This window comes from Diadema antillarum, unplaced genomic scaffold, assembly GCF_040938485.1.
Source record: "Diadema antillarum isolate AM-2024a unplaced genomic scaffold, OU_Dant_1.0 seq00000715_RagTag, whole genome shotgun sequence".
In the NCBI taxonomy this organism is placed as follows: Eukaryota; Metazoa; Echinodermata; class Echinoidea; order Diadematoida; family Diadematidae; genus Diadema; species Diadema antillarum.
This window is the reverse complement of record NW_027271619.1, coordinates 659,538-731,626: the sequence shown is the minus strand read 5'-3', so window position 1 is coordinate 731,626 and position 72,089 is coordinate 659,538. Positions and strand designations below refer to the sequence as shown.

Sequence of the window (72,089 nt, the reverse complement as noted above, 5' to 3'; positions counted from 1 at the left end):
AAATTAATCCAGGGTGCTTGTAAAAATGAATGCACAACAATGAAGCAGACATGTTGGAACTGAAACTAAGTAACTGCATGTTATTTCTCATCTTTATGCGAAAATAGCATTCCATCTTGTCAATGATGTAGTTATGATATTTGAACATGATCTACATTTCATAATGTTTGAAGTTTATTGCTCTCGAGAAGATGTAGCGAGTTGCAATATCGAGGGTTGATGTCGGATTCAATGCCAGTTTGTTAACGAAGATAAGAAGTACCCTTGGCATAGAGGATAATCCTCTCTCTTAACTAATACAAGTCTTACTGCTTTGCTCTTTGGATATTTAACTTCTAGTCATGTTTTCCCTGGAGCTGCATCAGCTCTTAAACTCAGTCTCTTCCGAAAGCCAATGAGACTCGACACAGATGTACCCTAATGTCGCCCACTGCGCTGGAGTGCAGTATAGTGACTCTCTTTTCGACTTTGATATTAAGACTCTATTACTCTTTATGGCGTCTTAATCTCCATTCGAGACGTGAGTGTATGAGAGTTTCGTTTGCCTGGTATGGAAGGAATTAATGAAGAAGCTCTGTAATCATCATTGGCCCTGATAGAGCTCGTCCGGATGTCATCTTCATATTATGTTGCTGCTTTAAATTAGACAGAGATACAACCTTGAAAATAACAGTGATCATGTGACCAGCATGCTCACACTGGAGCACGATCTCGACGGCTAAGAATGATCAACTTCAAGTACTAGTTCTGATATACAAATCGCAGATGCCATTTCAGTGACATCTCAGTAATATTTTCCAGAAAGACACTATTCTCTCTTTGCTGATCATCTAGTTGCGTTTTCTTTTCTAATTTCGAGAGTATACACTTCAAATCATTTATTCATGCTTTGTTTATACACATCTTATCTCACAAAGTCTGAATGTATATTCCCATTAGGTGTTACTACTGGATAGAGACAAAAAATGCATGAACTTTACTAAGAATAGTTGCGTAATCACAATTCCTCCGTAATCATTTCGAAGCGAATCGACAATATTATGACCTTATGGAACTCCTGAAATCTGTCGATGCAAAACAAAACAAAACAGAACAGAACAACAAAGAACAAAACAAATCAATGATTCTGGAGGATACTCTGCGGAACGTTCCATGCCATAATTGTATTTGTTGTTTTTCTAGCCCACTTGCAAGTGACGCTACGTTGGGGTGAGATCGCATTCACTTCATATCTATTTTATACCTTGGCATCCTTTAACAAAACGTCTTTTAGCCAGTTGAACAAAATGCAATAAACAAAATGACGATGCATGTAAACAAACACTATACTTGATAGGAGTGTTATGGGAAGAGGCAGTCCCATTGCTTTGTGATCGTTTTCGTACAAATCGAAACGTAAAACACAATAAATTGCACTACATCATTATCCCCTCTAGAGACTGCAATGCTTCTCAAGATGTAACTAGATTGCTTTCATCTTTATAGTCGTACTGGCTTTCCATACGGCTAACATTTCTTTTTTTTGGTCTGTTTCCTGGTGAATATGCGCACATGTATTGCAAAAAAAAAAAAAAAAATCTTGTCTCGTCTACCCTGTCCCTTGACCATTGAATTGAATCGTAATGGCTGTCTGTCGCTAGATACTGGCCTACAGGAATGGTCATTCTCTTAAAAGGTTGGCCCGCGCCGGTCTTTCTCAAGTTCTGTGTGTCGCATATCAACTTACGTCTATTTTGAGCACCCGACGGCGATCGTGTATACCTTCGTCATTCACATTGAGATGACCGCACTGCTCTCGGTCCAAACAAGTGGCTCGATCGCCCCGGCAGCCACGACAAATAAGATAAGGCCAATAATCAATGTATTTATTCCAAGTGAATCCTTCACAGCCAAGAAAACGTTTAACCTATTGGTCATTTAGAGACATTTTAGAAGCTGCGGTCACGTGTCCAGACACAATACTGCTGACGTCATTACATTCTTGCACATCAGATTTATTGTTCATTCGATTGTTCTAGTGGCCTGCTAATAATCGTGAAAAGTCGTTTTACTTTATACACAACTCTCAGGGCGCTGTACGAATTTTGATTTTTTTTTTCAAAATTTTGATTAACAATCCTGGCATTTAAAACAAGAAAAGAGTTATTGATTACTAAGTAATTTGACATTCACGTCATTACACAGATATTATAGCAGTCTTTACATACCATTTGTTTCATTTAACTTTAATCAACAGATTAAAGTCAACTTTACAAAATCAAGCATCATAGCACCAGTGAGCGAGTGTGATTATTTGTGAGGTCTTTCTAACAAAACGTGTAATGCACTTACGTCATACCAACCCCAAGTTTGATATTTGGATTCTGAGATAGAGGGTTTTTTTATTATCATCATCATTGCATGGCGCTTTTGTTTCCTTTTGTTCTTTTTATTCTGTCTCAGTGCGGGGTGTTTTCATCCGCTTTTAACGGAAATGCCGTTCGTTTCCACGACGCTGGCAGTATTGGCCGGCGGAAATTGTGCTTAGATTCGATCCTGTCTATTTTAGACAATCCTTTGTGTTTTGAATGACCAGTGGCGACATTAAGGGTCTCCTTGGTTTTTTCCCTGTGAAAACGCGTCTGGACTGAAGTATTGGTAAACACTAGCGCGCGAAGTTGCTGTCATCATTAGCTTTGGAAGTGGAATTTCATACTCGTCGGGTGCAACAAGGCGCTCGTTACGAGCTCAGAAACGTACAGCATTGAAACGGGTTCCCTCTTATAGATCACGTGATTCAAGAGCTGCCCTCTAGCGCGTATCTGCTTTGAGGCATTTAAGAGAGATTGAAAAAGAAGAGTTTTTTTTTTTTTCAACACGCTTAATAACCATGATAAGAGATCAAATACTAGTAGCATAAACACCTTCTTGTGTACTTTTTTTACTCCATCATAAAGTTGTTATTCACACCTTTTTCCGTAATTGTTAAGACTAATGTTTTTCTTTTTCTAAATGTATTATTCTCGAATATATCTTACTATGACTTTGATAATCAGTATGCGTATAAAAATGGGAAAGAATTATGCCAGACCGCTGTGCATTTAGTTTTCAATGGGAATTTGAAAAATATTGTTTTGAGTAGAAAATGGTAGTGATAATATTGGAGCTCTCATCGAGCGGATAATAGAAAGAAATCACGTCTTATAAGAATAACATTTTATTTTTAAACGTACCCCCTCACCGCAGAAAACTGACTGACCATGTATCGCTAGACACTGCCTCGTGGTTGGTTGGTTGGTTGGTTGGTTGGTTGGTTGGTTGGTTGGTTGTGGTTAGTTGATCGGTTGTTGTTTTACCGCCGGCAGTGTGCCAAGGGTAATTTTGATAGCTTCTGTGTAGCTTTTGTTCGATTTCAAGATATTCGTTGATTGTAATACTATTTTGTTTTATTCTTGACACCTTATTTATTCTATGAGCCTCTTGGTCAATGGTGTATGAAGAAAAGACAACAACCACTGAATCTCAGTTCCAAGAATAAATCATGGTGTATTATGAACGGTTCTTTATTTTAATGGATGTTGTAAGTATCACTATAAATACTGCTAATCCGAATAGCATAACATGTTAACGTAACATACTACGAAGCTATCTAATCATGTGTAATGTACATAATTGATGTTTAATTTTTCGATCAATCTGTCAAACTGTATATATTATTATGTAAAGAACGGTATATAACGTGCTTTGTTCAAAAACGTTTTAATATCATGTGGTCGAATTAGGCATTGATATTGTGTGTCGTTGGTTTTTTTTTCGTGAAACATAGGGACCCCCTGCCTGACTGAAAGTAAATATCGTGGTCACGTGATCGAGCAAAGTAACAGGATATGTTTCAACATTCTTTGTACATGCTAATTATTATCAGTCCATGCGAATTTTGAGATCTATCGAGCAGAAACATCACGTAACCATGCAGATGTTGCTTACTGAAGTTAGAAACCTATTTTTCGTGCAATGAAATGAGGACAAAGTTGTTCGTCTGTAAATCCTACTCTCCTTTCAGCAGCTTCTTCAGCAGATAGTGCAATAAACTAGATTATTAATTGGTGACTTCAGATTCCTCTGGCTCATTATCATAACTTCCTTTGTGTGGTTGGTTTATAACAAACTTACAGTGTTTTAGATATAATATCATAAATACATATATATATATATATATATATATATATATATATATATATATTATTTAGTAAGTTGTCCACGTGTTGGTGTGATGATATCATCAAACACAAAACTGAAACCAAGTTCATGCTGTATTCAGCAACAGTTTATTTCGGCACACAAGTTTTCGAGCGATTAGCTCTTTCTCAGTATCAAAACTTGAGAAAGAGCTAATCGCTCGAAAACTTCCAAGTGTGCCGAAATAAACTGTTCGTGAATACAGCATGAACTTGGTTTCAGTTTTGTTTTTGATGACAGATGTATGTATGTATATATATATATATATATATATCATGTATATATGTGTGTGTGTGTTTGCGCGTGTCTGTATATATATATATATATATATATAAGATATACATATATATATATATATATATATATATATATATATATTAGATATACATATATATATATAATTCAGATACAATATCTACATGTATTATTATATAAACAATTGTGACAAAGGGTGACAAGGAATGTTGCAGGATACCAGCTTGTTGAAGCTCTCGAAACTTCGTCTTCTTCAGCTTTATCATGTTTATTGTCTTGCCACAAACATGAAATAGAAATAGCCATAACTCAAGGTGAATGGATTGGATGAAAATAATGAATTTTACGTGAAATACAAAGTTTTCTGCGTCAATTTCATACTTTTGTCATTCAAGTTCCTATTCCGAGCATTCAATTTCACGCATTCCACCCTCGCAGCACTGAATCAGCGATATCAAATTCAAAATCCGGTCATTCGAATTCACTACCGCAGCATTCAAATTGATGAGAGGAGCACGCATTTCAGCAATGAGCATTCAATTCATCTCAAGGTGGCGATGGAATCTCGTCGGTCATTCAAATTCGTGAATAGGCAACCAAGTTCCAAATGATTGCATTCAATTTAAAAGAAGTCTTGAATTTGGTTGGTTTGTTTTTTCCGAAGGTGTCAATCAACCTTAATTATTGTACTCGTCTGTAGGCCTATTCAGTGCCTATAATGTGCCTGTATATTCCTTCTCAGAAGCCGGAGTATAGATTTTAGAATGAACAGGTGGACCTATACTGCAAAATAAATAATCTTTATCATAAATCCCGATATATTCAAAGCTAAATGAAAAAGACACACATACATGGCCCCAAACTAACTAAATTTAGGACTTCTTTTAAATTGAATGAAATTATTTGGAACTTGATTGCCTATTCACGAATCTAAATGACCGACGAGATTTAGGAACACATTTAGGAATTTAGGAACACAACATATATAACATGTGTTATAATACATACAACGATAGAACACAGTGTTAGTTAGACATGAATACTATGTCTGGCTTATATACGAACATAATTATATTAGTGGGAAAAATTAAGAAATGGCGATCACAAATAGGGCCTAGATAATCAACTAATCCAGCTGTCATCCTGCGACATCCTTTGACATCATTTGTCACGATTGTATATGACAAAAGCGTATACAATAGTTCACATATGTATATATGCATGTACACATACACACACACACACACACACACACACACACACACACACATATATATATATATATATATATATATATACATATATTATATATGTTCATTATTTCATTTCATTTTATTGCTTCTGTATGGTACAAATAATCAACTATGATCACTTTCAGAAATATACACATGGTTCATAATAATTAATGGCTGATTTTGCACATGAAAGATAAGCAAATCATTGTGACAGAGAACGGGAAAAATTTAAAAAAAAAAGTCAAGGTACCATACAGGAGGAACCACAGTAAGTCGAGCTTAATATTGGGGCCTCATGAAAATGAAACAAATAAACAGTTTCAACCAACTATCGACTTAACTACAACAAAAACAGACTATTTCACACCACAAAACTATTGCAACAACACTATTGCAGGTGCATTCACCCTGTTGCCAGATAACGGCTGGGTGAAGCAACGTACAGACCAGTTACTTACATCACTTACATCCAGAGGGACCCACATACTACAAGCTCTGTCTTTTTAGTGGGTCCCTCCATTTTTCGCATTTAAAACAACGGTATACATGTATTTCACTTTGATCATTTCTGTTTCTTTCTTGCAATACAATGTATGATTACTATAGGTCCTCAATTGTTGTAGTCTTTTTATTTCACTATGTTCTACTTACCTTATTTTCTGTTACTAAATGAAGTGAAACATATGTTTTTGTTGAAAAATGAAATAAACTTTGAATTGAATTGAATTGAATCTGTACATGAAAATAGACAAAACATTCCATGGCATGCCTAGGACAGAATGCATAGTATAACAGAGAATGAAGGTGCTTCAAGTAACGAAAGAATTCATGTTCTGGATATGTAAATTAGGTAAATTATATGTTACACACACACACACACACACACACACACACACACACACACACGCATAATATATATATATATATATATATATATACATACATAATATTATGTGTATGTGTGATATGATGTGTTTATGGCCCACGAGATCCTTACCCCAGCAGCGATATCAGCCAAAGCAGTGATGAATTAAAGGTCTACTTATCGGACCGAAAGCTCGGCCAATAAAACACCTGTTGAAATCTACCTATACCTACCGAAGAAGCAACATTGCGTTTGTAATACGGTACATGCCCTTCTGAGATGTTAATGATGTAATTCATGATGATAAACCAACAATTATGATGTCGTTGATAATTATTTCATCAAAAGCAGATAAAGTATCACAATGATGACTACCGCATAACTAATCACTACGGAAAATATTTCAACAATAAATTATGTGACCTAATATCAGAAGAAAAATAATTGGTATCTTTACATTTTGGTGACTCCAAGCTCACTTGCGCGTATTTATCTTTCTGTCGTTTGAGGGCCTACCATACTAAGGGTAACATAACCATATATACACAAATGAATAAATGAAAAAATTATTTGAATATTTAGTTAATGCATTATATATATATATATATATATATATATATATATATATATATATAATAAACATCAATATACATAATGATCCACTAGACAAATGCACACACCCAAGCATATCTTATAAAGATATAAATATATGAATCAACAGACAGAAATTGGGGTATCTCAGGACGGGTCCAGGGCAATTAACCCCTGGGCAATTACCCCGGACCCTTCCCCTGGCCCTGATCCTAATCCTAACCCAAACTCCTAACCCTAAACCTAACCCTAACCCTAATCTTAACTGTAACCTTACCACTAACTAATATTTAGCCGGGGGGTTATTGCCCTCTGGGAGTAATTGTCCGGATACGCTCAGGACTAATTAATAGCAAGCCATTGAATATTACTTCCAGGGCTTTAATGCCGCCACCTTCAACTCAAGGATAAGATCATGTCACCAGCGTGCATGAAAGAAGGTTGATTTGTGGTGGATGCTGAATCCACCTGCCAAATCCATTATCATTTCGTAGCACTTAATTGGGCAATAGGAATTTTCGATACCAAGAAAACATTTGTAATACTAGTAGTGGGTCCTAATAATTCATTGAAAATTCATTTGGAGTCATGCAAGTGGGTGAATTGCAGAATTTTGTATATTTGTATTGGTTAATAACATACATAATCATGCAGTCATACTTCCATTGAAATGTAAAACTATGCAATCATTATCAAACAAACAGCTACAGAATGACACATGAATCGCAAAATCTAAAAATAAATCAATTACATTTATATATATGTATACATATCCTAAAACAACTGCTATATAATCATAAGTAAATTAAGCATAATTATTATTTCACTATCATAAACATTCACACACACACACACACACACACACACACACATCCATATATACATATATATACAAACTTACAAACAAAAATGTATCAATTTCTTCAATTTGCCTCCCTCTAACAAATGAAATTTGTAAGATTGCAACTGCTGATCTGTAATTTAACAAACATGTGGGGAAAAAAGGAACCATGACACTCGAACCTGTCATCTATTAGTCCATGGGCCAAGACCCGAAAAATGGGTTATTGGTACCACCTGAGGTGGCAGAACCTTTTTGGTGTCATTTTGTTTGTCGGGCATAGATATGCTTATCAAGTTATGATAGCATTTTTCCAAATGGGTAGCTTAGTCATAATAAATGAATTTTTAACCAATTTGGTCTCGTTTTTATATCCCTATACTTCTGAATCGAAACTAACCGCTATACAAAGAAGAGCACTGTCTTCTGTATGTCCACAGGTGTTCTGTTGTAAACGCGGTGCTCTTAGTCTTTATCTAAGGCAGCGAAGGGAATATCCAAAGGGTCATGATGTCCACAGCTGTCGCACAGTGCGCTTAGTCTTTATCTAGAACAATATACCGTTATCATATCTAAAGTTCCTAATAAAAGGGATATCTCTACTGTTTTTATACTACCCTCTAAGCAAATACATCAGTTTTAAACAAAAATCACTCTGTTCATTTGCAATATTATTTATTATAATGTATTGCAGTGTACCGGTACATTGTTTTTGCATTATCTTTCATTGTTGGATGGAAATAAAGCGACATTGGCGTGGTATCAGCGTTTTCACCGTAGCGTTTTCACCGGAAAATGATAAATAATTGAAAAATACGGTAAAATTCACGAGGAATTGCTTTGTTGTTGTTGTTGTTGTTGTTGTTTTTAGATAAAGGGATATACACTGTATCATAAGCTTTGGATATTCCCTTCAGCGTCTTGAATAAAGACTAAGCGCTGTGGGCATCATAACCTTTGGATATTCCCTTCGCTGCCTTAAATAAAGACTAAGCACACCGCGTTTACAACAGAACACCTGTGAACATACCACAGAACTCTACAGACTGTGTGTAGAGTTCTGTGGAACATACAGAAGACAGTGCTCTTCTTGGTATAGCGGTTAGTCTCGATTCAGAAATATAGGGATATAACAACGAGACCAAATTGGTTAAAAATTCATTTATTATGACTAAGCTACTCATTTGGAAATGCTATCATAGCTTGATAAGCATATCTATGCCCGACAAACAAATTGACACCAAAAAGGTTTTGCCACCTCAGGTGGTACCAATATCTGGCCTGGCCCATGGACTATATATGCTGCTTTCCGGGCAGCGAGCAAGTTCAACAACGTATATGCAAATGAGATCGTACTTTTACGCTTGCCATAACAATGACAGGTATAAGTTCAAAACATTCTCTGCGAAAAAGAGAACGATTCACTGAAAAACAGTGCGTGTAAATGTGCAAGATAGACTAAAACTTTAAAACGTGAAGCGATAATATCAATAATAACATTTGATATAATAAATAATATAATTTCATTTACAATACAGAGACACAAGAAAGAGACAGATGACAAGATTTAAGACAATGTCTGCAGAAAGGGAAATAAGAATTAAGGAGAGGGATCAGACTGATATCTGAATCCTGAAGCGCTATTATGGTGACTTCTTGAATGCATTTTAGGTGCATGTTGAATACATTAAGCTTCCACTTAAGATAGCGGTCTCCTGCATTTTATTCCTAATGATTTGATTTAAAAAGATAATCAACGACTTTCCATTTGCTCATGTATGACTATAATTCATGTAGGCCCCTATACTATCTTTTATAATTGGTGTGTATACATGATTATATATATACATTATTTACTGTGCAATATTATAACGATTAATTTTGAAGAATAGTTTGTGACGTTATTATTTGCTTTGTGAAAATGCCGAAATCAAATCAATCAAAACAAATCTTTGTACTTTCAACGATACTGTTTTGCCATTATAAATGGTCGTATACGAAGCATTTTCTTCAAAGAAGGAAACACAAGGCAATGAAACAAACCATGTTTGTGTGTGATGATTTTTTTATATTTCTTAATACAAAAGCTAACACTGATTACCTAACTGTATGCAGTTTATCCGTGATGCATTTCGAGTATTAATATTTCATTGCGGAAAAGAGTTAAATCATTAAACAAAGTAACAAAAAGGATTTCACCACAAGTCGTTCGGTCATTGTAATCAGTTGGCAACCAATTTTGGTTTGATTCTCGACTTGACGATCAGTCGCTACATTTCATAGATCTGGACTGAGTCAAAATTTCCAATACTTGATAATTCAGTTCCTTATGTATATTGACAAAGTCTGCCATCATAATCTGTCTCAGCCTTCACCTTATCTTAAATGTAATAAAAAAGGAAAGAACATACAGTCATAAAAACCCAATTGAGACGAAAACAGTGAATCAATCACGTTCGAATAACGCAACCTTCGACAATAAAGTTTCATCATTCCCCTTAAACCCAACATTGTCAGGGCTGATTTCCTCCTCTTCTGTACACGGTACTGTATCGCGGGTCGAGGAATCAAATAGAGTCGCCTCTACTTCATCAGAACCACTTCAACAAGGCACTTTTACAAACCAAACCCGACGTTCACAGAAGTTTAGGACCCTGCAGAATTCCCCCTTTCACACTAAAAAGTTGATATTATGGCATGGTACTGGTAATAAGCTGTTGGACCTGAATGAAGTATAAAATAAATGAATATTCCTCTCTTGTGTCTAAAGGTGAACACTGTTCTCATTCATACGCTGATGATCTGCAACCGTTGGATTAACACCAAGTAATGATAATCATACCATATGCTGTCAAGAAGTTATTTTACTTCTGTCATTTACTCAAATTTGAGCAAATGGCCGCATGATTAATGGTTAATGAACTGAGTTAGCTTTTGAGAGATAGAAACGTCTGTGTGCGTATGTGCGTGCATACCTGGGTGTGTGTAGGTATTCAAAGATTGACGGATCACATCTGCTTGCACGACTACTATAAAAACAGTCCCTGCGAAGGAAAGCATTTCTGTGCAGGCAAGCTCGTACAATAACTGTTTCTGTATGTATGTATGTATGTATGTATGTACATGGTGTCCACATGTCTGCGTATGCGTATCTATCCCACTGCTTCTGAATATGTGTTTGTGCTGAGTGATATACTTTTCGTCCTTGACTTGAGTAAGATGAGTGCTGCTGGCCTAAATAGCGTCGCGCGATGGCAACAAAAACATAGTGTTCTTGGCTTTCACTTCAGGTACTCATCATTCTCCCATTTGAAGTGAGGTATCCTGTTATAAAGGAGAATAAAATAATGCCCCTTAGTGTATTACCTCGTCAAGCATGAAACCAGATAGGAGGCTATAACAAACATTGCATTTTTGTTAGTTGTTGTTGAATCCTCGCCTATGAGTTCTAGGAAAGGAAAGCAAAGGATAATATTGATGATAGTAATGTGCAGGTGCGTTTCCCCCTCGGTTGACGCAAACCCTGCAGGAGATAGTGGATCTGATGGGTAATTCACCCCCACCTTATGAACTCGGACATTTTGTGTATACATCAATTCACTGATGCAAAATATCCAACGGCCACGGACTTAATCAAGTGCGCTCCGACACGACATGGGGGGGGGGGGAAACTCTGCTCATCCCCCTCCACTACCCCCTCCTCCTCCTCCTTCTCCTCCCTCTCCCCTTCACCAATTTTCCTCCTGCCCCTATCTTTCTCCAGGAATTACCTCCTCTTATTTTTTTTTCTTCGACGAATTTTACTGAACACACTTGGATCGGTGGATGCAGATTGTATTTTCTGTAATATGTTCTGACGATCAAATCACCCCAACTTTGATGGAAGTGGAATGGAATTGTGGGACCACGGTGCAGAGGGCCGTACGTCAAAATGATCGATCAGGAGTCCGTCACCGGAAATGCCAATGACCTTGGCCATCCATCTTCATGCCCGCGTTAAATACCCTGGTCATTGTGGTATTTGAATCTGACAACGACGAAAAAAAAAAGAAACATTGAAATTTATTCCACCGAGCTTTGTTACTTTGAATATATATGACTTTGTATATGAGTGTGTGTGTGTGTTTGGTTTTTTTTTTTCCCTGGTCAGAATGTGAAGTATTTCTTCGAGATTATACTGTAAGATAGGTATCGTATAGTAGCATCTATATTGTCACGATGAAGTTTCGCATTTTAAAGCATTGACATGTCACAAGCATGGAGGTATTATTAAAGCAGGATTATTTTATTTCCTTTGAAGGATGGAGCATGAAGAGTTGAACAGTGGGTCAAGGAGGGGGGGGGGCGGTAGTAGAGTTCAGTTCAGTTTGATTCTATTTAAGCATTATCCACGAAAATCATCCCATGAATGAATGGTACATGTATTTTAAAACAAAAGCACATATAATTACATCTACAGTAAAATAATCAAACAAATAAATGCAACCAACAAAGAGCAATTGCAAAAAAAAAAAAAAAAAGTCAGCAGATACAATTATTTCCCGTTTGAGAGAGAAAAGGAAAATTGGAGTAGTCTGTCATCTTAAGCAGATGCTTGATTGTTATTCATGTTCAAGTTCATTTTTATTCTTATTTTTCTCCATCTCAACATAATCTGTTACATACGATATGCACAGTGTACGTGAAAGTGAAGAGTTTCAGCATAAGTAATCGATGAAAAGGGGGTATCTTCATTGATATACTGTAGAAGGGGATCATACAAATAAGCATTTTAGTGATAAATTAGCCGGAGGATGGAGATGGGAGACCCACTGAAAAGCGAAGCTTGTAGATTGTGGGTCCCCCCAGTTACATTTCTACAATACATGCGAAAAAAAGTAAGATGTTTATGGTCACCAAACCCAATTCATGTTGTTTAAACAATCAATCAAAATATTTAAACATGACTATATACATAAGTTTGTATTATTTTATAGGGCTGATACACTAGACACACCGAAGTACGAACAGGAACAATATACAAACTCAACAATACAACGAAAATCGGGACTGGTGATGGCAGAATCAGAAGAAAAAAAAAAGACAAAAAGTAATATACACAAAAATAGGCAATTTGCTATTGAAACGTGGCTTCTGTCGACTTAATGGCATCAATGGAATGAATGGCCAAATAACATACGCGCACACACATACACACACACACGAGCACACACACCCTTATGTCAATCACCAACTTAGAGTGCGATTCCACGTCATGTTGGAGTCAATGATAAAGTAGAATAAAGTCAAATCTTCTTTTTTTCAATAGGTCCGGTGTTGATGATACCTCTGGCCGTCTGACTGTAGTTTATTTACTAAAGGTAACTTGAACACGGTTTGATGTGTTACTTTTTACAAACACTACAGGAAGTTTAGAATTCAATCTTCAAGGCCCACTTTACGAGACAGACATATCAAGTCCCCTGACATAATGTCGAACTCGTGAGTCGTTTTTACCTCGTGTAGAGCCTTGGGTCTCGTCGAACTCGTGGGCCTTGTTTGCCTGGTGTAGGTCTCATGGGCCTTAATCTGTCTAGTATCGAGCTCATGGGCTGTATGACTCATGGACCTGTTTTCAGTGTCGAACTACTGGGCCGTATGAATCGTGGGTGTCGGTCTCGTGGGATCACCCCCCCCCTCCCTCCCAATGCCTGCAGCCTTGATTATTAGTAGCATGATGTTTCACAAATCTCCAGGCAAAAATACTACGACGAACTTTGTATCTCTCCAACAAATAAAGCTGGGAAGGATGCTCTATGAAGGCACGTGTATGAAAGTTGCTTCTGTGTATGGTTTCATATTTTTCTGATTTCTTCTTTGATCAAGCAAACAAAAAGTCACGGTAGCAAAGTTAATCACGAGAATGCAATGTTAGTGTATCGATACTGTGAAGTATATTATCATCCTACTATAGTCTCCTGGGCATTTACTGGAGCGCATCGGGGTAAAGTTCGCTCCTTGTTGGGAGTCAGCCTTCTCTATAGAAGAGCCTTGTTTGGCACAACCTTCTGCCATGGACTATCACGTCTCTATAGTTATACGAAATCTCCAGAGTTTTGATTCATTTTGTCGATGTCGTTGCTGTTATTCTTACTGTGGCGCCAAGTTTGCGACTTCGCCATACTTATATTTTTTACCTTAGAAGACGAAGGAGAAGTACACTCCTTACAAGCAAGCCTACGGAGGCCTAGTTCATAAATTCTATACATATTATAGAAATGTGCTGCATTTCCTTTTCAACTCAGAGAAAGGTAACGAAATAGAAGAAAAATGGTATCGATAATTAAACGAGACGGAAATTAAAAAGATGTACACGGTATTTGTCGGCTGCTTTAGGATCGAAGCTATATAGCTACATCGACTGTTCACTCTTAATTTGCCAGGTAGGATTGTAAAGGACGGGACAAAAATGATTGTTAAAAAAAGTAATCATGACTCCCTTATATATGCTGACCATGAAAAGACGGATATTTTTTTTTTTTCACAGGAGCTTATGGAACTGGGGCCCAGACGTATACAGATACATTATATTGTACGTACACGTATGTATGTACGCAAGTTATGTATGTATACTGTATGTATGTATGTATGTATGTATGTGTGTGTATATGTATGTTTGTTTGTTTGTATGTATGTATGCATGTTAGTGTGTGTATTTATGTAGGTCTATGGTATCTATTCCTATGTATACACGTATGATATAGGCCTATGTTGAAGAGACAATAATCAGACAAGCTTTAAATCTCGCCAGAGCCAGGGGCCTCCATCTCGTTTCTCCCTGATTGTTTTTTCCCAGCATTTTCCGTCAGCCTCCTCGTCTGTGTGTTCAGATGCCAATCAGACGCCCGTCTGTAGCTTGACGAGAATGTTAAGCACTCTCAGCAAGTAATTCTCGTGCAAAAGAAAATGCTATCTGCGTGATCTCAGTCTGTAGTCCTGCACTTTCAGGTGAGTGACTTGCGGCTTGCACTTTGCGCCTGCGCACAAAGCGACTCGTCTGTATCTTTTAAAGGGTATAATAACATAATATTCATTCGTGAGTTACAATGATGTTTTGCAATTTTCCTAAGGCTGAGCTCACATGGAGATCACCTAATACTGATCGAACAGGAGAAGAGTGACGGGAAAAAAGGAAAATATTATAAAACAAATGACACATATTCACATACTATTTTGGCCACATTATGTAATGGTATTAAAGGGTACTGTAAATCTGCACAATACAACAGACATTTGCATTGCATTGGTCCTTGAATATCAAAGGTAGATATCAAAGTGGTAACAGTCAGAGCTAAAGATTCTTCGGAAACCGAACACAGATATCAGTCGAAGTATCTGATCTAATAGCCACTATCAATATTACTCCAGTTCATCTTTTACATTGTAAACTCCGTCGCTTTCATCTTCGATACATTAATCCATGCAAAGGTTGAGCTGTATTGGAAAGAAAAAACAAATTTCAGTCTTAGTATTGTATCTTAAATGCCTCTTATCAATATACTCCAGCTCATCTATGACATTTCATTCATTTCCTTTCATTTTTATTTCATTTCCGGCCAAAGCATATAATATGACAATTTCATATAAACAAATTAAGTACAATGTAACTTTTACATTTCCAAATGAAATTTAGATACACGTCATTTGTTTACATGAATCAATAAACATACTAGTTGAAGAAATACATGGGCAAAATGTGACTGAATCATAAGAAAGAAAAGGTCGGAAATGGAGGGGACTGCTAATATTATAAGCTCAGGCATTTTCATCTTTGAAACATTATACCCCTGGCATATTCAGCCTCTGATGTTTTAACCTCTTGCGTCCTTACCTCTGCCTTTCCTATTCAGGGGCGGATCCAGGAATTCCGAAGAAGGGAGGGAGGCGCCTTTACAAAATTAAAGAGAGGCGCACGTCCCTCCCCCATTCTTTATTTTTATTTCTTTAACAAAAAAAGGGGGCCACCCGGTGCTCCCCACCTGGATCCGCCACTGTTACCTCTCACATTTGTACTTCTGATGTAAGTACTAATGGCAGATTCACGGTGCAGCGTGCATATTTACGACAGTCTTTACGAGAATCACGTTTACTAACAATCTTACACCGAAACACTCACTAAAACATTATGATGCATTACTACTAATGCGCTTATTGAGAGAGAGAGAGAGAGAGAGAGAGAGAGAGAGAGAGAGAGCAAATGGAGTCTTGGAAAAGGCTAAGTTTTGATAAGTCCCCGCCCCCTATCATCCTTTTTGAAGTTCGGATCCCAAAAACAGATGTGACTGATAATTGAGAAGGTTGTACAAAGGATTATGTTTGAGGGCAGAATGAAGGGAAGGGACATAGTACAAGATTGGAGAGAAAAAGAGAGGAAAACAAGAAGACCGGGAAAAGGATTACGAGAGAGGAGGTGGACGAACTGCAAAAGCACATGAAGTGTTGTGTGTGTGTGTGTGTGTGTGTGTAAACGTGTTTCTTTTTTTCGTTTTGTTTGTTTGTTTGTTAGTATGAATCTACACGAAGTCATTGTTGGTATTCGTTTAATTGTGAAAACGATAGTGATATCCAACTAAACTCAAATAAAAAATCATTACAAGATGTGTGGGTGTGTGTGTGTGTGTGTGTGTGTGTGTAAACGTGTTTCTTTTTTCGTTTTGTTTGTTTGTTTGTTCGTTTGTTAGTATGAATCTACACGAAATCATTGTTGGTTTTCGTTTAATTGTGAAAATGATAGTGATATCCAACTAAACTCAAATAAAAAAATCATTAAAAAATGAGTGTGTGTGTGTGTTATGTCTGCCATGAGAATGAATAAGTCATCGTGGTGATGATTATTGTTCTTCCAAATGAGTTTGCGGGAGAAAGAAGCATTTCTTTCTTTGAGAATGTTAAGCATTTTCCAAAAATGATAAGAGAAAAAGGGGAGGGAACGTGTGTTTTGTTTTGTTCTGTTATTTGCACAACTGACTGAAGACAACGAAATATGATATTTGAAGACATGTGTCTGCGTCATAAACAAGGGAACCCGAGCTGGAACCCTGGTTTAATATCACCGACGTTGAGAAATAATGTCGCCAGTAATGGATATGATGGTATTTGTGTATGGTGTTGTAATATTTTGAAATGTGTCGCGTCCACCCAACATTCCTATATCTACCAATATAAAGAAGTTACACGAAAACAGAAAACTGAGTTGAAAAGATAAAGAGAGTGCCAACATAAAAATAAAGCATAGTTTGAGAACTTTTATACATTGATCTTTGCAGTGCTTTGAAGAAAAAAAAAATCTTTCTGTAAAAAAAAAGTAAAACAATAATTATCTGAAGTGAACAAAGATTGAAAATGACCATTACAAAAGAATGCAAAAAACAGCAAGAAGTATAGATAGTATGAATAATTGAAGATGTTAAGGGATTCAAATAGCAAAAGTTTTGCACTATCACGGTACTGAGAGCTACAGCAAAATGTGAATTTCACAACTTTTTTTTTAGTAATATTGTGCTCAGCCATAATCTCCGTTTAAAAAGAGATTCTCTATACAGACATGCAAAATCTCGATTGAAATAGAGAATAATATAAACAGACATCTTTGATCTCATAAAAACAAACATAATGCAAACACACACTCGCCTTATATATCTCACCCTCCTGCTACATCTATACTGCCGCTATGAAAATAAGAGCACGCTATACGTAATACTTTTTTTTATGTCACGTGACATACATAACAGAAATTGGTTCAACTTTCTCTCTCTCTCTCTCTCTCTCTCTCTCTCTACAGGTCACCAAATTGAATATGCAAAAACCCAACAGGCATTCATCTGAAATAATATACTTCGCTCATTTATTATTCAAAAGTCATTATGGACACGATGTTACAAGACAAAAGTCAGGAAGAGGAGACTTTCTAATGTACCACATGCCGGTATAAGGAGAAGATTCTCCAGTTGCCACTTTGTTTACGGATCTCTTCCTTGTGCCTCGGGCGGTAAAATATTACACGATATCTGTTGTGTGGCTGAAGAATAGTTGGCGAAAGGTCACGGGCGGACATGCGGATATCATATCATCCACTCGAGTCTTAAAGAGAGAGAGAGAGAGAGAGAGAAATAGACAATAAGTAAACCAGTTTGTAGGATGTACAAGTCCGGATTAACACATGGGGTCAGGGAACATCCGTATGTTACTGGCTGTGTTTTTATTTGTCTTTTTGTTTTGTTTGTTTTTGTTTTTGTTTTTGTTTGTTAGTTTTACAAAGCTATTTTTCCTAGATCTGCTGTTACAATAGCAATATTACAAAAAAAAAAGTCTTTCATGGAAGTTTGTTCAAGTTAAGAATTCCAGCACTATATCATATGAAATCAAAATATTAAGCAAATAATTTAATACTGCTTGCATTCTCATAGTACCATCACAGACATAGTATAAATAACTTAACCTTGTTCTATAGTTGTAAATTGTTTAACGTATTTGTCGTAACGTGTAACACTTAAGTTTATATCTAATGATGATAGCATATTGTAAAGGAACAACTATCAAGTTAACAGATCACTGTTTCGACTTAGATTAGTTTCAACCAGTTTCACATTTTACCAGGTCGGATAATTTTGGCTTGTGTGGTCAGTGATATTCTTCAGGTCTTCATGATCTTTGGATACGAAGAATATCATGATACATGCATTGTCCATCCCGAATGCTTGCAACCTGGCACCGCCGCCACCGATAGAGGGGGTTTTACCCCTTCAAATTGCAGGTTGCTCAAAATCCATGCGCTAGTCTGCATAAACCGCTCAAAGCAACTGCGACCTATGTTGAGTACTTGCACGCCAGTCTCGGTGGATGCCATGTGTATGTAGGCCTGTACCCGCAGTGACGAAGAGAAGACAAAGTACATTTACGTAACCATGTCATTATCAGATGTTCGTTCACATGTACGAGGGTTTTTGTGAATGTTTGTGTAATATATTAAATGTGTTCGATTGCTTATTGTTATTTGTATGTGCGGTTAAAGGAGTGGGGGGGGGGGGGAGGGTAGGAGGAGCTACTCTGGAGAGTGTCAGTTTAACATAACTGCCATGCCGATTCTGTACCATTATTTCAGATGTAAACGGCAACAGCATCATGCAGCGTATATATGCCTAATGTTTTACTTTTCCAGTAGCCCTATTATGATGTTATTTTGATGTGTGTTTTTCCTTTGGTGTACTTTTGGACAAATGTAAGAAAACGACCTCACACCTCAACAAACACATTTCTGCTACAACCTATTTGAAAAGCTTGCCCCAATACGGGGGTCTTCACATAGACCAAGCACAGGAAAGCTATAGAAGATAGCAATAAAAAAAAGAACGTATACAACCGATATTGGAACCGTTTCAATTAGATTCCTACACCAACACACCAACCCATCTTTGCCTACAGTAGGTGTACGAATCTGTTGATACTGATGATTATAATTATCTTTATTTCGAAAGGGGGGGAAAAGCAATGTTTGCTGTTCACAATTATTTCCCCCTCTCTCCCCTCGCACCCCAACCCCGTTTCTTCTCTCTTAATTGAAAGTTATTCAAATTGGGTCAAGCAGTCTTAAAGGTAAATTCCGGAACATTTAAAAAGTTAGTCTGAAAACAATGAATAAAAATTCCATAAGCAAAACAGTGAAAAGTTGATCGAAATCGGATAAAGATTAGGGAAGTTTTGACCTTGTGAAGTTTCGGTATTTTTTGCAAAAACAGTTCTCGAATAGTTGATGATTTCTCACCTCACATTTTTTATTTATCGAGGAAACAAAAAAAAAAAAGACAAACATTCAGATGTTCCGTTGTAAAAGTGTATAAGATAATATTGTTCCGGACTGAATAACTTCAAAATAATGTGAGTCAGATACGTTTTGGGACTTGGGCGTTTAAACACCCACCCCCCCCCCCCCCCCCAAAAAAAAAAAAAAAAAAAAAAAAAAATCAAGATTTTGTGTACAAACTATATGGCAAGTTCATAAATCATCAACTCACTCATTTGCATATCATATTCATGACTGTTCAACAAGTGCTGTGTAAAACATAACGAAACTTCACAATTCAATAATAACTTCTTTCATATTCACTCGATTTTATCAAATCTTCACTGATATGTTTGCACAATTTTAATCTTTCGTTATCAGACTAACTTTTAAATGGTTCGGAATTCAACTTTAAATCTTGTTTTGTCTATTTAGCTGCTTTGAAAATTAATTATTTAATTACTGCAGTGTGAAACACACAATTTTCGCTGCAAGCTCAGCCCCTTGACGTGTAGAGTGATTCGACATCTACCTAAGATAGCACGTGTCAGTCCATGATCTAATGACACTAAACGGGGAATAATTTGATTCACTTTGAACAGCGACCGCGCTGCTATGAGGTCTGACTTTGGAAACACTCTCTATAGCTCTCAAAGGGTGTCATCGGTCACCATATTAATACTCATACAGACACACAAAATAGAATACTAGTACTTGCTTACTCCGATAAAGGTGACCCCCCCCCCCCCCGCTGAACAAACAGGGCTGATTTCTTTCGTTTCTCTTGAAGACGGTATCCCCCGTCAAATCAAATATATTATGGTACCATTCATTCACATTTTCTTCATTAATAGAATGTTGAAGCAAAACAATAAAAATGTGTTAGACCACAATTATTATTCATCCACCCTCATTATACAATCAATTACATCAAGAAACAAGTCCGATGTCTAATTCCTTTATAATCAGAAATCAATGTTGTCGTTATCAGCAAATGAATAGTATATCCTCATTACTATCAATATTCAAAGTGATATCGATATAATGTTCAGTAAATAACATTATAACTGCGATTCTGTCCTACGTTTAGAAAAAAAAATCATGACGTTTGAGTCAAGGTCTCTGGGCAATGATAGTAATCATTGTCATCAGTTTGTCCTTGTATTTTAAGTCTTTTTCTATTTCTGTTCGTCAGAATTTTGATTCTGACTCTCATTATGTCTCTTAACCACTTCATCTTCTCTGCGCTTTATCATTTTGTTTTTCCTTTTTGATTTCGTCTTATTTCTCGTGACTCCTCTTTTATCCTCTCGCATTTTAGTTTGTCGGCCCATTTTCACAGATTCCAGTCTTCATTATAAAACCAGTTGAGGACGGTTTGATTTTGCTACAACGCGCAATTCCCATAGACACCTGCCCGAGTATACTCGGGACTCGTCCTCAACGGGTTAATCTGAAAAAAAAATCGTCTCTGGGACAACATGGTTTCGGCAAAATTCGAAATTCCGCTGCGTCGGACAACACCGAGGGGTGTAGCTCCACGCCGAGACGAAATGACGTCATAAGCACAAACTCGATATAAACTGAAAGCCGGTGTTCCCTATTAGAAAAAAAAGTGGACGACTTGTTGCAGGGTTTAGCTCCTTCTCCCCCCCCCCCCCCCCCCCCTCTCCATCAGTCCATGCCGTCCTTTCTCTTTCCCTCTCTCTCCTCTATCTCTTCCTCTGTTTTTCTCCCTCCATATATGGAGGGAGAAAAACAGAGGAAGATATAGACACGTATCCCCCCCCCCCCCCCTTTGATCTCTCTCTCTCTTTGATTGAGGGATGAGATTGTTCCGCTCGGATACATTAATATTGCTGTCATAAAGCAGCGATACGAGCCCTGCCGCATCACTTCACTCAGCTAATAAAACCCAGAGTGATTCTCCGAAAAGAAAAATAACAAAAAAAATAATAATCAAACAAAACAAAGACAAATACCGACATGGCCCTTTGTCATCGGTGGTGCATGTTTTTCACCGAAGTCAATCAAGCCAGTAATTGCTAAATCTCCGTCACAAAGTCGTGAAAGTGATTGGTAGTGTGTGTGTGTGTGTGTGTGTGTGTGTGTGTGTGTGTGTGTGTGTGAGTGTGTGTGTAATGTGGTATGGTGTGCATGTGTGTGTGGGAGAGAGAGCATTGTCTCTCTATAGATACATCTGCGTTCCCCCCTGGAGTCGAATTTTCCCATATCACACAATCATACATCGTGTTGGGACTGAATATAAATACATATGGACATTGTAACCAGCTCTATTCTTTTTTTTACCGGTTTCTTTATGTCAATCACGCGACGACAGAGGTTGCTGCAAGCAAAGTCTACGTGAGTAATGTTTATGTGGACACGAAGCTGAGTTGATGCGTTCAGTCAGTCTGGTGGTGGTCTAAAGTCACAAGGCCCAGGAGGGTTCCATGTTCTGCCTTTCAGGTGAGTATTTCATGTGCGTGTGTTCTCATATTTTTTTTTTGATTTTGTCGATAGTGAATTATGTGATAGTGACTACGGGCGATCTTTACTTTGTGTTCAGGTATCTGTAATGCTAATCTTTATTGCAAAATGAATAATATGTATCGCTTCGGAATTTTGAGTCTCCATGATACATGAGAAGGTGATCTTGTCGATGCCAATCGTTGATTACTGCTCTTCATGGGGGGGGGGGGGGGGGGAGGGACCAACGATAATGTCATCACTCGTGTTGCTCTCGGGGCCTCTGACAAAATTTTTAAATACCTCGTAAAATGTGATTTTTGGTACTTCCCTCATTGTGTTTTTGTTCAGCATACGTTTCGAGTTATCAGTTTAAATAACTTTGGTTTTTCGTTTATAATTGACTAATCCATCCATACGATTTATGTATGCATACATCTTGTAGCATGGCATAATCATATCTTTTGCTGCCATGGTTTCCAAAAGAGTTTGCGTGTGTGTGTGTGTGTGTGTGTGTGTGTCTGTGCGCGCGTGCGTGTGTTCGTGTTGGTGTGAATTTTCAGTCTACTGTGCCCCATAGTATCTTTTTATAATCATATATCAAAATTTCGACCCGACGTAGTAGAACAGTCTTTAAACCAATCAAGGCACTTATCCTTTTTATCAAACTAGGTATAATATTCACCCTCACCATATATAGTATACAGAAAGAAAGGGGTTTTTTTCATAGCAGTCATTGCAGCATTTAACTAACTTAATCTAATTCCATAAACTTAATCTAATTAGCAAGTTTGGAACAATCGTGTAAACACTGACCGTAATGCTAACAGGTAACCGGCAGACCGAGAATTGACAGTGCGAATGAGATAGCGCTCTCTTGCAATACATCAAAACTTTACTTCTCAAGTGTAGAGATTAATACGAGTTAATACACGTTCCCCGTCGAAAGCAATTACCTAAAGAATAAAATTGAACCCAGTCTTACTGGAATGTTTAAAAACCAACAACATAACAAAACCTTATGGGGGAATATTTTCTGACTGCGTAAACGTGCTAACAAGCACAGTTGTACAGTAAAGTGGTCACCAGTTTTTTGTGTGGTGGTACTACGCACGGGGACAAAATCTCATTGTCAGCGCCAACCGAGTGCGGTGATTGGTCGGTCCGGGAGCTGGAATACCGGAACGTTTACTCTTCCGGTGACCCACTCGAGTTTGCCAAACTCATCAACTTTAACAGCATTGTGTCTCTTTGTCGCCTCGTCCTCCGTCAATGTTAATCAAACACTAGCAGGTGACCAGCGTAATACCGAAACCAATATTTGAGCGCGTCACATGACTCTGATAACTGAAATGGAGTGATTCATGACGTCACCTCACCAAGTCGTCACAGCTCATTCTTTTTTAAGCTAATAACGAAACGAGGGTGGGGACAGTCGATTATCACACTTATTGTGTGTGTGTGTGCATGCATTGTTATTTTTTTTTTGTCTCTGTCTGTTATTGTTGTTGTTTCGTTGAATATGTGCGATATGACTAACGTATATACACCATGCAGCTACTAATTATATTCTTCGTGACACTGTACTATGCACACTTTGTATTTCGTATATAATCATCGAATTAGTATCAGGCAGGTTAACTGTTTGTATTATTTTATTGGCAACTTGGCAATAATGGGTGATTTTTTTTTTCATCAAATTTCATCAACAGGAAAACAAAGTTGTGTATGTGGCTCATACATGCACAGCCGGTCATGAATATCTTGTTACTACCTTATCTGAATGGGAACTGCATTAGTATAAATCGTCAAAATTTCAATAGCACAATTTCAAAACTTGTACTATATTTATGTAATATAGGCCTAATTATGTAAAAAAAAACTTGAGCAAAGAATTGTTAACTCAATTTTCACTTATAAATTATATTTATTTATGGTCAGTTTCTCTTTGATTGCGTTTATAGTTATGAAAAGATAAATTCTGTGACCTATAAGTATTTTCATTTTCTGCACTCTTGTATGAACTTGGTTTTATATTGTACGTCAATAACTGCTTTAAAGGAATAGGAAATACAGATAATGATATAATATAATACATATACATATACATATATATATGTATATATATATATATATATATATATATATATATATATGTATATGTATTTACATATATATATAGTACAATTCATATATAAAGATATGTAAATATGTAATTGTACAGGAACTCCCTTAACAATCACGAATATTGACTGGAGTAGAGTCGGCGGCAAAATTCTCTGAATGATGACTACTCCTAAACAAATGATCGACGGAGGGGAGGACAACTCAATCCCAATAACTTAAGTCGTTGCGGTCGGTTCCTTTCACAAACAAAACCAATACCCGTTGTGAGATGTTCTCTTGGGTGCGAATTGGGTCTGGAGGGACCAGGTTTTTTTACGCCTGTGTCATTTGTTTGAGCTTTGTCTCACCATTCGAGGCGGTTAAAAATCCACAAAGAATGTGCAAACAATCAACTCACACAGTTTTATAGCTGGTTCCCAGTCGCCAGAAAATCGGGTTATGTTAATAAAGCAACTCTTTCGTGTGTGCCTGTGTGTGTGTGTGTGTGTGTGTGTGTGTGTGTGTGTGTGTGTGTGTGTGTGTGTGTGTGTGTGTGTGTGTGTGTAGTCGTGGGTGTTTTTGAAGTGTGCTTGAGTTTTTAAGTCTTATGCTGATTCCCTAGCTATCTTTGCAAATTTTATGTGACTGCCCTCTTTTGCGATATTTCGTCTTCTCTTTGTCTACGCTAGGAAGGGGGAAGGGGATTAAACTCCTACTTCCATTATTTTCTTTCTATCATTATATCTTACGACATCTGGAGCGAAAGAATCGGCATGGTCACGTATCAGTCAACAAGGCCTTCTGAGTAGTTGTGTAACGGACCGGAATTCTCACCGCAACTTAGCAAGGGGATTAGGAAGGAGTCTACATTACGCTTGATGGTAGTTCTACGTCGTATGCTCCAGCGCTTAACTCGCATCTCCAAGGCAACCGTAACAGTGTCACAGTTTGAATATTTCAACATACCCCCTCTGTTCTCGTCCTTCCCCTCCCCCTTCCCACGCATTAAGAGTGAGCTCGATTTTTGGATGTCCGTAGGAGTATCCAAAAGTTGGTGACACCGTGCAAGGTTGGATTTTTACAAAACTCGGTAGCCTTAATCTCACCTTTTGCCGTCTCCTCTTAACCTTCTCCTTTTTTGGCACAGTTTCTAATTGCCGTGGACTGGAGATTTCTGCGTCAGTCAAGATCTTATCTCAATTCTGTGTGATTTGCCATCTTGATCTCGGATTTCGTGTACTCGTGCACTTCTTTCTCGTCTGTCGTCCATGCTCCTCTCTTGAAAGGCAGAACAACCCGTCGAGCCTGAGTTGTGAGTTCTCGTGCGGTTGTGTAACATAGACAAGGTAAGAATGGTTTTGTTACAACATGGTGACACATACTTCATGAATGTCTTGAAAAGAAGAAACAAAAAATGATATGAATCGGCCCAACTCCTCTTACGATGTCGACTGTGATAAAGTATCGCTGGCAGAACTCATTCAAGAAATAGAAATACAATCCGCGCTATTGCAGTGCATTTTGGCGGTGTTAAATCAACTGTAGTAATGTCGACATTGCGCCAGAAGCAGTCGTGAAATTACAGGTGACAAAATGAATGGTTCTATTGGTCACATGGCATGATCGCCTGCTAATGTTGCCGCAGAGTATCATCAAGCAAACATAATTATGAGCGCTGAACCATATCACTATACAATTAAAGACAAATGTTTGAAATATACCCTGCAAGTTTGCATTTTCATTTATTTTGTAAATCATGGTTTCAGGCATAAAATGACGTGCGGGAATGACTCCTACGCTGTTCTCCCCCAAGCACTAGTAATTCTCTGTTGAATTATTCAGCAAGACGTTGCTCCTCCAGTAGAGATGCTCCTATCTCCATCAGAAAAAGGATTTCGGGTCGTCATACACGCAATAACGTTTCTTAAAACCTATGTTTTGGGGGTCATGTTTATGGTATGCACTACAGGTTCCTTTCCTGACTTGTCACTAAATATCTATAACATCAGGTTTTTTTTTTTCCTTAGCCTTACCGAAGAAAATGAATGTCACAACAAAGCAATGCTAGTATTAATGAGTTTTGTAGAATTGCCGGAATTAAGTCAGAAACAAGTTTTGTTACTTGAATTTTATCTCATGTTATTTCTGTTTTTTGGTAAAGTAATTCAAGCGACAGTATATCCTTCCGTGAAAGCACTGTAGCTGATCAAATCATATGAATATATAGTAGCGTGTGAAGGGGTATAATATGAATTTGATGTGGATTTTATCGATATAACTTCATAATCAATCTTCTATTTTTGTACTTTTTGAAGACTGAAAATATATAAAAGAAGATATATTTGTTTTGTATTGCTTTTTAAGATCTATCTCTCAGGTAGGCCTACAGGGATATCTACCTATTTGTTCAACACAAACACACAGAAATGTCCTCACTTCCGATCCTCGTGTCTGCCGCCATTTTGGTTGCCACGGTAACGCATTTCGTCAGTGCAACCTTCGACCCGGCCACAGCCATCGATTGTTACGTTCACACGGGAATGAAGCACATGGCCGAGAAGGAGGGATGCGAACCAAAGCTCGTCACTGTCAGAGGTTGCTGGGGAAGGTGCGACAGTTTCCAGGTGAGTACAGAGTTCGAGAGGTCGAGAGGTCGAAAGGTCGGAAGGTCGGGAGGTTAAGTTTGAGAAAGCTTCCACAGATACAGCCATGTGACGCCTTACCATTCCGACTCGTCCTTTAGTGATAGGTGGAGATCTCCTTTCCCCCTCTGATAATCCTCTGATACATTTATTTCGAAATATGGACACAAATCACAAAATATGCGGGCCCTATAACTTGAGAATACTTCAAAATCATGTGATGGAATTCCAACTGTGTGTGCATGTGTGCGTGTGTGTGTATGTCGAAGTGTGTGTGAGGGTGTGTGTGTGACATTCAGCATAGCTTGTGTAACTTAGTGTATAAGTGTACAGAGGTTTTTCATGAATGTACGCTAGTATGTACTAATTGGCTACAACAAATATTATGCGCGGTTTATACATGACTGACATTATTAATACGGATTGATTATTTTCATGATCATTAAAAGCGTTTTCAGCATCAATATTTCCATTAGTAAACTTATCAGTATCATTACCATCGCAGTTAGGATAACGTTAGTGATTTTCGTTCTTTGTTTCTAGTTCGTTGGCTTTGTTCGAAGACCATGAACTGATTATTCTCGATAAACTATCTGGGTAATCTAGTTGAGATACGGAGAGTTCTGCCATTCAATCTATTATTCTCTGCTGAATCGGGATCGATGGTATCGACGGCTCAGAGGCCAAACTGTTGTAGGGGCTTTTAACAGCTTCCATATAGCTTTGCCGATCAAATGTCAAAAGCCCGCCAGCGCTCTGCACAATCAATATTCCCGTCCGTAAAATGAGACAGAACATCGCAAGAAGCTCTGCGATGTCTGTCTTCGTTTCTGACGTCATACAAAAAGAAAAAAAATTCCCATAATTCCGAAAAATTGCGATGGAGAGCTCTATAGGCCTCTAGCACCTCTTTCCATTTCCACCTGATGCCCGATATATACCAAAAATAATAGCAAGCACCTGCACTCGAATGAATGTATCGATTTCAAACGAAGAGAAACATCTGTTACGTGTGAGAAAATTATCAGAAAGTATGATACATTTTTTTTTCATCTGCACAAATTCATGAGTTGTTTGATAAGGCTTTAGCCAAGATCCATGGGGAACTTTCCTGACATCATACGTAGTGCTCTACAATCAGCCCACACGGCACATGCGCACAAGACAGTGGTATTGGCGCACACATTTACGCACCTGATAGAGTCGTTTTGAAATATATTCAATCTTTTTGGTTGTTTTACATCGACACGCAGAAAGATAATGCATGCGTCTGTGAATTCCCAGAAACCGTATCTTAGGTTTGGTGTTAAGTCTTATATTTTCTTTCATTTTCCTCTAAATAATAGACTCCTCATTGTTAGTGTGCGTGTGTGTTTTTTTTTTGTAAGAAGAAGAGAAAGAAGAATTCTCTTATATTCGAGTCTTTTGTGTTTCATAATGTTTCAATTGCAAAATGTTTAAAAGCCACTTAATCACTAACTTCAAGTGCATTATTCACTTAAAGTTAGATGATAATCCCCCTCCAAAAAAAAAAGAAGAAAAGATAGCGAAATAGCGAAAATGTAAATTTGTGAAAGTTAAAGTTTAAGGAAAGTCAACAACAAAAAATCACCAGTACTATTTTGATTTGCGAGCCGAGATTGCTGCTGGCGACGTTCTTTATGAGCTGCTTCAATACACAATTATGTTCGAACAAGGAATAATGTATGAGGGACATTACCATAAGTCTTCTTCTTCTTTTTTAAAGGCACATATTACTGATTAATGTTTAATTGTGTTGTTGCTTAAAACGTATTTCCGCATTCTGATCCTGTGTGTTCTTTTGGAAGTATACGGCAGACACTTCGAGATAGTGTCGTTGTCCATTACGAACATAGCAGTGTGACATTCACAACCTTAATGGAATATCTGTCTATTGATAAAAGACGCCATCCCTTTATCGAATTTACTGGTATAAAGTCGTAAAGAAAATAAACCTAAAAGGGAGAATGACGATCATTAGTGTAACTTCTGGAAATATAAAGGGTAGAAAAAAAATAAAATAAAAAATCCTCCACGAAAGCCTGTTAGGTCTGCGTGGCAACCGGATGTTTCACAATACGATAATGGATACTTCTATTCATGATCGAAAGCATCGAATGATTGCCAAAGCGCGATCAAAGACAGAACTCGTCAAAATTCAGCGAGTCTCATTAATGGTGTCACTCAGTACTGTTGTTCAGCTTCCAACTTACTAATGTAAAGTGGTGGAGTAACATGCCCACTTTACTGTATAGATAGTACTGGCGGAAAGCTGGAATATATTAGTTTTCATGCCAAGACATGTAATATAAGTGATGGAGCAACTTGCCCATTTTACTGTACATATATAGTGTTTGTAGAACCAGAAAGCTGAAATCTATTCATTACCAAGATACAATATGTGCTTGGTACACAGTGTATTACATAGTGCCACCATGCAACCTGGAGGGTGAATGAGTTTATGAAACAAAAGAGGTACTGCCACCCTACTTGAATAGTGGATTTAGTGGCAATGACTGGACAGTGGCAATGACTGGACTGTGACTTAGAGATGGAAAACCACATTAAAGTGGCTGGTATTGTTCTACGTTACTTTGAAGTTTGCCACCCTGTGATGCCGTACAAAGAACCAGAGTACAGCATACATGTAAAATGCTTTGTATTAAGTCTCTTTCTCAATCTCCCCCTCTCTCCCCCTATCTCTCTCTCTCTCTGCCCCTTTGTGTGTCTCTCTCTCTCCCTTACCATTCATGGTCAGTTTTTGTATTAAGTTTTTGTATAAAGTTTATTTGAGAAGGGTTAGTCAGGAAAGCTTGGGTACCATACCAGAAATAAGTATTATGGGATAGTAGAAGCAGGAAAGTATATATAGTATATATTGGAGTTGATACTGGATCAGTCTCTCTCCCCAGGGAGGTGGATTCCCACCTCCCTGCTCTCCTCCCCAAGCCCCGTGAAGTGGAAAGACGTGTTCAAATTTCTCAGAGACCAAGCTGTTATATACTTGAATGTTTTACTGGAGAAACTCAACCTTTTGCATCTATACATCGAATTCCGTCCTGACATAACTAAGTCATGTCTACTGTACATCAGTTCAAAGTTGATAAGATGTTTCGAATGATATTTTATGGACGCTTTGCTGTACATTCGAAACAGTCTGTTATAATTATGTTGGTCGATCTAAGGAGGAGTCAAATGACCACTTAGTGTTTTGAGGACCAGACATGCAGCTTTTAGAATGTGCAGCAATCCCGAAGTAACTTTCGTTTGGACAAAGACCCCCCCCCCCCCAACTGTATAGATGTTTCGAATGATATTTTATGGACGCTTTGCTGTACATTCGAAACAGTCTGTTATAATTATGTTGGTCGATCTAAGGAGGAGTCAAATGACCACTTAGTGTTTTGAGGACCAGACATGCAGCTTTCGGAATGTGCAGCAATCCCGAAGTAACTTTCATTTGGACATGGACCCCCCCCCCCCCCCCCCCCCAACTGTGAGTCAACTCAACGCAGAGATGTCTTCTGGTCATCGTTCGCGGACCCTCTTCACTTCATGGACTGGGCGCTCCAACGAGATTCGCCATCAGTTAGCATGTTAGTTCGACCGCGAGGACTGTATTTGTGAGCATTTTGCGCGAAAATTGAATGGTAGTGCATGACCCAATCCCCTTCATTGAATATCAGAGTGGACTTATATGTGACTACATTCTTATCTCTGTCATTTGTATATGTATAATAACTTTTTATTTTTCATGGTTCAAAGAGATCAAACTTATTGCTCTGATGCGTGACCTTGAATAAATCTCAACACCAACAAGGTGATTAATGTAATCCAATGTGTACCACATTGTCTTTGTCACTGCTTTGACGCCCACATATTTGGTTTGTTTAATGTTTCTGTGTGGTATATCCATTTGGATGAAATTATGTATTCGGGGTGAGAATAAGCCATCCTGACAGGTGACTTTATTCTACAGTACACATACTCTAACACCCCCTTACATAAATTGGTGTCAGGAGTGGGATAGTCAAAGTAGGTGTTGAGATCTAGTTTGTATTTCATGAGTTTGCAAGTCATTATATTTTTGTACATTTATGCTGCCACACTCATTGGGAAGCACTACATCTCGCAAGATTGTTTTGGAGTTAATTGGTCAAGTGTACATTGAATTACCAAATTAAAATATAGACAGATTGTTTTCTGGTTGAACCAATAGCAAACCCGCTACCAACAGGCAACAAGGTTGAATGAGGGTTTACCTGCTTGATGTACAAGTAGTGGTTGTATAGTGACACGTGCATCTATATATTTACTTTTATATCCATGCTTTGATTTTGTGATTTTACGTGCTTGAATTCCATTGATAGTCTGAGCAATAGATTGGATGCATGTTATTGGTCCTTCACAAATTTAGATCTTTTCATGACAATTTAATTTCAAAGTGGTTTTGGGATTTGTTTGGTAGTAGTAGACAAACATTGCAATATAATGAATATGACTGGGGCAACTCTGGTGTCTGAAGGGGCACCACACTCTGAAATGAATATTGTAAATAATATATTTTGTGTATTGTGTATATGTAAATAGCAATACCAGATGCGAGATGCATGGTATGCATTATCATCATGACGTGGAAGTCATGATTCCTTTAAAGCAGGGAGGTATGTAAAGTGGTGGAGTAACATGCCCACTTTACTGTATAGATAGTACTGGCGGAAAGCTGGAATATATTAGTTTTCATGCCAAGACATGTAATATAAGTGATGGAGCAACTTGCCCATTTTACTGTACATATATAGTGTTTGTAGAACCAGAAAGCTGAAATCTATTCATTACCAAGATACAATATGTGCTTGGTACACAGTGTATTACATAGTGCCACCATGCAACCTGGAGGGTGAATGAGTTTATGAAACAAAAGAGGTACTGCCACCCTACTTGAATAGTGGATTTAGTGGCAATGACTGGACAGTGGCAATGACTGGACTGTGACTTAGAGATGGAAAACCACATTAAAGTGGCTGGTATTGTTCTACGTTACTTTGAAGTTTGCCACCCTGTGATGCCGTACAAAGAACCAGAGTACAGCATACATGTAAAATGCTTTGTATTAAGTCTCTTTCTCAATCTCCCCCTCTCTCCCCCTATCTCTCTCTCTCTCTGCCCCTTTGTGTGTCTCTCTCTCTCCCTTACCATTCATGGTCAGTTTTTGTATTAAGTTTTTGTATAAAGTTTATTTGAGAAGGGTTAGTCAGGAAAGCTTGGGTACCATACCAGAAATAAGTATTATGGGATAGTAGAAGCAGGAAAGTATATATAGTATATATTGGAGTTGATACTGGATCAGTCTCTCTCCCCAGGGAGGTGGATTCCCACCTCCCTGCTCTCCTCCCCAAGCCCCGTGAAGTGGAAAGACGTGTTCAAATTTCTCAGAGACCAAGCTGTTATATACTTGAATGTTTTACTGGAGAAACTCAACCTTTTGCATCTATACATCGAATTCCGTCCTGACATAACTAAGTCATGTCTACTGTACATCAGTTCAAAGTTGATAAGATGTTTCGAATGATATTTTATGGACGCTTTGCTGTACATTCGAAACAGTCTGTTATAATTATGTTGGTCGATCTAAGGAGGAGTCAAATGACCACTTAGTGTTTTGAGGACCAGACATGCAGCTTTTAGAATGTGCAGCAATCCCGAAGTAACTTTCGTTTGGACAAAGACCCCCCCCCCCCCAACTGTATAGATGTTTCGAATGATATTTTATGGACGCTTTGCTGTACATTCGAAACAGTCTGTTATAATTATGTTGGTCGATCTAAGGAGGAGTCAAATGACCACTTAGTGTTTTGAGGACCAGACATGCAGCTTTCGGAATGTGCAGCAATCCCGAAGTAACTTTCATTTGGACATGGACCCCCCCCCCCCCCCAACTGTGAGTCAACTCAACGCAGAGATGTCTTCTGGTCATCGTTCGCGGACCCTCTTCACTTCATGGACTGGGCGCTCCAACGAGATTCGCCATCAGTTAGCATGTTAGTTCGACCGCGAGGACTGTATTTGTGAGCATTTTGCGCGAAAATTGAATGGTAGTGCATGACCCAATCCCCTTCATTGAATATCAGAGTGGACTTATATGTGACTACATTCTTATCTCTGTCATTTGTATATGTATAATAACTTTTTATTTTTCATGGTTCAAAGAGATCAAACTTATTGCTCTGATGCGTGACCTTGAATAAATCTCAACACCAACAAGGTGATTAATGTAATCCAATGTGTACCACATTGTCTTTGTCACTGCTTTGACGCCCACATATTTGGTTTGTTTAATGTTTCTGTGTGGTATATCCATTTGGATGAAATTATGTATTCGGGGTGAGAATAAGCCATCCTGACAGGTGACTTTATTCTACAGTACACATACTCTAACACCCCCTTACACTAATAGTCCTCCAACTTAATCACTGTCGCGCCTTCCTCGGTACTGTTAGGCGTTCGGGGGAAAACACAGTGCATGAATCATATGTAGTTTGTACTTCGATTTTAGTCATTCTTCATCGTTTAATTTGATGTCGCTTCGAAACCGGGCTTCCCCTATTAAAGATGTTGAAAATAATGCGGACAATGCCTTTGATAGCATTAATATACATGATAATAACGATAATGATAATGAAATATTTATACTACTAATGGTAATGACGATAATAATGCTTTTGATAGTAATTATAGTATGTGACCTTGCATCACAACACCAACAAAAAGTTCCTCGCCCTTACATTACGTGAGGACTCAAAATAGGTGAAATTGGTCAACCTAGTATAGTGTGGAAACTTTCATTTTTTCTGAAAGAGCAATTCTTCTACAATATTCTGTAGTTTGAGATCATAAAACGAAGGGATAATTATGTTTTTAGCAATTTTCGAGAACACTTTTTTTGTAAAATAGCGTCAGTCTTAGAGTCCCCTTAAACATTTCTTTAAAAACCTTTACATACTCTTCACTTTGAACTCAAATTACTGTCGACAAGATAATGCTACTGCTCTTAAAGTTAATATTAGACATGAATAGTAACGAATGTGTTAGTAGAGCATACTCAATTTCAGCTTAACGTAATAATTCCTTCCTTTTTGTTGCTATGGAGTTTTACATCCTGTTTATTTTCCATTCATTGCACAGAGAACGGCGTGGTAAGAGCAAGCGCTTGAATAGACGTTATACTTCAGAGCCTCTTTTTTTAGTACATGTACACACTTTTCCAGAGTGCGTGCTTTCTTTCAAATATTTGGATAGGTTAGGAGAGTCCGTTTGAATTGAGTTATACATCATTTTAAAGCTAAAAGTCTGCTCTTTTGAATCTGCTCTTAACAGAAAATCCATGACTGTCGAATTTTTGTTGGTTTTGTGATGCAGGGTCACATTTGATAAAGGCAACAATAGTGATGATAAAAAGGATGGTTTTAACGATAACGAAGCTGCTTACAAAAAGGGAATCTTGACGGAAGCACATCAGCAAAATGTAAACTAGGTGGATGGCGTTAAATGGTAAAGATGAAGATCTGTAATTTCGTGATTGATCACTTCAGTTTTTCTTCGATTTTGGTTTAGATCTTCTGAGTAGATTGGACTTGGGCTATAATTGTATAGAATTGGCGACGCACGAAAAGTAATTGAAAGAGGTCTTGCCACCTCAGGATAACATTCCATTAGATGGGTAACATTCCTGTCTGCATTCGTGTGTTACACAAATTATTGTTGTAAATAATACGCTTATACAAGTTAATCAGAAGACGCTAAACTTTCACTTCTTTTCTTTGTGTTCTTTGATTAGCAATAAGCTGAAAATATTGGAAATTTAAATTTTAGCCTTCACCCATATTTATCACGTTTCCTTACACTCATCAACGGTAATAGATTTCATCTTACATCTACGAACGTGGGTCAAGAATGAAGCATAAAACAAACGTATATAGTCAGAACAGATACCCCACTATGTGGTATAAGGAGATACACCTTTGCGGTGTCAAATACAAAAATATGATTTAAAAATGATTATGTTCTGAATATGACATAAAGGAAAGTATTAAGACAATTTGATGTCTCTCTGAGAGAGAGAGAGAGAGCGAAGAAGAGAGAGAAAAGTCTGGACTGTTTTTGTTGTTGTTTTTGTTGTTTTGTCGCTGTGGATAGCCTGTTTTATGCGTCAACTTTTACTAGAATCATGTTTATGATCATAGAGTTTCATGCCTTGATCTCCGTTCTCACTTCTTTCCGGCAGATCCCATCTCTTCTCTCGCAACTCCTGGACGTCAACCACCCGATGTGTGCTCCGGCCAGCTACAAGAACGTGACCATCACGCTGCCCAACTGCTTACCCGGAGTGGACAGTACATACAGCTACGTAGAGGCGACGACATGTGAGTGTCGCAGGATCAGGACCGCTCGGACTCATTACGCCTTCAGACCTGACTACTACCTTCCTTGAGATATCACAGCATCGAATTGGATTTCATTCATTTTTTTATTTTTGTTTTGTCTGAAACATGCCATATTTCACTAGCATATAGGCACAACTGACAGGATCATCAACTTTGATCGCCTGCATGGAGGTTGATACTTTCAGTCGTTGAATTCTTAAATGTATTTATGTTCAATTAAGAAGTGTTTGCTGGCGTGTGTGTGGGGTGGTTTTTTTTTTCATTCCACAGCAATTGTGTGCAATGGTTTATGAAAAAAAAAAGTTCTGAGAATCATGTCAAAAGTGACGTTAGAGGTCGTCTTTTTTCTCTCCTTCCTCTTTCCTGCTCTGTGGTTGTTGTTTTTATAATCTATTAATTCCTCTAAAGCCTGCCACGCACTGTGTACATCGACTTTGAAATGTCATCCAATTCATCAAAATCTGTCGTTATAAATGATAACAGAATGACAAAGATAAGAATGGTTATGGTGCTCATTTTTACGTCACATTCTTCAATACATCCTGTTCAGAACTGAATCTTCACCTCCAGAACAAAGAGTATAAGTCACACCTTTACTACCTGTTGACTTAACAGAAACGCGACAACCTTTACATTACAGCGGAATTAGTGCTTTTATCTATTCCAAATGAGCTCCAGTGGGAAAACGGGTGGTCAAACATCGATAAGAGCACAGACGCGTTACATTGTCTCTGTTTGTTTGCTGTAGATATGGTTATTCATTATGTTTTAGGATTTCTTCATGTACAGTATAAACAAACACTCATGAAAATATGGTGTAAATTAGATCGATGCATTGATGTCCAAAAATGTGCATTCTTTTGATGTGAATATCGAATTTTTGCGCAACTTGTCACTTGTCTTCAGGAGAACTTGATGCATGACAGCACTTTACCAGTTATGTCTAATTGCCCTTGTAAACAAACGTTGTGCCTTTCAATACAAACATGAAGCTGTGGGGGAAATTAGATGAATATGAATTTCGCCGATAGGGGTATAACCCTTTGCTTACGAGAAACAGATGTGTTGTGTACAACTTCTATAGAGATTACAACTTTTCGGAGGCGAAGGATTAGAGCAGAAATGCCGTGAGGGAAGAATTTAGATCATTCAACATCATTTATTCTGCATGCATCATTGGATACGTTGTAAAGGTGGGTAGAAGATAATGAGACAACTCCAGACACTTCATTGATCTTTCGCCCATACTTCCTTCTCCTCACCCATCTCCCCAACCCCCCCCCTCTCTCTCTCTCTCTCCCATCTCTTTCCTCTTTCATTTTTACTCTCTTGCCTTTTGTTAGAACATATTGTGGTGCCTTGCACTTTTCTTGTTGATGAATATTGATAGCATTATACTCACGATCCTCAAGACATATCGTCGTTGGGGTGACAAGAACTTGTACATCAAATTTTGGTTAAATTACCTTATTTGGGGAAGGGAATTGATAGTCAGACAATCAGTTAAGTGATGTTCTGTCCAAATCTATGCTGTCCTACCCCCCCCCCCCCCCCCAAAAAAAAAAAATGAAGCCTCCACAGCATGTCCATAGGGAAAAGCGATCCAATTCTTTATAGTGCTTTGGCTGCACTGTTTGTTTTTTCCGCTCTCCTGAACGACATTTTTGAGATACATAGTTTTTGTCACTCCAACGGCAAATATGTCTTTTTTTTTAAATTAAACATATGAAATATTGTGCGGACAAACAACCTCAGTAAGAGGACTTCATGAACAACATTTTATCTGGTCTGTCTCGCCGCTATTTACGGACTTGGTGTTATTTGAATTTCGTGTGTACTCAGCCATCTAGTATGATTTGATGCCAGTTCGTAATTGGTGCATTGACCCGCTGGTCAGTGGAGAATTAGTTATTTTTAGCGGAAAGGCAGAAACTGCACGTAGACTGGGAGTTCGTCGCACCCACTGCAAATAGTAACTAGAGTCAAATGAGATTTGAAAAAAAAAAAGCTGGAATAAGTGGGTCTTCTCAGAACAAGATATTGAAAATGTGTCACACACACACACACACACACACACACACTTCACACACTCAAACGTAGGGCGCTCTTTTATGTTTAGATCGTGCCGTTAACAAGTGTATATTCTTAGTATTGATTTTATTTTATTATTTTTGAGTTCTGAAATGGCGTCACTTCGTTTGTAATTGCTGCCTGTTATGTAACATATCATCTAATGACATAACAACAATGTAAATCTTCTTCGTACTGATGTTACAAATGTGTATTTTGGGTTGACTTATGATGCGTATCACTTTTGTAAAGTCTCATACGTAAATCTTCAAATGCTACGTATTGAACTATTTCATGATCTTGCCATTGTGATAGTATGGACAATGTAGCAGGAAGACGCCAGTTGATAGACTGTAAAGTGGGATACAATGAGGCAGTGCTTTCAAACGACGTATTTTGGGTGCTCAATGAAGGTTATTCCTATAATCTTTTTATTTCAAGTATACTAGAACAGACAGCCGCACAAAACATGCAAAACTTCCGAAGATATTGCTTACGTCTTATTTCCGTGGAGATACCAGTAATAACAAAAGTTGAAAAATCGCCTGAACCACACTCCATAGGTGAAGGTCCTGACAGTCCATAAGTTCCTCTGCCGAACTTAACGCTCACGCACGGCCGAGCCGTGAAGGATGAACGAATTACTACACATCGATGGAGGCGACAAATGTACGAGTTCAAATCGACAAGCGAAACAAAACGTCATTTAGATAGGTGATTTGGCATGCTAGCTATTAGATTTAATGCCATTTACAAAGAGCCTTGACCAACGAACGACCAGTTAGTAATTTACACTGAAATGATTGTAATCCCTAATATCTCGTAGACAAAAAAAAAAGTGATCGTGATGGTGAATGTCAGCTTTGGACATAGTTCCGGTATTAAACATTGCCCAACGCGGGTTGCATGCCCGATTCATTTTATTGAAATTAAATCAGACTGCAACTGGCTGACGAATTGCTAGATTAATCAATTTGAGTGAGTCTCAGCCCTGGCTGAGTTGCTATTTCTGTCGCTTGCTCAACTAGGACAGGGGTGATGTAAACTGTTCAACTCATTGATTGAGGTTTTATCATCAATTTGTATATACCATAAATGTTTGGAATAAATGTTTCGTCAGGAGAAGCTAATTGAAAGTACAAGAATATGCAGTATTAATGATTCTGTGATATTCGGCAAATGTTCTTTTTTGAGACTTAGGAGTGAAATTGTCTGTTCATAAAATGAATTGGCAAGTAATCCAGTGTGCTGACTGTTGTGTTTGTCATTCTTGAAATAAATCTATTTATTGAGAGCTATGTGTCCATGTTTCTACAATCGGCTGTGTTTGAAAGAATATCTTTCAGCTTTGTCATTTTAATTTCGATTTTATTTTGACCATTGACTGATTCATGTATAATTTTACACGTAAACATATTAACCTTTATGCATAACTGAGCACTTTCGTGATGTCACCTTTTGAAATGCGCGTTTCAAAACATGCTTTCCTGGGAATTATAAAATGTCAATTTTACATTCTCATGTCCGTTCCTTATACGTCCCATAGGGCATAAAAAGGAGGGGAAATCATGGTTCAACAAGGTGCAGGGGTGGTAAACACCACACCCTAGCCACGTCTCCCATCCATCACATCATGTTGAATGTCATAAAAACACAAAAACACTAAATATATGTTTAATTATTGAACACGATATACCCACTCAAAACGGTTGTTTTTGCGGATGTCATCCATAAACTGCTACCACCTCCACGTAATCTTTCCTTATACCACTCCCCCACCTCCCCCCCCCCCCCCCCAATAATTCCCGGTGAAAAGTGCATGGTGGCATATTCATCAGGTGCTCCCACATAATCCCTGGAGCCCCGGACCAAAACATCGGAGACATGATAATGACTAAAGGGATATTAGTACAAATTCATCTATGCTCCGTCTCAAGAGATGGTTGTAATATGTGCGTCAGTGAAAGGATCGAGATCGCCGCTTCCCCTCATCGATCACCGCTGATACCCTATACATGCTAATTATCGCGGACACTTAAAACGACGTCCGACGAAAAAGAAAAAGAAGAAAAGAAAGAAGAAGAAGAAGAAGAAGAAAAAGAAGAAAAGAAAGAAGAAGGAACAAGAGCAAAGAGCAATCATTGATCTAATTAGATCTAAACTAGTACATGATGTTTTATTTCACTGTGATATAAAACATCACGTTGATATATATATATATGTATATATATATATATATATATATATATGTGTGTGTGTGTGTGTGTGTGTGTGTGTTTATTTATTTATTCATTTATCTATTTATCTATTTATCTATAAAGATAGAGATACATGATTACACAAATAAAAATGATTTACATTTATTATGTTATATGCCATATATTTATCTACATATACATTGATATTGTATATAAAATGTATATATCGTAATATATAAACACTCCAGAATCTGAAAGATGAATAAACATTTTAGATGTAGTCACTCCTCCAACCTTTTGTTAAATGTCAAATTTAACACTCAAAATCAAAACTACCATTTCAGAAATATTTAATCTAACATTTTGAGTGTTAAATTTTACATAATAATTATACAACAAAGTTTGGCGAACTGGAAATCATGATAAATGTGGATTTAACTTTTTTTTTTGGAGTGTATGCGTGTTTGTGTGTGTGTGTGTGTGTGTGTGTGTGGGTGTGTGTGTGTGTCTGTGTGTGTAAGGTGGAGAGAGGGTGTTTGTGTGAGGTGTGCGTGTGTGTATGTATGTATTTATGTATGTATGTATGTATGTATGTATGTATGTGTAGGATGTTAAGGATATATGGGAGTTTCATTACAATCATTGTTTATTAGATAAAACTCATTTCATGAACTGCATGCGATGGATAGTACCACGTTCACCTTTTTACCTCTGTCTTTTTTTTTCCAATTCTACATGAGGGATACCTTATAAGGATGTTAAGCTCACAATTTTGGATGCAATACCCAAAGTGGCCTTGTTTGCTGCTTCGGCGGATTTGCTCTCCTCTCTAAGGCCTAATTTCTCGCTAATTGCAATTACTTCCCTGATCCGTCAAGTCGCTTCACTACGCTGCAGAATGTTTGTCAAAAAAGTTAAAGTTTGAACGCTTCACCTCGCTCTATTTCCCTATAACTGCATTCCTATCTTCCGATGCCCATCCTCCTTCCACCCCCCCCCCCCCCACACACACACACACAAGATTATGTCGGTCATTTTATTGTAGACATGTCAGGGACTGGAGAGGGTTTCAACGGCCGACCTTGTTTTCCGTATACTTGAAGGCGATATATAGCCAGTCACTCCGACATGTTGTGAGTGGTCTGTTAGTAATCCCGAAATCTCCTTCTACTTCGGGAAGTAAGTGTGCGTAGGCGTTTTAGAAGTGTCTGAAGTTGCGAGCTCGGATGCGTGCGCATTACTTTCGCAAAACAGAGAAAAGGAAGATACCGCGCCGTCATCCAAGAGTGACATCAACGAAAAAAAAAACAACAACAGAGTCGAGAACTGAACTAATGGGTTTAATGTTGGAGGGAGATACAAGATAGTGATTAGGATGGTTTTAGGATTTGGAGTGGTAGCGATTTCCCTTTGTTTTACATTCCTTTATGAAATATATCCCAGCAGGGAAGTGGAATCACCTGAGACTAAATTATAGCCACTCACCACCAAACGTAAACAAAATCAACACAGTAACGAACACCGCACTTTTCAATAATAATAATAATAATAATAATAATAATAATAATAATAATAATAATAATAATAATAATAATAATATGAACACTTGTAATGCGCCGGTATCCATCATGAAAAGATGCTCATGGCGCAAGAAAGAGAGGCAGAGAGAAAAAAAACCAGTGAAAAGGAGGTATGAGAAAAGGAATAAAGGAAATGTTCACGAAATGTTTTCAAGAATTTCCAACTCATGCATCTTTCAAAGGAAAGAGAAAACAAAATAAAAGGAAGAACTCAGTACTTTATGAACATAATGTATTTATGTTTCTTTCTTTCTTTCTTTCCTTTGTTTGGCAATTTGATATCGTCTCCTTTCACAGTTTCTCATCTTAAAGTGTTTTGTTTTGTCACTTCCTCTTTGAACTCACACCAATACCAAGAACGGTGTTTAATTTCGTTTAATTTCGATAACATTGACAGCGGTCTCTATTCTCCCTGTCTTAATGCGCATGCGTAGTCAAGAGACTACAAACTTCAAGGAAACCTGGACAGAGAGCCGACTAATTGATATTTAGGTATCTAGCCACTCTCGGGTTGCATGATGGCTTAAATTAATTGAACCACTGCTGATGCGAGAAGCTTTCCGCCGTCTCAGACGTTAATCTTAAAGTACCAAGGTAACAGAGACTGCTGTACGGAGAAAAGGTATGCAAGGAAGAAGAAAAGAAATATCGAGATAAGATCAAAACCAACAGACTCGTCATCAGCAGTGCGCTTAAAGCAAAGGGCGAAATGAGTTCTCTTCTTATCGTCCAAACATCTTCGCTGCCACTACCGTTGTTCAAGGATGCTCCTAATCTTTACTTTGCGGTATAATGGTGAGCGTTAAATCCGGAGCGTGCCAGCCCTAAAATAGCCGCTCCTCGTCGAAAAACCACCAGGAGTCGACTGACGATCCACCGCGTATCCGCGGTTAGACATGCATCCATTCCTGACACATAACAGAATTAAAACAACAAAGCAAATCAAAAACCACGGAGAAAATTCGTTATTGTAAAGTAAATACCTCTGGATATTACAGCCCTCGATCTTCGCAGATCCTCAAATATTTGTTTCCATCTCATCTGTTATTGACACTGTGAGCATCAAAATTGTTTTTATCCATTATAACAGATCAAACGTCTTTCCGAAATGTCAATAGAAAGCAAAGAGAGATCTTCCTTGAATTACCTTCTTTTGCATTGTTAAAAATGACCACTGATAGCAAGGAGCCTTCAAGGACTTTGTTCAATTTTGCAATTGAAATGATAATCTTTGTGGCATTACGATATAGGTTTGTCTACTTACAAAACACTGAATGGGTCAATTCAGTGTTGAACACATTGTGTCTTGCTTTAGTGACATATTGCCAATACATTACACCGAATAAATTGCACCCAATATCGTTGGCAGCTGACTTAATCGTTAATCGCAAACAATATCAAAGTATACTTTAATGTCAAGAAATGCCAGTGTTAGAGCAACTGCGATTTAATTGCAGTTTATGAGACATACTTTGGAGATGTTAATTGTCTTTGGAATGAAGACAGAAGAATAGGATTATCAAGATGAAGCTTTAGATTAAATAAGATGGCTATTTTTACCTGTTAGAAAGAGAAAATGTGCAAAATCATCGTAACTTTTGTAGACAATCAACCCCAACCGAAGGAGCTGCGTTGTAAACTGGCTGACCGTGTGATCACCATTAGATATGGCTCCATTAAGACGTGTGGTATGTCTTAATTTAAGTCGGTTTCATTGTGGTGGGTTATTTTCCCCTTTCAATGGAGTAAGGGCCAGTCTGGTCATATATTTGCCTACTGATGACGTAAGATACAATTTACCCTCGTTCTGCTCCTTTGGTACACATCATTATTACACGTTGCCACAGTGAACCCGTTTCTAGTACCCTGTACGCTGACGCAATATGTGAAGAAGTAATGTAATAAAATGCCAAAGTCCTTGCTTTTTGCCTTTGCTTTCAGTTTGCTCTATCATCCATAATCACTCGTGATATTTCAGACTATCACAAACCATTCTCCCTCAACCTTTGCTTACAATCTGGTTGATTTGTTGGTTAATATATGGGAGGGAATTGTTTCGGGGTTTTTTTCTGATTAAGGTAAGAGCTCTTTCTTCGGATTGATCTAGAGATTGTGATTCATTATGCCTTCTTTCAGTCTCGCCAAAAATGTACATGCTTGTGAGAACGTCAGTTGAACATCCTGGACAACGTCCTGGACATGAACGTCTCATTGGTATTCTTAAACCTTCGCCTCGCTTGCTTTTGGATCATTTGGGCAACTCTGCCGACACTACTTTATAGATTATTTTGCTTGCGTGAGCAATTAATAAATGCTATTACACTGCAAAAAGTCCGGTGTTAGATATGATACACCGAGCTGGTTCTAAATTTCCGGTGCTCATGGTGTTAGATTAACACCTCCGGGTGTCATTTCAAAATATGAAATTGTACTTTGAATAGTTTCTTACTTACTGTTCTTCTGGTTGATTTTGAACTTTAACAAGACGATCAAGAATTTTCCGATGAAGTACTTGATTTTTGAAAAAATAAGGTGTGAACACATTTACACCACAGTAACACCAGTTGGTGTGGTCTCCTATTGAAGCTGTTGAAGCTATTGAAGCTATTGGGTGTTATACCATTGACATAAACACCAGCAATATCAAATCAACACTATGCAGTGTCATTATTGAATTAACACCAGCGCAGTGTCAAAAATATCACCAGCTACAGTGTCAAATTAACACCACGAAGTGCCAGGGGAACCTTTTTTTTCAACACCATCACAACATATTTTCTACACTTGCGGGTGTGGTCCTCTATGGTACTTGATTGGTGTTAGATTTGACACCCATGGTCTTAAATCTAACACCGATGTTTTTGCAGTGTACGATTTATTTTCTCAGTCCATCCCTTCCCTCTGTCTTTCTTTTTTCTTTGTTTGCAGGCAATCTGCCTCAGTTTCGTTAGTTCAGTATGCACTGTAATTAGTTATCGTTTATGAGGGGACTGCAAATTACAAGCCAAACTTTTCAGTATGCCCCCCCTCCATTTCCAACAGCTTTTCTTCCATGCAGTAAAGTATGTATTCCCCTACACAATATTTTCCCTTACTGTTGAAAAAATAAGCCTCAATCATTTCCTACAACCACCTCTTTATGCACGTGTTATGCTGCAAAATGCTTTGTTGGAAATGAAATATATGAAAATGAAATACATGAAAAAAACACAAACAAACAGGGACATATTCATGCAGGGACAGTTAAAAACAGACAATCGACCTCAGTAATAAGATACAATTAGGATGACCGAAATCGTAATTCCATTTTCGAAAACATAACTGATAATATAGTTCCTACTCCTAGGAAATAGCCATATCCATGATGATAGTTCTATTCTTCTTCTTTTTTTTTCAACTTTGCCTCTGCATATGCTTATGAGTGCATCACATACTGGACATTCATTAATAAAATGTCAAGAGTAGTTCTCTCGAATCAACAACTGTTTCTACTAAAAGTTAATTATTCTGATGTAGGCAGAGATTAAAGCTCTAGCGTTTACGCCAGTTAGTCTATTTCTGAGTGAATGAATTATTGAAGTATAAACAGTAAATCAATCCTGGTGTACTCTTTTTTATTATTTCATCGATAAACAAAGGACGTGGTTTTCTACCAAGTGTGGCGATTCGGATTTATAACTGACACCATGTAGATTTCCAGCAAAACTGACTTAAATTCTCTCGTACAAAAGAGCAATTCCTATAAACACACACTTCAGGATAGTCAGAAAGAGAAAAAGAGGAAGAGAGGATGAACTGATTGAATATACGTCGATGTACCAAAATAGTGAATCGCCTTTGGCAAACTCGAACAAACTACGCGGTGATAGGGCGTGCCGAAATTCTAAGCCGCTGAAAGAATACGTAATATTGATGCGGCAGTGGCTGAAAAACGCCCATTCCGGTGACGAAGGAGTGACGTCATCAGAAGGACCCCTTGTGCTCGAATGACGTATTGTTTAGCATTGCGTTCGTCTCCTGTACTCTCGCCAACTTCCGAAAATTTGGAAGGTGACAGCATCTCTGCTCTTTTGTGTGTCTTTGTACATGTATTTCTTGGTAACTATCCTTCCACACATAGTTCAACAAAATAGTTTTGACAACACTTTAATGCAGGCTCATACTCAAATAAACACACCCATATTTTACATCGTTACTCATGCAAGTACTATACGAGAGCAAGAATCTTTTTAGAACAATGCATACTGATGAAAAAAAAAGTAAATAACTATTATTTGTCGTGTGATTATAACAATTCTTGTCAACATTTCATGATAAGGCCTTGCACAGTCTATTCCCACGCCTCCTTTCCCTACATTAATTTCCTGTCACATGTCAACGGGGTTTTTTTTTTCACTCCCCCTCCATTCCTGAAGTTTTAAACTTACATGTCCTCCCTCTTTACCCCCCCTTTTTTTCTCCCGCTCCCCCTCTCTTTTCGATGTCTCTTTCTATCTCTCTCCCGTCTCCTTTTTTTCCCTTATGCTACTTCCCATACTCTCCCTCCCCCTCTCTCGCTGCCTCCTTCCCTGCAATGTTTTTCCCCCCTTCACATTGGACAGGCTCTAGCGGTCTCGTGTCAGAGTTAATCCTCTGATTATATAGATACAACGGGTAATCGGTAATCCCAGATCTTATCCAGTCTGTCAATATCACAAACGACGATCTTTTCCCTTCAGGTCAGAAGAACCCTCCAGGGAGAAGGAGGGAAAAGCAGACATCTCAGTTAGACGAAGAAAAAGCAGAATCTACACCACACGCAACGAGAAGTCAGTTTGACCTACTTTAAATGAATGTATATTAACTTGTCCTTTACGACGAAAATCATAAGTATACAAAATGATGAATGGTAACTTGTGCAAAGGTACAAAATCTTTCACCGATGCTGCGAAAACCTGATGCATTAAAGTATAAAGACTCTACACTAAAGTTTTACACAACACCTCGGATGTCAACGAAAATTCCTGAATATACAATTGTAGTACAGAAAATAATGTCAACCAGTTCTGTGAAAGCCGAATAGTTTAAAGTGTATTATGGTAAAGTCGTAAGAGAAAGCGATTGGCTGAATTTGTTGACAGCAACAACGTGATTGCTCACGAGCTGGTAACTGATTGAGTGCGATATTGTACAAAACTACGAGTTGATTAAGGGAGTATCATGGCAGTATTTTATGTAAAGCCGTGATGTCAAAGTGCAAAATTTCACTCTCAACATTGACAGCGTACCATAGTACTTTTTTTTAAAGAAAATGTCACGTGATGAGCATTCGAATAGTCGGATAGCAAGAATCTGTGTATAGGTGATGTATAAAAAGAAAAAGGCTAACTGAGCTTCCGGCGCCACGTTATGCACAAACATCTGCGCACACTTACTAACGCCCACATACAAAATAATGACCGCAAATTTCATCTCTGTTCACACTGATCTCGTTTCCATTTCTAGCTGTCCTCACGGCAATCTCTCTCCCTCTCTCATCTTCTTAAACTTATTCTTGTTTTCATTCCCTGTTTATTTATTTATTTTTCTCTTGTGTCCCTATCTCTACCTGTTTCCGTTCTATCCCTGTCCCTCCCCTCCCCCTCTTTCTCTTCACCTTTCCCTTTATCCTTGTGTCCTTGCGAGTTTGTGGATCGTCATCTCATTCGAGTTGATCAAGGTGATGTTTTTCCGAATTGAAAACTGACAAGAAATAAAAACGTACGGCAGTCGATGTCACGCAGAGATCGGACACTTTCGACGTGGCCAATAAATACATTTATATGAAATTTGACTTTGTGGTTGCATTGTGACGTAGACATGACCAATTGGCCGAATAAGGCGGCAGAGAAAGACGCCCCCGCGGGGTGAAAGAGAAAGGAACACCATTATACGAAGCATTTCTGACTCTTTTTGGATGGGTCATAAGTCTAGGAATTACATTTGAAGTTTGAGTTTGCACTTCGGTCTGTTTTAGCTCATGTACCTGTCTTGTATCCTGTTTGTTCATTAGTCTCATTTCTGCTTGATTTATGCAATTCATTTACTTTTATCAACCCCCTAAATAACATGTATTTATGAATATAAACGTTTGATCTGGTCACTTGATTAAGCAATAATTATGTACTGGGTTTTGTGACCACGCATTTTTCTCCTTCTTGTAAAGTACATTGGAACTGGTAGGATCCACAATCTACAAGCTTTGCTTTTTAGTGGACCCCCCCCCCCCATCTCCATCCTCTAATTATTTATCACCCAAACGTCTCACTTCTTCAATCCCCAACAAAAGTACAATGTACCCCCACTTTCTCTTTTTGATTACTTATGTTAATATTTCTTTACTTTCATTCACACTTACTTTATGATGAAATGGTGAATAGATGAGCTTGAACTTGAACTAATTCTGCTTCATATTTGAAGAACATATACTTTCATACGAAGATCTGCCATCCAAACACACACATCTGTTTTCATAGGCCTATTGTATGTTTATATATATATACATTTATACATATATACATATATAATTTGTCGACCCTGAAGACGTGTATATGCGTCGAAAATTTGGTTTGAATAGATAGCACTGTTGGACCAGGGAGGTGTTACAGAGATGGAGTGGCAACTCTTCGTAATTCATGCAAACACATGTTTGAGTTCAAGGCGTTACAATGGGATGTCTAGCATTCCACTACGCTTTTAAGTCTGAATGCTCGGCACCGCACTAGTTGCAAGACAAAGTTCGGAGACAAAGAACGCATTTCACCTTTCGTTGAATTACAAGCTTTATTTCACCGTAAAATTTTAAATGAAATACTCGAATTGATTTAGAATAGTTTAGGAAAGAATTCAATATTATAAACATGTATTTCTAGTTTCTTCGTAATGCGCAAATCGAAATGAAATTAAAATTAGGCCCTCTCAAAAACCTAACATGTTTCTATAATGCGCACATTTCCGCATGTTAGTTTTCTATCTTTTAATCTGGGATATTTTGATCTTTCAAATAAAGAACTCCGCTAAACCATGTTCGAGCGTGCTTTTAAACTATTTGCTGTTAAAATTGTCAGTTTTACACTGCATTTTGATTCGCTGCTCCAATTCAAGATACATAAATTCATTGTTGCCATCACATTGAAAGAGAGAGTGAATTGCAGTAGGGGCAAGTATTTCTACATGTGAGAGCGCTAGTCCCGATTATTGATGCTCTCTTTTGTCGAAGCACATGGGTAAAACCTGTAGTTGAACGCATGATTACTTGTCGGCGGTGCCGCCCATGTCTTCAAAGGAGAGCAGTAGTTGTCTCTCCTTCTCTAGCACCTCCCTGGTTGGACTAAAATGCATTACTACCCTACTTCGTCGTCTTTATATATATATATAGGGGCCCTATATAGGGCCTACATGCATATATATATATATATATATATATATATATATATGTGTGTGTGTGTGTGTGTGTGTGTGTGTGTGTGTGTATAAATGGATTTGTTTGTGTTTTGAATGACATTTGTACCGTTTATGTTCATGTTACACCCAGAATGTGTTGATTTATGAATGATTTGAATGAAATCAATAAAATATGGAAAAACAAAAAAGTGTGTTAGTTAACCATCATCATAATCGTTACCATCACACGTCTTTAAGCATCTCGAAACTCTCCTTCTCTGTCAACTTATGACAAAATAAACCAAGGAAAAGAAATCTTACAGTCATAGATCTTTATTAATCTTTCCTGCATACTTTCCTTTTCTTGTCTTATCACTCGAACAACAAAGTTTTTACCGAACATAATTAAAATCATGACAAATAACTCACATTGACAAAACATGAATATCCCCTGTTTTTCGTAAAAGAAATCGAGAATTTGGCTTAATAGACTCTTTCAGGCAGTGTTTTGTGAGTGTAGTATACAAACCGCTTAAACTGACAATTACTACTTTTGACATACCTGACGTCATCGTTGAGTACCTATTTCTTCTTCATCACAACACAACTACTAGGTCAGCTTAAATTTAAACAATATCAATGCTAAACAAAAACAAAATCAAGCGCAACGGACTGGATTATTGGAAATGAACTTTAATTGATTTTTGTGTTGGTCGTTTCTCGAAATTAAACGAATTTCCCATTACTTTCAATGCCGAGAATATATCAACAATGCACTATATAAGTAACATACCTAATGGGACTGATCTGAATTTTTGACTCCATCCCCCCTTTCATCTCACCCTTTTTAGAGGGTGACATCTTGAAGAACTTCCTTCCCATTGAGAAATGACGTATAGGAGGTTACCACTTAGGCGACGACACCTTGTAAAAGTCATCGTTGCCGTAGCAATGGATATTGTTGCTTTATTTGTTCAGGCCGACTCTTCGATACTATGTTTTCTCACATTTCTGCAAGTGCCTACCACTGTAAGGCAAATCACCACTAACTCGTTACACCTTTATCTTTGCAGTGAAGCTCGGATATTGCATTAACCCTGTGTGTGCTTTGAATGCATATTGGCACAGAAAACTCCATAGCGTTGTACAGACTGTCCAAAGTCCCTGACACGGAAAAGGTTAAACGAAAATTCCATACCAATTAAAAGTTATTCTGAAAGCAAGAGGTACAATTCTACAAGCACAGCGGTGAAAATTTGATCAAAATCGGATTAAAGATAAGAAATTCATGAAGTTTAGTTTACAAATTTGCTATTTTTTGTTGAAAAACAGATTTCGAACAGATATGAATAACATGCGAACGAGTTAGCTGATTATCATCACCTCACAATTGTACACCAATTATGTACAAATGAAGAATGACGAAAATACAATTTTTCCTCTCTCAAAGAGTACAACGTAATGCTATTCCTGGATAAATAACTTTAACGTAATGATCAGTAAGATGTAATATTATTATTCCTGGTTTATCAAAAAAGTGACTTTCAGCATTGAAATTGCTGAATTGCTCACAATTGTACATGAAAGAAAATATATAAATACAAATATAAGCATTGAAGACGAAAAAAATGTAACTTTTAAAGATTTCATGAACAAAATATATGGTATGGTAAGTTGAGAGGTGATGACATCATCAAAATGGCATTTGCATATTAATATTGACTCTTCAAGAACTGATTTATGAAAATCAGCGAAACTTCACAATTAACTTGTCATAAATTTACTAAATTAATTGCGATTTTGATCATATCTACACTGTTGTGCGCGTAACATTTAACTCTTTCTTATCAGACTAACCTCATATCGGTCCGAAATATCCCCTTAAATTTCCCTCTAGATCTGCGATCTCCTAGCAGAGCAATATCCCCCAAAAATTAATGACTGGTCGTGACACATCGACGCACTTCGGCTAATAGTCGATACGTGATTTTCAAATTCAGATTCATCTTTTCCTTTCTCGCTCAATGGAAGGCGTGGCCCTATCAAACTTAGCTCCTATCTAAACGAACTTCCAACATTGGAAAACTGGGGGTGGGGGTGGTGTTCTCTGTTACAGTGATAGAATCATATCACATACTGACTCGGCCGGTTTCATTTGAGGACGATGCACAGCGACCGATAAGGTACACTTTATATCTCAAAAAATGGTGTTATTCTTCCTTTATGTAAAACACAGGGATTAATTGCCGCCAAAGGCAAGCATATACAGCAATTATCTTAACTACTTCCGTGGGAATTCTACTCAAATTGTGCAATTTTTTTTTCTAGCAAAAAACAAACAAACAACAATAACCCAACAACAGCAATCTTACGACACTACAAAAGGGAACAAAATATATGTATCTTATACATCTGTAATAAATCTCGGGCTTTCTAGTCTTCGCTATCCAATTAGTTTTCTGACGGTTTACTTAAACATAAACATTGATATCATACAAATCCACAAAATTTAGTACTTTTTTTGAAAGAGGCGGTTTTCAACTCGTGATATCCCCATGTACAATGATGTCGAATCTGGTGTTTTCTTACATAAACGTGTTGCATTGTCGATAAAGCACAGGACACACCAAAATGTGAGAATGTGATGTACTGTTTAACAAGTTTTAAGTAGAAGATAAAGAGAAGAGAAGAGTAATAAAGTGTAAGGATAGATAGCCTTATTGATGAACAGATAGACAAAAGTAGAAATAGACGGATAGGTAGAAGGATACAGATGGATAGACAGACAAAAAGATAGAAGAGAAATAGATAAATAGATAGATAGATAGATAGATAGATAGATAAATAGATAGATAGACAGATAGATAGATAGATAGGTAGATAAATAAAAGTCAGAATGGGTGGGAAAGAAAGAGGAGCAGGGAGAATTAAGGAAAATTAAGGAGACAAAGATAAAGAAAGGCAAAAAGTTAGAAAAAATATTAACTTCTTCTCACATAAGCAATTTGAATAGAGTGACACGATTCTCGCTTTGAGAGGGTCCTGTGCTGAGGAATGTCATCTTTTTCGTGTTCAATAAATAATTCTGGCGAAGCTTACAATTTCAGCTGCCTACTTTGATAACAAGACAACATAATTTTGGCATTTATACAAACCCAAGGCTTAATACGTCATCACAGTCATGCACACATTACGAATAAATATGAATTGAAAGTTGTTGTTTTTTTCTTGTCGACACATACTAATGATCTAAGAATCAGACTAAAAACTAAACAGAATGGAGAAAGATGGGATCGCGGAATAGAAGGGGTCGCGGATGAAAAGGTAACATTGAGCAAGCTACTTGTGACGTCAGTCTCCTATAACACAGAGCGAGCACTCACACGACGCCGCCGATTTGAATGTGTCCGTGTATTCGAAGCCATCTTCACACTGTAACCGAATTTTAATCTGTGGGAAAGGTGAAAAAAAATGAGAGAAAACATAAATGCAGATAAACAAACATATATGTGCCAGGAGACTAGATGTTAATCAAAGACAGAAAAAAAGAATAAATATTGCATTGCTCATTGAAAACATCGATTCGATTCGCGTTTGAATGTAAGATTTATGGCGCTACAACTTTCTGCATGTGTGTTGAAGAGCCGTCATGTGTTAGCCATCTCTCACACGACGGTGGAGGAAAAAAAGAACAGTGGAGAATGAGGAGCAGTGAAGGCAGATGAGAATTTTTGCTGGAGTAAAATGGTAACTATGGCAACGCGGCATGTGATGGCGCTGGATCACTTGGATATCGGCGATGACTTTATTTTCACGTCGTGCCGTTGTTTCCTCGATCATTTTCTGCTACCCTCTGGACGCTGGAGTCATTCCCTTGCCAGGCAAAACTTTGCCTAACTTTAAAAAAAGAGTAATTATATATATTGCTTCTTTTTATCTCCATCGTTCTCGCATTCTTCTGCTTCTTCCTCGTTTTCTTACTGAATTCTTCAAAGGGTTTTTAAGGCAAATCAAGAACCTCCCAACAAAAACAACAACAATAATAACAACAACAAATTCAAACGACAATAATAAGTTGTATAGATAATCTGGCAAGGATGATAATAAGAATTATAAAACTTATCCTGGACACCTTAAATTACAGTGGTAGGTATACTATATTGCTTTTTTTATTGCTGCGGTATGCTAGAAACCCTCTGGTTATATCTGTTAAAAACACACATAGAAATGTATATGAAATATAGGGTTGCCTCTTCAGTTAAGAGGGAGACAAAGAATACATATTTTGTGCTCGAAACCATACTCGTTAACCTGGAACAAGGAACAGATGACGCTTCCCTCCCTGCTAATTAGTTTTACAGAAACGCATACATCTTTCTTGACAAAAAAACAAACACACACACACACAACACAAACAACAACGACAACATTGCACCAGTATACAGTTACCAATCTTGCAGCATCTCTTATAAGATTCTCGAAACCGATGGTTCATGTAGGATAAGCATGGTCTTCGTTGCGGAAGGGCCGACTTTTCACACACTCTAGATTGCGTGTTAAATCAGCAAAGGCAGGAAAGCCGATGCCTTTAACGAGGCGTTTTTATTGTGCGTGATAATAATCCTGTTCTTGATTTACTCTTCATCCGTTCCTCACGAGAACGTTGTCTCATTTCATCGAAGTGGTTTTCTTCGCCTTTTCTCCCACTCCCCCACCCCTTTCTCAACCCAGTTTCATTCAGATTGGTCGTCTATCTATCTCTCTTTCCCGTCCTTCTGCTGTCGAATTTCCCTTCCACTTCTTAATTTCTGGGTGTCATGCAATCGCCTGTACGTGCCTTAATAATGCTGGTTTTGTAATTCCTGTTTTACATTTTCCTTAAATTTTCATGTTTCGTCTTGAGATTTTTGTTGTTACTGTTTACAACATCATTGGCGAATAAAATGTTAAAGGAAAAAGGCTATGCGGTTATGTTTGTTGTAGATGTTAATTCTTTATCAAGCGTTAGTTACTTCTCGCTTACATAAATCACATTAATTCAGCAAGACGGCTCTGGTGTAGTCTCCTGGAAGGATGTTTTTTTAGACAGGGAAAACATGTCTTGATGATTGTCTAATAAGGGTAGCGGTAAGTACAATATACGATCAGGGATTCACAAATTGGATATAATAATGTAAAGACCCTGGAGCATCTAGGAAGATGGAGTGACATCGAGGATTTGGTGGTTTGGGCTGGGGGTGGGGGGGGGGTGGCTAGAGCAATCTGGCGAAAAATCAAATTTGCCTGATGTGTGTGTGTGTGTGTGTGTGTGTGTGTGTGTGTGTGTATGTGTGTGACTTACATCGTGGGTGCTGGCGATGGAGCAGCAAGAGCCGTGCGTGGTGAATATCTGCCTTCCGCCGCTGCTCTGTATCGTCGCCCAGTCCGACGGGTACGAGTACGATTGGCAGAAGCCTCTACACGCGTTCATCTGGACTTTCGTCTCCCTGCACGTCGGAATCCGTACCCTCTTCGTATATCCTGAGAAAGACGAAAAGGGGGTCGATGTCAGATATAGAATTATGATGTCGAGAGCAATTCTTACCTTTAAAAGCTCATAATCATCAGCATGCTGGGGGCATGACATTTATACACCAAAGAGTTGGATTTTTGTTTCTTCAAAAACCTCTGTCGAGAGAACAGATCAAACTGTCAGCAAGTTTTCTCACGTAACATTCTATGGAAAATCTTCAAAAAGCGGTCTTGATCACAAAACAAACAAACAAGCATCAAGTTTGGTTCGGGCTACGTTTTTTTTTTTCGATTTGCAAGAGCATAATCATTTTCATTGCCACGATTAACTCCTAATTTCTCATTACATGGAAAAATCGAAGGGAAAATGCGCAAGTATACGACACCCTTTGTACATAATGAGAGATACACCTCTTTTATCATGGACCAACATTATACACTTTAGTTAAAATACACAAAATCCATGTCAATTTAATACAATTCGTTTATCTTTTGATAAGATTTGTATGTGCGTTTACGGTGACGTAAGTTGGATTATGCTAGCTATCGTCATTTATTGCTTTCTTGCCACATTCCTATCGTAACATACACGACTCTTTGCAAATTATACCCAAACAAGCCATAGGCGATTGTCGCAGACAAATTTCCTGATGCGACATTTGCTCAAAAAAAAAAGAAAAGAAAAGAGAAGAAACGCATGTTGATGATAAGACAAGTAGTGGCATTGGAATTTAATCAGCTCTGTCAAAGCACAGTTTCTTGACCTCCTTGATATTGATAAAAGAATAGCACCAATCTCATACGCAGAAACACTTTCCTTATCGCAATAATCAAGAAAACATAGGACACATAAAAAACTGAAAGCATCTGATACGAAGGGCACGTCAATTCAATACATTTTATGATTTTTTTTCTTCTGCTTTTTTTATTTCTGTTCGTGATTTGCTTCTGTTCTGAGTTGATGACCTTTGATGAAAACAGCACATTGGAAATCGGGAGTTTTGTAACACTGTTTATCACAATAATCAAGAAAACATCGGGAGTTTTGTAACACTGTTTATGCAAAATGTCATGCAACAAAATTATGATGAACTTTGACATCTAATCAGATCTCTTCGTCAATCTCGCATTGACTTTCTCATTCTTTAAGAGAATTGTAGAGGTCAAAAAGTTTATAAGTCAAACTAATTAAGACATAACCTTTAGTGATCTTTTGAAGAAGTTAAGATCAATTTTACTTCACTTTTTTTGCGTCATTATTAGTTTTGTAACTGCAGGTGTTTGGGTTTTTTATAAGGGGACTGCAGACTAAAAACTATGCCTTATAGCAGTCCCCTCCATTTTCAACCATTTTTTTATCTGTATACTTATCTATAAAGATTATAAAATTTAATTATTGTTTATTGTTTGTTTTTTTTTTCATTGCATCGTTAGTATGTGATTGTGTTTTCAAATGTTGTAATCATAATGTGTTGGAAATGAAATAAAACGAAACGAATGTGAACAATATTTCACATTTCAATGGGAGAAGAAGGATCGACTTCGTACATAGTAAAGTTTACAGAAAAGGAAAAAGAAAAACATCATTCCTTGGTATGATAGAACATCGATGAAACCATGTCTGCAGGTTCAAGGAAAATGCAATTTTCTTTTTCGACGATGACTATAATAAGCTCGTCATACACTAATATTAGGGGGCTACGACCTTGTGGGCTAGTCAGCAAAGGGATTGAACAAGGGATTGAACAAGGGATTGCATCGGTGGGAGTTAAGAACTCTCTCCCTCTCCCGTTTCCCTCCGAGAGAGAGGGGAGCGAGGAGATAAATATGTCGAAGATGAGAAAAATCTGGCTGCCTGTCTCTTTACATGGCTCACCGAAGGAATGAAAGTAATCGTCCAAATATCATCAGGGATGCTAAATCGATATTTCCTTGAATGAAAGTGCTCCAGCTCGGCCGACAACAGGTCAATGCGCACCACATCTTCTTCTTTTTTTTTCTTTCTTTCTTTCGATCTTTGACGCGCTGCCTCCCTCACGTCGAGCTAATATTTAATTCTTCATATCTTCGGCGGCGTGGTTAAATGAACTCCTAGCCCCATAATAAGTTCTCCGTGGTGGCAATCCGGCGGGCGAGCGGGCGGCCACCATGGGCGATCTCCACTTGGTTTCGGCAATATCCGCTCGCATCAATAGCTTTGAACTCCCTATCAATCCTGTCAGCGCGTTCATCACGTGCTACGTTCACACCGATAAAGTTAACTGCATGAAAGAAGAAGGGTATTGTGAAATCTGAACTCGGTCTAACGGACAAGAAAACTCTCCCACCTTACTTCAAAAGGAAATCTTTATTTCTTTTGAGGAGAGCGGCGAGACGAAAGCTAAAGAACTGGGGATATTTTACTCAGAAGCGCGCTCCCCATTATTATTTTCATAAGACTCTTTACTGTTGCTGCCAATTACAATACCAGCGAATATCATGCCGACAAGTGGAAAAATTTAGAAAGCCAACTTAATGTCGCTACTGCTGTTCTTATGCTAGCAGTTGTATAATAATTACTGTCAATTTTTCTTATCATTTCGATAATCTTTTAAGCTCGATGTTCTGAGAAATGAAGAATATTCTGAAATAAGTCTGAGTTTCGAGCAGAAGGAAGATAGTTCTGGAACCAAGACTATAAAACTGGCGACAACCGCAGTCGACAGAGGATCACATCATGCGCAAACAAGTCGGAGACATTCTGGCAAAATGGTAACAGGGGATGACAACAGACGACTCACCACCGAAAACAGATGATGCCATGCTCATTCGAGGCACAAGTGGTTGGCTGTTCGTCTCCTGTTTCGGTTATTTTCGTTGTTGTTGATGTGTGTTTTTTTAGTTGCTGGCCCTTCCTTCCATCCCCTTTTCTCATTTATTAGAAATGGAGGGGAAGAGAGAGCCTGAAGATATTATTATATTATCAACTGATCATGGAAGCAACAAAAACGCGGAAACATCGCGTTGCGCCAGAATTTACACTTTCTACACCTGCAAATAAACCAATATAGACGGCAAAGTCAACAGTACTATTCAATAAACCGGAGTTCTGTTTATTTCCTCTGATACTTTTTCTCCCGTTGTTCCTGTAAGCAGGTGTGGTCAGTGACGTCAAAACGCATCCAATTTACAAGTAGAAGAAACGGCGTTTAATGAAAACAGCACATAAACCCCATGAGGAACCGCGCGAACTTTCAACTTCAGTAGCACTTTTTTTTCGCACCTCATGAAAAAAAAAGCACACGCAGAAGATAATCACTGGTCGGTGTTTGCAAGGGGGAGCCAACGCTATATCAGTTTGTCAGTGTCAGTTAAATCACAATGCGAAATGAACATGAGAACCATGGATAAAAAAGAGACAAAGTTACGAAAAGAAACAGATTTGATTAAGTGTTCTACATCAGCAACTTAACACACACACATTATATCGAATACTTGTATTCTGGTACTTGTTCTAAGACTGAGGTTTTCGTATTGTTTTATGTTTTTGCTGTAAGTGAGTTTAAGGGAGCTCTTCCTATCTTCCGTTGAAAAAAAAAATGCAATGAACTTCAATAGAATTTGAATTGAATCATGCATGTAATCTTTCCTTTTCAAACTTTGTCAGAGCCATCGATCGGGAAACCTTAAAAAACAAGTGCAGGTGGTCACCTCCCAAAATGAACGTAAAGCAGCTTTTGAAAGAATAATCAAACACACACCCACACACACACACACACACACACACACGTCATAAAGAAATCGTATGAACTGAACGGGCAGTTTCGTATCTCTTTGTCAAAGGAGACGACAGCTAGTCCAAACTTCAACATATTTGTGTGCTGATTTGTTCGCGTGTTTTGCAGTTTTCTCCATTGACGAAACCTTGTGTAATTTTTATGTCAGCTATCATCTACGGAGCGCTCTTTGCCTATATCAATTGGTAAAGCTTGTTCGAAGAGAGTTAATAACTTTTGTCAGTAAGCTTCGTTTTCAGATTCAATCTACGCGTATACGCTTTTTCGAACCCCACCAACTCACTGACGCCCGTGACTTCTTTTATTTGTCTGCTTTCTTCCTCGTCTTTTCTCATCAGTCTGTACTTCTTTCTCCTCCTCCTCCTCCTCCTCCTCCTCCTCCTCCTCCTCCTCCTCCCCCTCTTCCTGCTTCAGTGTACCACCAGTGACTGAATTCCTCCAGACGAAGTGGATACATCGGACGCATTAACCCGCTGATCACAATCTCCAGTCTCTCTCTCTGATCTCTCTCCATAATCGCTACGTCATCGCTCCATTACTGGATGGTAGGATATACAATTTCACGCACATAGGAGGCAACTCAGATGCTTGGAACCAGATGGAACTGCTTGGAAAATCTCATGCACACTAAAATGTTGTGAAGGGTGAGGGTCGAGTTTAAAACGCTTTCCATCGCCCTTGTCTCTCAAATTATGTTAAAGGTCATCAGTGCTAGAATTAAAAAAAAGACTTCAATAAAGTTTAATAGAACATAGTCTTTGGCAGGTTTATTAGTTTTAAACAAATAAAACATAATGAAATTCATTGTGATATTATACATTACTCATTAATTGGAAATTGCCTTACGGGGGCGAAGAAAGGTTTACGGACTTACGATTTGCAAGTAAGATTATACTCTCAGCCCCAGGCTCCTGTTTTCCACACCAAAGGACTTGAGTTGCACAATAAATGCAACCAGCAGTTTCAAGAATCCTTCATATTTTGTTATACCTGTAGGTTCGGAGAGGACTAAAAGCTGTCAGTCCAGTGGCTAATTTTAATGCACTTACGTAAAATGAATGTTAACTTCAATCTACGCCTTTAAAAAAGAGCAGTAACTTCAGTATGAACAAAACAAACAAAAATACAACGACAACTATATGTCTTAGTTTGTTTGTTTGTTTGTTTGTTTGTTTTACGTTTGAGTTGTTGAGAAAGATAAGCGCACGCACGTATGGTATTATGGTAAACATGCAAGAACACGAACCGTCCGTTTTTACATGGATTTTTATAATCGTCCCTGACCTTCCGGGGCCGAGGATCTGAGATTACCAAGCGACTATTCCGTCAAAAATCGCATATCATTCCTCATCCGCATGGAAGATAAAATGCCCGAGAATGAGTTTCAATAGATGAGCGACCTTTCCAGAAAAGTGGTCCAATTATTCAATGCAGCGGACGCGTTTTCTGGTTGAGCACCGTCTGACGGGGACAAACCGTCTTACTGGATTTTCTTTCAATTCTCCTGCTGACCCATGTTTTATGGATGAATATATCTGGCAGCGTAAAACGATTCCCCCTTACCGCCGAACCTCCGCATCCCTGTCCCTCCACTCCTCTTTTTCATCCCCCCCCCCCGCTCTCTTTCATTCCTTTTCTCTTCCTCTTTATACTCGTTCAGTTGGTGTGTGCGCTTTCAGTCTTGTTTGTTGGGGTTTTTCGCTTTTTGTTTTTGTTTTCCTTTGACAGTCGACAGCATCTTACTTGAAAGCTGCACGTTAGCATTGGCATCGTCTACAACAACCTCTCTCATTTTCTCCCTCTATCTTTGTCACCCCTCTGCCTTTATAATAAAATGTTTGTCAGTCTAGCCCGCTATTTTCCTTTCTTTCTTTCTTTCTCTATCTATCTGTCGATCTATCTATCTATCTATTTATCTATCTATCCTTCTCTTTGTCTAAAAAGAGTTCTATTCCAAGTAGCTCATCTCGGCTGATCATTAAACTGATAAACTTAAACAAAGATTGACAGGATATTAGATACAGCATACTTATTGCATGAGTCCACAGTATGCAATCACTGCATGCTTTTTAGTGGACCCCTCAATTGTCCCCCCTTAGAACATCCATGATGCTCGGTTTGGTTTGAAATCATTTTTGCATCTGTACACGCTTCCAAATCCTTGATATTTTTTTTTACCTTGCCGTCAACCAATGTGTACTCAAGATCATTCGTAAATCTCTTGTATCATGTTTTGTGGAAGAAAAAATGGAAATAAATTCAATTGAATTGAATTGAATTGAAATAGAAAATGAAAATAGCCGCCACTGATGAGTGATCTACGGCGTTTATGGTCATACGAATGAAGCTATATGGTTTGACAAAATACTCATCCTATTTTGTTCTCATATTTGCAGAGATGAAAAAAAAAAATAGAATCAATCATTGCTTAAAGTTTTCATAAACTTTCTTCTATTCCCTTGTACTTCAGAGGTTACGTGAACCATTCCACTTCAACTTCGATCTGTGCAATGGAACGAGCAATAACTCTTGTTTGCATTCTCAACAAACCACCAGATGTGATATGATCGGCCTCATCTACTGGCGACGGTGGCGGTATAAATCCCGTCTTGTGATGGTTTGGATGATAAGAAAGAAGTTAGGCCAGTCTACTTAGGTCAAAACGCCTAAAATGCACAAGCTTGAATGCTCGGTGACATTTATATTTCTCACCGTCCGGCCAGAACGCCCAAATTCACTTACGGCCAAAATTGATGGGACACACACAAATCAAACCCCAATTTTCACCAGGCATGCCCGTTTTAATGACCGGATATCCAGAAACTCTGAATGCACCGGCAACGCGCTCCGTTCTCATATATTGAATTGAATCAACCTGTTGAAACGAGATATATGTTTGCAATATATAATCAACACGGAATTCGCTCATTCCCATAGTGATTACATCCATTATTTCTGTTGCATCGACCCCTGCTTTGTAAGCTATGATTTTGAAGCAGAAAATGATGAGGAGATGTTCGCGCATATTATTGCAATGAAAATGTTGGGGACAATGAACGCACAGGGACTTTAGAAAAGGGAGCAGGGAAAACGCGGTGAGCTAGGACAGAAACAGAAACAGCCGTAGGAAGCTCTGGGAGCTTAAAGTAAATAATGCCCGATAGTGGCGGCTGATTATTTGCACGGTACGCGGAGATGATGTTTGCATGTCCAAACATCAAAGAAAGATTAGGAATTCTTTAAGGGTAAACTTTACGACACGAATTATCAATTTGATGTGCTTGGAATAGATTGGAGCAATTTGTTTCACCTCCTTTGCTCTTTTTCTGTACAAAGGACTCTGACGCAAATGGCTTATGCTGTCAATAAAGTGTCAATTTACTTGCCTTAAATACCCATTGTCGTTTTTTGGGGATACCGTTCACAAACTCATATAAAAGGGCATTGTGATTTGCTTGTTGTATGTGTTGTTGTTGATTTGTGTGTGTGTATGTGGGGTTTTTTTCGGGGGGCGCAATATTTCTATGAAAGAGCAACATTCCTCAGTATTTATAATCTCTCCATATGCAGTAAATGGCAATTTCAGAATTGGCTCCTATTTTAAGTATAACGTGCTGGTGGCATCACTTCGACCGAAGACAAATTAAAAGAATTGCATTCTATCTAATGACGCCACTATATGCCATAAATCTTTATCAGCTCGAAACAAGAACAGGATATTTTTTCAATCAAATATTTACCACACTGTCGAAATCTGTTCGCTCTCGAAAAGTATAGTATCTATTGACATTAAACCTCTTCCATTCTAAAAAAAAATATTTGTTTGTTTTGTTTGTGTACTTGTTTGTTTGTTTTTTGCTTGCTTGCTTGCTTACTTGTTTGTTTGTTGCTGGTTCCTTTTTTTAAAGATTGTGTGTGATCAATTGATGATGTCAAGGTCTAAAAAAAAACACAGAAATCGCTCTTTCCACTACTACGATAAATGAAAACAAAAGTTGAATAAAAAGCTCTCGTAGAAAAAAAAAAAGTTCGAAAGGTAACAATTATACACCTGAAAGTCTGGCAGTCATCTGAGAGTATGAGGGACAAAAAGGAAAAAGGAGGATGCGGGGCGAGCCTATCTGGAAAGATCCCTTAAGGAAATATTCAAACACAGACTGCTTTTATCCCTTCGGCAAATTTAATCGAGTTTGTTTTACTATATACACATTTTGAGACGTCATCGACCAATTTCTAGAATTTGGGACCCGATTAATGGCCATTTGAGTAATTTTCATTGAGCACGTACCATGTAGCAATGGACTGGTGACGATCGAATGTGAAGTGACGCAGCGAATGATGAATGTTTCAGAATTAATATTCAGCGTGCCACATCATGACAGTTTTTTTTTCTTTTTTACATCAAGGAGTAGCTTACACCGTTTGTCTACAAAACTTCAATCAGTTTACAACTTAAAAACTTAAATAACTTTAAACTTATCCCTCTATCAATTCAGATGTCATTGTTTATAATTTCTGGTGACAAACACATTTGAGAATGAGGCTCAAATGTTTTATCTTCCGTAGGGCTAACATATCCCACACGCACTGAAATGAGTATGCTCATCACTTCTTGTATAACTTGTAACTGTCATGACTGTTAAGTGTGATTTAAGAATACATTCATGACGGTGTGATTACAATCTCATATAACCTCAAGTAGAATCAATGTACAGCAGACGCTAATACGACCATAAGGAACTGGAACATTTACTGTATAACGGTCTTTACCACAGAATGATCAAGTATTCACGCGTTACACCATCCGCACACCATCAAGGGCGTATTGTAATAAACCTTTACATTGTAAGCGACGATAGATACTTATGCTGGCTACGGTTTTTATATCTTGAAAACAGCGATTCCATTTTAAAAGCACTCGAATGTAATCCGAAGTACTACATCACGGGGAACATGGATGACTCGCCTTGTCATTAATGGGCTGTTTGACACGATTCTACTACTTTCTTGATAACTGTAATATCCTGTGTCTTATCGTTTTACAGTTAGAGTGATAGATTCAACTCGTACTAATGACTTTCGAGACACTCAAACGTTGATCCTCTCAACAAGCTTCAACGAGACGGTGCCATGACTTGACCTCATTTAAATGTGTCACATTAGTCGCAAAACCTTCAAAAAAAAAAGAGACTTTCTTCATAGAAATGCTCAGAGAGGCTGAGATAAACCTAGTTTTGCGGCGAAAAGAGTTCAGCGAAAAGATAAAGAAGCACGCAAAGTTCAACAGCAGCTGGTAAATACTGATCAATAACAGAGCTAGAACTATTGTGAAATTTAAAGCTAAGTGGAAGAAGTTAAATAAAACGAAAAAGGAGGTTGAATAAGGCAAAGGTGAAGAAGCTGCTTTTTTGTTGGTAGCAAAGAGGAGATGGATGAGAAAAGAAATTAAAAGAAACGCAAAGGATCAACCACAACGTTCTCTAACTTACCTACAAGATGACATCCGGGACTTTCCCAGTAGTGCTGCTGGGCGTGCGTTAACCTCGGCAACCATAGACCCAGAAGCACCACAAGTAGGCACGCTATCATGTAAGGCGTAACCCGCATGGCTAGTGACTGTCTGTTGAAAACACCTGCGAAGGCAGAGAGATAAGAGCAAAGCAGTTAACACAACTCGCGATAAACTGCATCTAAGCGTCTCTTGTTGTAAGCATGAAGAAAGAACACGAGCAAAAAGTGACAGGGAAAAAGAAGTGGTAACATTGTGTGTCTTATACAACCCAACTGCTCACCAAAACACTATTTGACTCGCTGTCCTTCGTCCTTAGACCTACCTTCGGGGAAGACGAAGCTAAGAAAGCAGTGTGGAGATCGTCTCTGGAGATAGCACAGACCACTCAAGGCACTGGTTAGCCGTGGCAGGCGCCACTTTGTGAAATGACTCATTAAAGAAAATTATGAATGAGTGAGGCGACCAGAATCCCCGCGGAAGCCACAGATAGATTCACAGGATTACCTCCAACATTCCTGTCGATACCACGACCGAAAATCTATGCTTCATCATCATGAGACAGAAGTATCTAACATTGCCCGATAATGCCTTTGCACCAGCCTTCATATAGCCCCTTTATACTTTAGTGACATAAACTCGATATGCATCTATGAAATTAGTGGTACGTACGTTTATAGAGTTCTGGACCTACATGAATGTAAGATATAATGAGACACACTTACACAAACACTTTATCTCTCTCTCTCTCTCTCTCTCTCTCTCCTTTTTTCTGCGGAAAATGCTTCTGTATACTACACGTATGTGATATATCAAAGATCTGATAGGAGGGATATGCGAAATTAATTCTATGTATCAACCTACACTTACGGCAGAAACTAGTTGTACGTCTATTCTGCAAAACGTGAATACTTACATGTACCTCACAAGTCACCCCCCCCCCCGCCAGAAAAAAAAATACCCCCACAACAGCAAAGAAAAAAAAGGAGAAGAAAGAAACAAAACAGTAAAACAAAAATAAAATATTTGCATAAAACTTCCTTTCCGATATTTCCTCGAAACATATTCCCTTACATACTGTATTTCAGTGCATTTGGCAAAGGGTATTTGAATACATCAGTCAATTCGAGGAATGTCCCAAATATGGATTGATTGAAACGGCCAAGAAAAGTCGTGCCATCGCGCGAATCCACGATTTTCTTGCCGACTGTCTGGGAGCGTAATGCGCGCCGACAGAGAGAGAAAATCGATGACATGGCTGAACAGGGACTACGCCAATCGCGTCATTAGGTCCTCAGCCATCCCTAAATTGGCAATTTTGTTGCGCGCTTTTTGGTACGCACGGTTTCGCGGAAAGTCCGCGGACGGAAAATGGCTGACCAAATTGGATGTGAGTGGCGAGCTGAGTGAATATTTAGACAGGGGGAAATATATGGACACTGGCGCCGATGGATCGGCTCTTTTGTCATAACGGAAGCGCAGGTCGTCAAAGTCTAACGTTTACTCCATAAAAGACATCTTTAAAAACACCAGGGGAAAACATCGTTTCAATATCCCTGTTTGTATGGCATTGGGTTTTATTTGGCCAATTATTTGATATTCGTCACTCTCCGTTGATTTCGCTGTGACATGATATGTAGTATTACACTTACCGCCTGCGCTTACAAACACTTCCAGAGAAACGATTTGGGTGCGCGTGAGCGTGTGATATATTTGTTGATTAGTTCAGTTTTCAAAGACGAACAATAAAATGAACAGAACATTTACGTATTATTCAGAATGGAGAAATGCTTCTCTTGTGAAGGCATTAACAACTACAAAGCGGTCACGTTTGATGCAAATATGCGGCGGGAATGAAATAAAGTGGTGGTTCATATAACCTTCATGAAATAATATTATAGAAACATCTTACCCTGCATTGTGCCTTGTTCTTCCATTACAGTGTGAACGTACAAAATATGCAGTTTTCGTACAACATCAAGTATTGTGCCACTGTTTCGCAGATTGCATCTCTATTTCTCCATCGCGCTCTTTCTCTCCCTCACTATATCTCTCTTTATGTATATCTTTCTATATAGTTGTCTACCATCTGTCCATCTATTTATCTATCAATCTGTATAATATACAGCTTGACAGATATATGAATATTTCAACTTACATAATATACAGTTTCATAGATAGATGAATAGATAAAGGAATAGATAGATGACCGTAGATAATAACATAGAAAAAGATATAGAGGCACAGATACATAAAGACAGACAGATAGAGATAGATACACATAGATATCATTTTCATTTCATGTTCATGTTCATTTTATTTTATTTTATTTCATTTCATTTCATTTCATTCATTTATTTCAGCACGGCAGATGATTCAGCCAGACGGCTGTTCTTTCTCTATCTACCTATCTATAGTCTTTCTGCCGATATTTTGTCTAAAAATTTACCTATCTAATTGTCTATCTACCTATTCATCTATCCATCTATCTCTCTTCGTTAACATATCCTTAATTCATGTTTGAATCCTATTTTGTTAAGTATTCTCCGGAGTACATTGCCTCTATATACAGCTACGTCACATTAGTTGCCAACAAACGCGACTAATATGCATGAGTTTTGCAACCGGACTGTCAAAAGTTATAAAACTGAATGATGTGATTACATGCGTATATCAATTATCGAATGCGCCTCCTTATGATGTTGAGAAGCGTTGGAATATAGTGACGTAAATACAGAATGGTTATTGCAATAGTTCTCAACTTCACTTCATAACAAAACAAGCAAAAGAACAAATATCTTAATAACATAATGTATATACAGTTCCAATTTTGATTTGTCTGTTCGTATGAATTAATCTGTTTAAATAGCTTTCGTCCTCCATATGATTTGGATGATGACGCAGACTTCATGATAGAATTTATTCGCCTGTGAAATCCGGCTGTATTGGGTGATTGATATAACTCAACAACAAAACGTGTAGCGGTTTGGTCCAAAGAATGAAAATCACCTTTTACTTACCCACGTGCAACATACACAGCGTGTGCTTTGATGGCCATTAAAAGCGAAATATAGGCCTACATCATTCTTCAGAACTTCTTCTTCGCTGTAACAAAATGACTTTGCTTGCGAGTTTTGGAACTTTTCTGTTGTTGTTGCTATTATATTTGTTGTTCAAAGCATTTCAATTCAGATTTGGGGAAGGGAAAATTAAACCAGTTGATGTATGAGACCATTCTGCAATTCAAGACAGATACGTGTTTTTCCCCAAGTGAATTACTGAAATCGCGAATGATGAAGTTGAAGGAAAAAGCCTTTAGGAGATGTAATGAAATTGCCAGTATACAGCTTCATTCCACACCCCTCCCTTCCACACCAACCCCCTCCCCATTCGGTCAGTCATTATCTTAATGTGCGTGCATGGGTCTGACTCGGTCTCTTGGGAGAATATAGAGGAGACTGCGAAGTAGTTCGTTTACTTATTCCTTCACCCCGTTTTCGTTTTCCACCATAGTCAATCATTCTGCATAATTATAGACAACTTGTTGCAAAGTCAGGCCAACTTGCAACGTGTTACGCAAAAACTTTGAGCTGATGGATTGCGCGTAGCTTGTGAGTACATTACGATATGTCCCCCGACGCCTTCGCATATACACACTAGAGAATTTGCGATTCGTTTAGTTAGCTCTATACACGGATTGACAGTGACAGAACTGTATCGTAACATGTCGCAAAATATCTCGCACTTCAGATACCGTTCAGTAGCACCACAGACGGGGTGGATCAAGCATGGACATTGAAATCAATATAGTATAGGGTGCTGAGACCCTGAGTGCATAAAAATGTAGGCTAATCCTCTCCGAAAAGCATGACGTGAGGTCCAGGATTAGAGCTAGGCCGACCGAATTCGAGCCCCCCTGTATTCCCATCTCCGCCGACGCGAGTCGGAGAGTTACTGAACTAGTTCACGGCGTAACGGAACCCTAAAAGACAGACCGAGAATCGGTAGGCATTTAAGGCTACCATGGTCAGCCCATTAACACAATACTATAATACTGATCAATGTGATAACTGTCGTGCAGATACTCGCACAGAGATAGAGTCCTATCGTTGTGGTGGAATGCATTTAAATGGATAGAAGCTTATCCCCCTGGCTGTTAATGATGTCATATAAGTATAGCAGATTTTAAGAAAGTTCTTCAAAGTTTGTTAATCACGTCTATGGCTTTTTCGAACGTACATATTTTGTCATGCTCAAGCAAGAAGGAGAAATAACCCACCTTGGATACACTTTTTGATTATTGGCGAAACCATATACATCTAGGGGTTAATCACATTAGCTTCTACAAATATGTTCTGAGATCACATGACTGTGAAGTAATTTGCAATTCTATTTTTTCAAAAATTACTGGAAAACCATCAAAATGGGCATTCTAGGGGTGATTAAGCGAACTTCTGCACTTAACCGTTGTGTATCACTGCGCTCATTTTATGTGTAGCAAATTAGGAGATTTGTATTCAAAAGGCAGGTGGACCTACAGAATTGTAACATTGCTTGCAATTCGGCCATCAATTTCGTTTATTTCTGATACCAAACCAAGGCAGTGCAGTTTGCAAGGCCTTCTGCCTGTTGTCGTAATTCCATGCACTGTGCCTGATTGGATGGAGAAGGGAACATAATATGTTACTCTTTTGCATCCATACCAGGAATCCCTTACCCTCCCGGGCCACTTCAAATACGAAATGTAACTTCAATATACCTGCGCCTGTTTCAACAAGTAGGCCATTGCCGATCACCTCTCAAAAGGCTGGTCCTAGAGGGTGGGGGTGGGGCACTGCGGGACTAACTCCTCCCTGCATTCAGGGTGTTCAGCACGTTCCGCATGAATCCTTATCATCGGTCATCGGACGAGTTCTCGCGTGATGCCCGCGTGTCACCCCTTGTTTCTTGCACTATTTTCACCATCGTATCAACTTAAAGCATCAGCCGCCCTATATACTTAGCTTAACTGCCTCCTCGATACAGTATATTCGTTGAATGGAGGAAAAATTGATACTTTCCTCGCGATAGTGGCTTCCGATTAAAAAGGGAACAAAAGTTTACGTATAATCAACAACTATCATCCCCAATATATTCACTATGTCAACTTTCATTCCCTGCTTTCGATGCTTTCCTGTATTCAAGATGAGTTTTTGCTAATTACGGAGAAGGGAGTCCGCACTCCGCAAACTACTTTTCCAGCTACATTACAGATCTCTTTAGATGTAAATGTATTTGAAATCTTGAGAGAACTTAGTTTTACTCCATCGTCGAGCAAATAATGTTGTTTTCTAAGATAAAAGCAAAATGTCAATGTATGAGAATGCCCTCATAACCAGTACCTGTCGCAAATGGCTGCCTCGATAACACAGTCACATTTTTTCTAAACCAAAATTGAATGTTTTTAACAAGAAACAAACATCCGCTCCGAACGAAGGCACCCACACACAAGGTTAAACACGATTGAGTTGGATATAGCATAAACGATGTTTGTCATATCACTGGCTTAATGTTCTTGATCCTTGCTTAACGAAACCTGCGCCAACCCCAAATAAAAAAAGGCAATGAAATCAATCTTTCAAGAATGATTTCACAGAAGATTGATTTGGAAAGGCACTCCAGAATCATCTCAACGTCATTCGTACAAGTATAATGGTGGTATCAGCGGGCGATTAACGTTTTTCAGGGATTTCGTTGACGCAAACATTGCATCATAAATAACGGTTTTCATTTTCGGCTGTCATCTACACGATACTTCCTCTCATAGTGACGCAGCAATATTAATTCCCTCGACGAGGCCAATTGTAAGGGAGTTTGTTTGTTTGTTTGCTTTTTTTCGGTTCTTCAAAGTTGATAAAAGAGGGGTTAGGTTAATAATTTGCATACATTATTATCAATAAGGGAAAACACTGCAAAGCAGAAGCAATAACCAATTTCCTTGAAGTCAGCTTTGTGCATTAACTCCTATTCCCATACAACATGCACTTTGTCAATAGAAAGTGACATATCAAATATAGACAGGTTCTGACGTAATGAGTGCATCTAATATTGCATGCCCAAGCGGGGCACACCTGTATACATTTGAGTCAATTTGGCAGCGTGGAGCGTCATAGAATTAATTGGGTGATTCGACTACACAGTCATATAGGTTTCAGTTTCGCCCCAACTGTGCTGATGAAATTCCGTCCATTGGGTTTTGGTGCAGAGTCTAAAAGTGGCACCGCAATGAACATGCAACCATATTAAGGCAATATATCAGGATTATTGAAAGTCCATTTCACCCAGAAAATCAGGCTGTGATGTAAATGCGAACCAATTATTGTTTAGCGGTCAGGTACTATGTAAGCGCGTCGCGTGGTATCTACCTCAAACAGAGCATTAAGTTTTTTGTTTATTTCTCTCTCTTTTTTTTTCATTCCAGCAGGAGCGGCTTGTTTGATATTGTATACCATTTTTATCTCATCATGTACAGCGACAGAACAAAGCAGACACTCCGCCACTGTAATAGCACAGCAGGAATTGATTCGGTACTGAGCGTTCCTCTAAAACTCTGTGAAAGTTGGCATCGACACACATCTACCGATGATATCACATCTACTCTTGATTGTGAGAGGCAGTTTTGGAGTATAGCGTGTGCACCGCAAGCTGCAACCTGCCATGACGTTATTCTTACAACGAAAACGAATGAAGGCGATGTGATCGAATCTCTTTAAAATATAATTATGTATATAGTCATGTATATAATAATTTCTATCATATATACAATATTTTGGACAAACATGCAGGCATATATACAGAAAGGCGTGCCCTGTACTTGTGGTGTGTGTGTGTGTGTGTCTGTGTGTGTAGACAATATATGTATACCTGCGGCAAAATAAACGTAATTGTTACGTAATAAACGTGTATTTTTATCTTTTTCCACTGTGACGTTTCCATTTCGTTTCTGAGAAACATACACCCTTACGTGACTTATTCCCTTCATTTCTGAGAAACATACACCCTCACGTGACTTACTCCCCTCATTTCCGAGAAACATGAACCCTCACGTGACTTTTTCCCTTCATTTGAGCTATTCAGCCAAATCATTCATCTCCCCGTTTTGTGGAAACTCTTGGCGGGTTTTGATCTTCCGCTATTTTCATCTCGTTAAAAAGGTGTAGGTCTCGCGTATAGAGGGGTCCACCAGCTTTGCTTTTACACTTTAATGTCCAAAGTACTAAACCCTGTATGACACTTGTGGAGAAATGATCATGATAAAGCCATTATCGGGAGGCGACATAGTTCAGCTCTCCCGTTATCAATGCAGCGGGAGTACTCGGAAATCGATGTCCGTTATGCCAATTATGTCCACAAGTATAGTAACAATTACCCGGGACATGGAGCCAGTGCGTCATATACGCTCCACGTGATTACTTTGATGAACTTCGTTTGGCAAATTAATATGCCTTCTCTCTTCTCTCTCCGTGTTAGATCCAGGCAGCTTACGATCAGGATGTGGTTTTTGCTGCACACACAGTTAGGACTTGCAACTAGCTCAAAGAATAAAAGGAGGAAGAAGAAGGCATTATACATTGCAGATATAAAGAGAGAGAGAGAAGAGAGAATATAAAGTAGGAGGAGGAGGAGGACAAGAAACGGGGAAAAAGGTGAAGGAGAATGAAAAACAGGATGGAGAAGATTAGATGACAAAATAAGGGACGGGAAGAGATGAAGAGGAAATAGAAAAAAAATGTTCAGAATAGAGAAAAGGAAGAACATGGGAAAGGCTACGTCGATGACAGCAGACATCACAGTCAACAATATTTGAGGTAATTCGCAGACTATCCCAGAATAACCTCACTTTCACGTTTAAACTTATTTGTCGTGGGATGCTCCTGCTTGATCAGAACAAAGACGCTCTTTGTCTACAATAATCATTGCGTCTAGCATCGCGTCCAAACTGGGAATCATCACGTCCAAATCTGAAAGAAAATCGTTGTTAGTTGCTCGAGGTTTTAGCCTTCTTTTATTTTCTCTCCTATAGCAATACATGATGCAAACCCTATATAAGTCTCAAGGTGCCGAAATTCGAACCTTCTATAAACGCTTTTTAGCAGCTCGTGATGCTATTTTATCCGTGATACGGAGGACGGAAAAAGTCATGGTATGCTCATGTGAATTCATGAGAAAAAAAACATTACTGTCTCTGCGTCATCACTTTTTGTAGTTATCTCATTGTTCGGCTGCAGAGGGGGGAATAGAATACATCACATTGTTCTAGTTTTGATTTAGACATTATCAATAACTGCTCTTTTCGACATTGAACGAATGAAATATAAACCGCTCAGCAGTGGCATCTTTAAAGTTGAAGTTCACATCAACTTCAGCCAGACTTTGATAGATAGTATGAATCAGACGGTTTTTATAAACCATATGCAGAGATCATATTAAAACCTGTGGAATGTAAAAGTTTCATATGTAAAATGTATGTTTATACAAGATAGGCATATTGAAAATATGC

General features: G+C 38.2%; 2 protein-coding genes across 2 annotated transcripts; one reads left to right on the top strand and one right to left on the bottom strand.

Annotated features, from left to right (window-relative positions):
- Nucleotides 1–26,824: 26,824 nt before the first annotated feature.
- LOC139737926 (glycoprotein hormone beta-5-like) lies at nt 26,825–35,552 on the top strand. The gene is made up of 2 exons (XM_071648594.1): nt 26,825–27,022; nt 35,346–35,552. The coding sequence occupies exons 1-2, from the start codon at nt 26,825–26,827 to the stop codon at nt 35,550–35,552; spliced, it is 405 nt and encodes a 134-aa protein (XP_071504695.1).
- Nucleotides 35,553–52,105: 16,553 nt separating this feature from the next.
- LOC139737925 (thyrostimulin alpha-2 subunit-like) lies at nt 52,106–63,648 on the bottom strand. The gene is made up of 3 exons (XM_071648592.1): nt 63,531–63,648; nt 54,096–54,274; nt 52,106–52,204 (listed from the first exon to the last, which is right to left on the bottom strand). Exons 1-3 carry the CDS (start codon nt 63,646–63,648, stop codon nt 52,106–52,108), a joined length of 396 nt encoding a protein of 131 aa, XP_071504693.1.
- Nucleotides 63,649–72,089: the final 8,441 nt, after the last annotated feature.

Bases quoted from the DNA above. Each gene is read 5' to 3' on its own strand.
- LOC139737926 (XM_071648594.1), top strand. From the start codon at position 26,825: ATGTCCTCACTTCCGATCCTCGTGTCTGCCGCCATTTTGGTTGCCACG. The intron at 27,023-35,345 runs GTGAGTACAGAG...TCTTTCCGGCAG, and splicing joins GAAGGTGCGACAGTTTCCAG to ATCCCATCTCTTCTCTCGCA.
- LOC139737925 (XM_071648592.1), bottom strand. From the start codon at position 63,648: ATGCGGGTTACGCCTTACATGATAGCGTGCCTACTTGTGGTGCTTCTG. The intron at 54,275-63,530 runs GTAAGTTAGAGA...CGTCTTTCTCAG, and splicing joins TCCCGGATGTCATCTTGTAG to GATATACGAAGAGGGTACGG. The intron at 52,205-54,095 runs GTAAGTCACACA...CCTTTCCCACAG, and splicing joins CCATCGCCAGCACCCACGAT to ATTAAAATTCGGTTACAGTG.